Source organism: Sminthopsis crassicaudata, chromosome 3 (genome assembly GCF_048593235.1).
Source record: "Sminthopsis crassicaudata isolate SCR6 chromosome 3, ASM4859323v1, whole genome shotgun sequence".
Lineage (NCBI taxonomy): Eukaryota > Metazoa > Chordata > Mammalia > Dasyuromorphia > Dasyuridae > Sminthopsis > Sminthopsis crassicaudata.
The window spans coordinates 433,502,731-433,574,819 of NC_133619.1; the positions used below are offsets into that span (position 1 = coordinate 433,502,731).

The 72,089-nt window shown below is 33.9% G+C and overlaps 2 protein-coding genes across 8 annotated transcripts; one reads left to right on the top strand and one right to left on the bottom strand.

Annotated features, from left to right (window-relative positions):
* Positions 1–6,269: 6,269 nt before the first annotated feature.
* Positions 6,270–27,475, bottom strand: RBM45 (RNA binding motif protein 45). Of its 3 annotated transcripts, none has more exons than XM_074303013.1 (10): positions 26,888–27,475; positions 23,494–23,616; positions 23,005–23,131; positions 22,006–22,128; positions 20,225–20,401; positions 11,374–11,503; positions 11,059–11,152; positions 10,640–10,803; positions 9,572–9,772; positions 6,270–6,528 (listed from the first exon to the last, which is right to left on the bottom strand). In XM_074303013.1, exons 1-9 carry the CDS (start codon positions 27,185–27,187, stop codon positions 9,580–9,582), a joined length of 1,431 nt encoding a protein of 476 aa, XP_074159114.1. In that variant the 5' UTR covers positions 27,188–27,475; the 3' UTR covers positions 6,270–6,528; positions 9,572–9,579. The 3 variants fall into 3 exon arrangements, 2 of the variants coding, with proteins under 2 accessions (XP_074159114.1, XP_074159113.1); XM_074303012.1 differs by having other exon boundaries at positions 20,225–20,404; positions 26,888–27,469; XR_012488260.1 differs by lacking the exon at positions 6,270–6,528 and adding an exon at positions 6,545–7,788 and having other exon boundaries at positions 9,525–9,772; positions 26,888–27,474.
* Positions 25,502–51,287, top strand: LOC141562820 (cytochrome c 2-like). Of its 5 annotated transcripts, XM_074303015.1 has the most exons (4): positions 25,503–25,586; positions 26,390–26,474; positions 47,341–47,515; positions 50,972–51,287. In XM_074303015.1, exons 3-4 carry the CDS (start codon positions 47,347–47,349, stop codon positions 51,118–51,120), a joined length of 318 nt encoding a protein of 105 aa, XP_074159116.1. In that variant the 5' UTR covers positions 25,503–25,586; positions 26,390–26,474; positions 47,341–47,346; the 3' UTR covers positions 51,121–51,287. The 5 variants fall into 5 exon arrangements, with proteins under 5 accessions (XP_074159118.1, XP_074159116.1, XP_074159119.1 ...); XM_074303017.1 differs by lacking the exon at positions 26,390–26,474 and having other exon boundaries at positions 25,502–25,586; XM_074303018.1 differs by lacking the exons at positions 25,503–25,586; positions 26,390–26,474 and adding an exon at positions 27,473–27,911.
* The last annotated feature ends 20,802 nt before the right edge of the window (positions 51,288–72,089 follow it).

Below are 72,089 nucleotides of genomic sequence, written 5' to 3' on the forward strand. Positions count from 1 at the left end.
TAACTGATCAGTTGGAACTGGTTTGAATCATCTCATTGTTGAAGAGAGACACATCCATCAGAATTGATCAGCATATATTATTGTTGTTGAAGTGTATAATGATCTCCTAGTTCTGCTCATTTCACTTAACATCAGTTCATGTAAGTCTCTCCAGACCTCTCTGAAATCATCCTGCTGGTCATTTCTTACAGAACAATAATATTTCTTAACATTCACATACCACAATTTGTTCAGCCGTTCTCCAATTGATGGGCATCCATTCAGTTTCCAGTTTCTAGCCACTATAAAAAGGGTTGCCACAAACATTTTTGAACATGTGGGTCCCTTTCCCTTCTTTAAGATATCTTTGGGATACAAACCCAGTAGTAACACCCCTGGGTCAAAGGGTATGCACAGTTTGATTAACTTTTTGAGCATAGTTCTAAATTGTTCTCCAGAATGGTTGGATCTGTTTATAACTCCACCAACAATGCTATTATTGGACTTTTAACTGTTTGGCAAAGTAGGGCTCTGTTTTCTGGGTGGAGGGTGCAATGTCCCAGGCTTCAGGGGTTTTGTGCTGCTGTTTTCAGAGATCTTTCTAGGAATCTGACTACAAGCACTCTTTTCTGCCCTGGAGCAGTTAGGTGTGTCCCTGCCTCACAGTAGCTATAATAAGATCTAGTGTGCTGGTCAACAGAGCCCTAGCCCAGCCAACAAACATCCACCATTCCTTTTACTAATAAAATGCTAGCATTATTAACAAAATGATCAATTACCCAGAAATGATGTCTTTTGAACTTTTTAAATGGAACAAATATAAATTACTTAAGTCCTTGCTTTCTTGATATAGTCTACAACTCCTGTGCTTCCAATAATTCTTTTTTCCTTTAGCAGTTCACTTACATAAAGATTTCTTAACAAACCTATGAGGTATAATTAAAGTTTAATGTATCATTAAATAAATGAGCATGAGGTTTGAACTGGAAAGGTGATTTGCTTAGGGTCTCAAAGCTAAGAAGTGTCTGTCAGCACTTGAACCCAAATATGATCCAGCGATCATTGTTCTTTCTACTACATAAAGTATTTCCTCCCCTGAAGCAGATGGAAACTTACTTCATTCTTTGTATAATTTTTATACAAACTAAGTTGAAAAAAAATAGAGGGCAAATTCTACATAACAAAAATCTAGATTATGAACGGTTTCCAGCGGACATCTCATTTCTTCAAACATTATTTAACGCAAGAAAATTACTGGGACAGCCCAAGAACCAAGACGTTGCCAGGGAAAGTAACAATTACTTAGCACCACCTAGTGGGTAAACTACCCATTTCCATTTTCCATCAGGTTTTAATGTATTTGAAGTTTCAAACAACTAAAATAAAGGATCAAATTGGGGAGGAGGGGAGAGGAGGAAGAAATTGTCTTTAAGAACTTTTCTTTGCACTTAGGTAGAATAAAAGGGACACTCAACTTATTTCCTGTCAGTAATACAGTGATCTTATTTTAAAATAAATGAGAGCAAATTAATATTACACAACTAAATCCAATGAAGGCAGGCAAAACTTTCAGGTTTAAGTTTCTGTTTGTACCAATAAACATTAATCTAGTCTGGACTAGAATTTCCATTAATTCTCTAAGTTATACTGAATGAATTATTTTGAAGTTTGGTATTCCTTCCCCCAGACCCTAATTACAGTTATTCCATACACATTAGCAGACTTAGAACCCCTAGCAAATCTGCATAATTTCACCATGTGGTCAACATGATGTTTTCTTCCAGGTTAGCTTTGTTTGCTTGATATTAAAGACATATAACTCTCCCTGAAGTCTTTCTAGCTTGAAAAGACTTGATAGAGCTTAGACTTTAGGAGTATAGTTTTAAAAAAACAAAGGGTCCACCTTTCATATCAATAAAAGAAATTGAAGAACTTTAGTGAAGGATGAATGAAAGAAAATCTTGAGTTTACGCATAATGTAAGATTTTTATTTCAAAAAATCAAGCAATGAATTCACTGATCTACTCTGGGTTTGCTAAACAACTTATTTGATCGACAAATTTAAAAGAAAGTACTATTAGAATGTTAAGAACTGATTTTGATGCCATGATCTATTTACTATATGCAACACATATTAATATCCCTTGGCTAAAATGAATTTGAGAAGTAATATCCAGGTAAAAACCTAAGCTTTTGAAAATATGAGTTAAGTACTATTTAAGGACCAGGTGATATTTCATTTCAAATGTTGGTTTGCTACTTCTCTAATGGTGGCTTTTGGTAGAAAATTTGCAAATGATGTATTAAAATGTCAAATTTATACATTAAAGGCCTTATTCTAACTAAGTTTAAGCAGTTGAATATTATTTTAAAAAAAATCACAAAGCAGTTGTTTACAAAGGAATTTACTAACTGCTATTTCTGGGGTTGTCCATTATTTTAAAGTGGATAATTCTAAATGATCTTAAAATACAAGTAGTAAAATGATTTCTTTCTTTCCCCTAAACATTTTGAAATGATCATGGAGGCAACATAAAACTGAAAATATGGTACAAAATATAAATACACAGCTAGAAGCATGGTAAGAAGTAGTCTGTAACTCTCATATCATACCATCCTGGAACAATCTGTAACTATACATAAAATGTCACGTTATTTTAAATCACAAAATTAAAAACTGCTCTGAATAACCTTTAAGTCAGTAAAACCTGGGTTCACAAAAATCTTTCTTTGTAATCTGAACAAAAGAAAAATCTGAAAATAATATTTTTAGAAGTTCATTAGATTTAAGGGAGTACTATTGTTGCTGAGAAAATAATTATTTGTACAAATTTAAATCATTAGTCAATTTTCTTTAGTCTTTCTATAGTAGTAATCTTGCTTTATCTATATCAATACATCTAAACGAAGACAGCCTAGTTATGGATGCTTACTGTTTGTTCAACAACTCTTCCTGAAGTACTTCCATTAAAAGGTTGTAATTTGCACGTATTTATTCCAGATATTGCATATGAATGTTAATATACAATAACTCCTTTCAAAAACCTGTTTTCTTAAGATTACCTTCTGAAATGTGTAAATAAATGAATAAATAACTGGGGAAAAGCAATTATTCAAGGTGAATGCTTTTATAGAAAGGGACATTCCCTTCACAGTCTCTGTTTCTTTTTAAAAGAAGCTACTTCACATTATTAAAGAACATAATATTAATCAGCAGTTTAATTTTCTTAGTACATTCTGCTTACAAAGAATGAAAGTTACTCAGTGGATAGAAAGAATGAAAGGAAGTTACTCAATAGATAAGATCTGAGCTCAAATTTAAGTGGGACCAGACATTTATTTTGTGACCCTGGGCAAGTCATTTACTGTTTGCCTCAGTCTACTTTTTTGTAAAATAGACTGGAGAAACAAATGGCAAACATTTCAATATTTTTGTCAAGAAAACCCCAAATAAGGTCATTAATGAAAATGAATGAATACTAACAAATACATATCTTGGGGTGAGAAAGAAGTCAGGTGAAATAATAGAAAGATGAAAGTGAATAACCTAAAACTTTTCAGAAACTGCATCATATTGTATAGTGTTTTTATACTTTTAGAAGTGATTTTTAAAAATCAAGATTTTTAGACAGGCCAATTTTTATGTATTAATGTGGATCTACTGAAGGAATAGCATAGTTTTTTTTATACAACTTTTTTTTTTTTAAATTTCAGATTCCTTCCTTTGAAGAAATTTCTTAGTGAATAAAAGAAAATGCAAGATGTTCTTTTGACAAATACCTTCTAATTTCTAAGTAACACAATTATGTATTAATCCAACTTCTTAATAATAACGCATCACATCTATATTTCAATAAAGTTCAAAAGTAGATAGGCTGTCCTAAAATATCTGAGGATTTATCAATTTGTAAGGAGAAATGGCTTGGCAGGAGGGAGCATGACATAATAAAGAGCACTTGACTTATAGTCAAAAAACCAGTTGTACAGTGTTCCTAGCTCTGACACTTCCTGTATAACCATAGGTAAGTCACTTGCCTTCTATAAGCCTTAGTTTCCTCATTTGTGAAGAGGGGATATTACAGCATCTATAACTCACAAGAGAAGCAGAGTTGCATAATGGATGAATTCTTGGAATCAAAACCATCTTCGTTCAAAATCTCCTTTCTGACTGTCTGACCTCAAGAAGACAATCTTAACTTCTCAGCAGTCCAGGCAATTCTTATATTATCAATTACTAAATAGTAGCCAATTAGCATTAGTGGAAGGAATTTCTCATAGGGGAATTATCTACATCAAGAAAATAATGGAACCAAAACAAAAACCCATCTTATAGAGTTAAGAATAAAGTACCTCATAAATCTTAAAGCTCTATATTCATGTAAATGATTATTAATTTACATAATTTCTTTTCTGAGAATAGTACATTGCTGGTGTTAACAGAAATTATTAATGCATCCTTTTTTTTGTCCCTGGATTACCTAGTCTTTTTCTTTGATTCATTTATATGGACAACTTACTGGAGGGTGATTAGCCTCTCTATACTTAGATTGGTAGTTTTTGGACTGCAGTTTATCATAGGGACCACACTCAGAGCCTTTCCAAGATAGTAGAAAGCTTGGGAAAGCTTATACTTCTCTGACAAAGTTAAGGCGAACCCATACAGTTTTTTTGTTGTTGTTTGTTTGTTTTTTTATGTAATGCACTGAAACATAATGAAGATAAGCCAAGACCAGGCATGGGTGAAAGATATATATATGCATATAAAAGGGGCCTTCCATCTCCTTTGGGTAGGGTTCTTAACTATTATGATTCACAATAAACTATTATATCTAACTGATAAAGTAATGGTTTAGGGAGTGTGAGGCAGACAAGCCTCAAACGATAATAGCGTATTTTTAAAAAAATATTCCTAGCTAATAAAACTATGATATCATAAAAGTTTATTTTTACTCTTCAGATATCAAGTACTCTCTATTGTGTTCAGTGATTAAACATTTCACACATCCTAATTTAATTCAGGACCTACAACGTGTAATGAGGTGATTTAAGTGGCCTTTAATGGATTTATGCCCCTTATTATTATTAGGTTCATTGGGAAAAAAAAGTTTAATTCTGAAAAGCAGCTCAGTACTCAACACAGGCATATCTAAGAAAAAAAAAGCCTTATTGATATTTTTACCCCTGTGGCATAACCTGAAATCCATAAAATTTCCAATATATCAGATTTTTTTTTTTTTTTTTTTTAGTATTTATGCAAGTCAAATTTTCATTTGTGAAGTTTTTTTTTTTAAACATGTGCCATAGAGGGAATATTTCTACAGTACTTTTAATTTTCTAATGATCTCATCTTAAGCACTGAAACCCATATTAGCCTCCATCTTACAGATTCCCCACCTAAGGCTGACAGTGAAAATGGTTTTACACACACAGCTGGTATTAAGATCTTGGATTTGAGCCCACGTTTTTCTAATTTCAAGCCCAGTAATGTTTTATCTACTATGAAATCAATTCAGGTGCACAATTCTGCTTAATATATAATCAAGCTTTTTAAATAAAAAAAAATCCCCCCCCCCCAATTTATGCAATCAAAATTTAATAAAACTTCTGGTCTATTACTTCACTTAGTTCAATAATTGGATACACCGAATTTATTAAATTTTCTTAATAACTTATTAGATAAAATTTTCCCAGGTTTTGTAATTATTTTAAGAAGAGATAAGATGCATCTTCAGAGATCACATGATTTAATGAGGTCCAGTTAGGTAGTTGCCAAGGCATCTAATCTACTTATTTATATCTGAGTTTATCTGAGCAAAAGTTAAAAAGTAGCAAATTCATTAAATTCATAAAATTCATTAAATCTGTCAAATCTTTAAAATTCACTAAATTTCTTTGAAATTAATGTTACATCTGTTTTTGAAATAACTATAAATAAAAAATGCTACAAAGTATTTTTGTAGTAATCATCAAATTTCCATATTAATTTGGGAAAAAAATGCCCTCCAAATAATTTATTTCAACCTATAAACAATTTGATTATTTCACTTTTGATACAGTTAAGTCTATAAACAAACTTCATGTAAGAAACAAATTCTGGAAAGTCTTGAAAATTCACTATAGTCATTTCTATTAATACATATTTTAGGTTCCTTTCCTCATAGGTAGTTTAAAATGCATGAGCAGGCAATTATTTTTCTGTGACTACAGGATAAATCATTATTTTGTTATACTCTAAATATTGCCTTCTTTATTTTTCCATTCATTATAATTTTCACATCAATAAAGCATAATTTAGTGAAACAAAGAAAAACTTTATTTCTTCTAAACATAACAAAACACATTTCTCTTCAAACAACTACTGTATTACTTTTAGCATTAATGGGTGGATTTAAAATACATGTCTGCAAACTCTGCTCCCCCCAACAAGACAATGTTGTGCACAAACTAGCAAATTATACAAAAAAAAGCTGTCAACTGTCCACAGGGAGTGCGTCCAGTCACATTTTTCAGTCAGTCAGCTGAGGGTTATGTCATTATTTAGTATCTGTTCTGTAGAAAGAACACAACACAAGTATGAAAATCATCACATGAAAGGCAAACAGCTCATTTATTTAGTATTCCTATCATTACCTAAATGTAACTGTATTTTAATGGATCTGTTTATCTGCTTACCTGAAAACTAGATGGAACCCAAACAAATGAAGCCAAAGTGAGAGGTGAGAAAGATAATAAACAAGAACAGGGTACTGAATTTCTGAAGGGAAAAGGCTGTGGATTACTCTAGAATCAAGGTTCAGCAATATTTTAGATGGTCAGGTTCAAAAGAAAAATGATTTCTTTTATTATATTTCAAAGTAGACAGAAGTTCTGAATCGCCAACAAAAGTTTTACCAATCCTTCATTCAAAATTTCCAAAGGAAAAATTAAAGCGTTCTTTCACATTTCTAAGTGAAAAATGCTCTAAGAAAACTTTAAATCTCATCTTTTAAGTGAGTAGCCTTAAAAATTGACAAGACTATTCCATTTTCCTATAGCAGAGAGTAGGTAGCTTTTGTGTTAGGGGTTCTCTTCCCCTTAAAATGGATTCAATTGCTTAATTTTTCAATTTCAATTGCTTATTTTCTTAAATTAATAAACTAGATGCTGAATTAACATAGGATAATCTTTGGTCCTACACTTCCTCAGATACTAAAGAAGTCCCATAAACATGGACCAATCTTTATTGATTTATTTATATCTGCTTGTCCCTTCTTTACATTAAGAAAGGAAACAAAAACACTTTAGGAAAACTGAGGCATACTTTCACACAATTTTATTATGCTTCTAATTAGGGCAAAATTTTTCATGGGCCCACAAAAGAGTAAGATTTCCTTTGAGATGTCCATAGTGAAGGGCCCAATAGGTAAAAGGTTATAAAAATCACCTTTTAGCTGATGAAGCTAGGGTACATGCTGGAACTAGAAGATCTTAAAAATAAGAATAAATCATAGCCAAAATTTCCCCAATCATATCACCACAATTTCAATCAATCTCTACACCATTTTGTCCTTGCCTTGGATACATGCAATGCTTCAATAATGGGCAAAAGTAAAAAGCTAATGCTTTATGGCCATCATCATGCAGGAAAAAAGAATGTAACTTATTCTTAAGAGTACAAAAATGGCATCAAAAGCTTATAATTTTAGGCAGAGCTTGGCCACCAAGCAAAAAAGGTGTATTATTACATCTTTAGCAACTGTACACCTCAGTAATTGACTCTTCTGATTACTTGTACCTCCTAGCTTTTTTTTTTTTTTTTTTTTTTTTAAACTAATTGGTTCCTGGATGGAAAAACAACATGGGAAAAACTGAGTCATAAGCATGATTCTTAAAAAATTAATTCAGAGTTAATAAAAAATTTCTCTTTTTATACAGAGAATTAAAAAAATCTACCTTTTTAAACTGTGAAATCAGGATTTTTATATTCTTTAAAAAAATGTCAAATTTGGACAAAATTAGAAACCAACTATTTTAAGCATATTAAAATGTTTATAATTAGAGGCAACACATTTTACATATCATTACAAAAATAAGCTATCATAAGTTATAACAATTAAAAAAATAACTACCCTTGATATTTTGTTGTTAAATATAATACTGTTATGGTATTTTGAGAATATTTTCACTGCAGAAATAAAGAATTCATATTATTTAAACAATTTGTTTTTACCTAACATTTAAGGTCTCAAAAGACAAGATAGTTAAACATTGTTATAACATATTGCTAATCTCTGTTACTGAGTGAAATGTAAAACAGTCCTCAAATAAATGTGGCTTGGTCATAATGGGTAAAATAGGTACTTCTCACTTTGCTCACTGTTCTCATTTTTAAGTTTGGTTCAAAATAGAATATATTTCAAATCTAGATTTAGCTAGAAGAGTTCTTAGAATCACTTTTTCTCCAAAGTGGTTAAAAATAAAAAGGAATGTAAAGCATCTGGTTTCAAACTGGTGATTTCAAATTGGATGCAAAGTACTTTTTATAAAGCTGCTATTGTTATGTGTGGCCATAAAACCTGGTAGGGGATGGAAGGGTAATAAAGAGTATCTGTGTGGGCTTTAAGGACATGAGTTCTCAGACTACTTTTGATCTAAAACTTGTAAAGTCCATTGTTTGGGTAACAAAAAAAAATTAAAAGCTGTCAATGATCTGTCTTAAAACCCAAATTTTTCCATATATTCAGGAATATTAGGGATATAACCATTCACACACAAAGAAGTTAAAAATTAATCTCCTACTATTAATGGACAAAAATAATGGTATATGATGAATAAAACTCAAATTTCCTTTTCTGATATATACAATAATATTTAAAGAAAAAAATTTTGGTAAGTTGTCAGGGCAACTTTTGTCTTAAATATTCATTTAAGAACCTTTTTAAACCTACTGAAGTCAGTCAATTGCATTGCAGTTTTCTTAATGTACACTGGTTGCCCTTCAGAGGAGCGGGCACATAGATAGTTCTAAAAGATGGAGGTCATAAATCTATGACCACATATATATTCACACTTGTCTTAGTACAAGTGTTAAAAAAAAAACTGTTTGAAAATATTCTTACCCAGTCTTATTTTTAGGGACTTTATTAATAAGAAACAAATTGTTTCAACAGGACTATTATAATGTCTCATTTAATAAGGAAACACATTTTGTGTGCTAAAATTTTTTAGAAACTTAAAAGTTTATGTAAGCACAAAAGAAAAAGGTCAAGTTTTAATAGTAAGAGTTTTTTTTTTTATTAAAAAATATACAAATAGAACAATAAGCTTAGTTGTAATTTTCTAAATTGAATTTGTTTTTGAGTTACAGAAGGGCAAAAGGTATCAAGCTGCTATGCTTTTAAAAACGATTTTAAAAGTTTTATTTTTAAAAAATGTACTGTCAAGGTTATCCACCTGGGCTGGGCTGTGATCAGATCAGCCAAATTTTAGCTTGAAGTGTTTTTGGTTTTTTTTAATGCCAACTTCTAAATCCCTAAAAACAAAGTTTGTAATTAAAGTGCTAGCACATATTGTTTTCATTATGCTATTTAGTCACAAAATACAAAGTACTTACCTGTATGATCAATATGTTCTTTGCCTTTTGTTAGATTCTTCTCTGGGTGAATCTGCCAACATAACTTTAAGTCTGACGCCATTCAAAATTTTTCCATGTAAAGTAGCTATGGCATCATTAGCACTTGTTCTATCTGCATACTTGGCATACCCCACATTTTTTCCTGATACAAGGTAGACTTCAATCAGATTCCCAAAACGGCTGAAACAAAATAAGAATTTTAAGTGAAACATGTAAATAAAACTATTGCAAAAGGAGTCTACAATTATTCTAATTAATTTAAATGAATGTCAAAATATTTTTGTTACATTCCAGCAACCTGATCTTTTGTATGGCTGCTTATCAAATCTTTTATATACCATAATTCATTATTAATGGAAACTGGAAAGAAAAGAAAGATTAAATACCAAAAGTCCATACAATTAAATTAATAAGGGGATATAAAAAATGTCCCCTTGAAAATTTCTCTATGTATCAAAGATTCTGTATCATTAAAATGTCTTCTCTTAGCACCTAATTTAGCATTATCTCAGAGTTAAGCATGATTTTGTTGATTTTTCCAATGAGACTGAAAGCTCCTTAAAGGGCAGAGGATGGGCTTTATAAGCTTCTTTGGTATCCTCCAAGTACCCATCACTGCACTTAGCACAGGAAATATTCAATAATCACCTGTTAAATTAATTATACATTATAATTATGCAATTAATTAGACACAATTAAACAAGTTAAAACAACAGAAAAACAGTATAGGTTTACACAAGACCAAAGTACTGGCAAATTTGTTTCTAGCTTCTAGCTTTTTTTTAAACCATCCTATAAACAACTCAGAAACAAAAGAAAACTTAATTCTGTGGGGATACATGATAAAAGAAAATGATCAAAATATAGAAAGGAAATAGAAAAAAGGCAGATCTCTTAAAGAAGTAACAATTAAAAAGTGCTCAAAAGAACTCCAACAAAACTATTTGATACACTGATGTAACAATAGGGAATTTTCAAGACCATAACCTTACTCAAATCTTCCTGTTCAATCTGAATTCATTATAGATCATGAGAGTGAAGTCTTACCAGAATATATCCTCCAATACGTCCAAAGGTAAGGGATGAGGATTAAACACAATAAAAAGTCTTTCCTTCACAGCAGTTTCAGGTGGGGCATTCTTTTTACATGATGGAAGCACAATATCTGTTTGAATTTGAGGCAACTGAGACCCAGAATTTCCTCCAAATTGCTGTTGAGAAGCACATAATCAGAAAATGACAGTAAATTGGAAGGCTGTGATTTCAGTCAGAAAAGATTTTTTAGTAAAATAAGATTTAGCCATTTTCTGATAGTGCCTTATTACTTTAAGAGTCTTTCTGGATTACAACTCTGCTAAATCTTTTTAAAATGTAAAACAAATGTAATGTAAGTTAAGGTGACCTTTAAGATACTTTTCTTCTAGTTTCTTGATATGTGAAGAAAAAAGATTCTCAAAGCTACTTACCAAAGATGCTAGAAATTGTTGCTGACCAGGATTATTCCACACCATTGATGCAAGCTGTGCAGCGACCATCTGAGTTGCCATTTTTCTAAGGAGGCTGAAGATATAATGATTGATGTTTGTAAACCACTTAAAAATATTTAGTTACACAATGTTATTAGAGAAATTGTAGCAATACAATTAGTAAGCAATACTATTATTTTTCTATGAAATAGTCACACCTGAGATGTTCAGGTATAAGTTTAAAAATTTTCCTATTTTCCTCAAGTAAATGATATACTTTCACTCTGTTTTAGACATACATTGAATACTACTTACTCTGTTCCATTGCTTCCATCTTCAAGGAATGAGACACCTATCCGATTTCCAGGAGGATACTGAAATCCATGCAGCTTGTATTTTGCATATATAGCTGAAGCTACATTAAAATACCGAACCACTCCATGACCTTTATATAAAGTAGAAAATATACGGAAAACAAATGAAAAATTTATTGGAAAATATATTTCTTAAAATATGCTTTGAGGTACCACTTCACACCTATCAGATTGGCTAAGATGATAGAAAAAGATAATGATAAATGTTGGAGAGGATGTGGGGAAACTGGGACACTAATACATTGTTGGTAGAATTGTGAAATATTCCAATCATTCTGGAAAGCAATTTGGAACTATGCCCAAATGGCTCTATATTGTGCATATTCTTTGATGTAGCAGTCTCACTACTGGGTAACCTAAAGAGATCAAAGAAGAGGGAAAAGGATTCATATATGCAAAAAAATTTATACCAGTCTTTTTTGTGGTAGCAAAAAAAAAAATGGAAATTGAGTGGATGTCTATCAGTTGGAGAATGACTGAATAAATCATGGTATATAAATGTAATGGAATATTATTGTTCTAAAAGAAACAATCAGCAGGATGATTTCAGAAGAGCTTGGTAAGACTTATATGAACTGATGCTGAGTGAAGTGAGCAGAACCAAGAGAACATGGTATATAGTAACAAGATTATATGATGATCAACTATGATGGACTTGGCTCTTCTTACTAATGCAGTGATTCAAGACAATTCCAACAGATTAGAAATGGAAAAATGCCATTTGTTTCCAGAAAGAGAATGATAAAGACTGAATATGGATCAAAGCAGAGTATTTTTACCTTTTTGGGGTTCTTTTTCATGTTTTCCTCCCTTTTGGACTGACTTTTTTTGCACAATATGACAAATGTGGAAATATGCTTTTTTTAAAATTACACATATTTAACCTATATCAAATTGCTTGCTGTCTTGGGGAAGGACGGAGAAAAATTTGAAACATGAAGTCTTATAAAAATGAATACTAAAAACCATCTTTACATGGTATTTGGGAAAATACTATTGAAAATTAAAAAAAAAAAAAAGTTCCTGCTGAACAGATCCATCATGACAGATTCGATAGATTTGACAGACTTAATATTTCCCATTTTATTGATATTTACAAAAGGATAGCCTTCAGATTGGCATCATCCTACCAATCTGCTTACATCAAGTTTATTATGCCTTTTCACTAATAAGGTTTAATATTCTTCCATTGTTAAGAAGAAAAAGATTAAAAACTAACTAGGAATAAGAAACTAAATTTGAACAAAAACACATTTGAAAAAGGTAGTTATTCTCTATTTTGACTGGAAAGGAGAAGAAAAAGCTGTGTGTGGGGGGAGAAGGTGGCTAGTGATGTTTATGTTTAAAAAAGAAAAAGAAATCAATGCAAATACAAAGAAGAGAACAGAAAAAAGTACAGAAGGGGAACTAGAAAAGCAGAGTGATTGTTCCTCTTTCATTAAATGTAACATACATTTAAAATTTTTTGGAAAAGAAGTTCAGTTTTTTAAACTTTTTTTTTGTTCTTTTGTATACTGAAATTTCGCAATTATTGTTTTATGTTAAGCTCATAATAAAAAAAAGTTAAAAAAGAAGTAGTCACCTTGAAAGCTAATGGTTAAATGAGCCAATTTAAATCCGTATATCTAGGTAATATGACCAAATTAGATTAAAACATATCTGGACTGTAAAAAGATGATTTAATTAATAGATACTACTTACTATAACTGAAATTGAAGAGTGTTTATTTTCTTACTAAACCTTTTTAGGGAAGGGTATTTTTCAACTTTGTTTCCTATGATCTTGTTATTCTATTTTAAAAAATTTCCCCAACAAATATTTATACCTGTTACTATATCCTAAGTTTATTTCCTCTCATTCTATCCTCAGTGGTAAAGAAAAACAGTAGCTGATTATAAATGCTTCCTGGAAACCACCTTTATTGACTGGATAGTCTATCATTTCAAACTGTATTTATAATCCAAACTAGGATGTAAGGGCCCTTTAAATGGGCTGCGCCACAGTGCATCATTGAGGCCCCCAAGTAATTTCTGTAGATATTAGGACTGCCTTGTAGGTGGGATCCTGTCCATTTTGAGATAGCTTCGTAATGGATGACTCTCTCGCTGATTGGCTGTGTGTGTGACCTCACAGGCCCTATGTAAGCCCACTGCAGGCAGCAGTCGCTCTCTTTAACCTGGCGCTCTTCACCCTAGCTTCCTAGCCTGTGTGGCCAAGCCAAGATGGATAGCCAAAAGAGGTAAGGATTTTGGTAGTGAACACGTGGGTCTTCTGACAGGTGTTCACTAGGGAACCAACAAGTCAGGGCATCAGTTAGGGCATTATGTGAGTAGGTATAATAAAGGCTTTTAAGATTACCTGTGGCTGTTCTTGAGCGCGCTACCGGTTATTAAGCTATAGATTCAAGAGATTGTGGCCAGAGACCTTTGAAGGCCTCAGAGGAGGCGAGCCGGGTAGAGTTCACACTACAAAGGACAGTGGTCAAAGGTACTCTGGTGGGTCTAGGACAGACTAGTAATTGTAACTGCCAGGAGAGCACGTTACACTAGGGAAACTCCAAACATAAAAAAACTCTATACTAATCATTATCTGACTCCCCAAACCTCTAAAACATCTATTTTCTAGTTTCTGCCCATTAATGAGCCAATCTTTGCAATGCAAATGGATTTGTGCTATGACTATATTTGAATGGTATCTAAAATTTTAGGGGCAGCAAAATGACACTAGCTGTGTGTCCCTGGGCAAGTCGCTAAACCCCACCTGCCTCTCCAAAGGAAAAAAAAAAAAGATAAAAAAAAATTTTTAAAAATATTTGGCAAGGTTTGCAAAAGGTACAGTGGATTCTTTTGTAAAACCTTTTTTTTTGGAGGAAGGGATATAGAGAAGCAGAAATAGCAAATTGTGCTTCCTAACGATCTGGAAGGAGAAAGAGAAAAAATTAGAGGGGGAGACAGAAGGAGGAGAGGTAGACACACACACACACACACAGTTCTCATCAACTTTGGAGAAAAAAAAAGCATCTGATAGAGGGTCAAACAGCAGTCTGTGGACAAAGGCAACTTTGTATTTCATGATGATAGATCCTTGGTGGACTAGAAAAACTCAACTCAAAAAAACCTCAAGTTTTCAAGAGTTTGACATAGTATATATGGTTATGGGACTCTCTTCTCTGGAGTCCTGCTTTCAAAATGAAGAGCTATTTCATTTTGGTATCTGAAAAGATGGAAGAATATAGTGCTAGTTCTCCAAAAACATTTTAGACATTCTTTGGCACTCCTTGAGCTTCCTCTCCCAGAACTATCTCTTTCCTTGCCCTCATAATTTCATATACATTCCACAGGCTTTAAAATGATCACTAAATACACTAGCAACAGCACTCAAAGCAGCTTTGAAAGATAAGGTTGTAGAGATTTGGTGTCAGGAAAACTTGAATTTAAATTCTGCCTTATACATATTGTGTTTCTCTTGGCAAGTCATTTAAACTTTGTCTAGTTTTCTCATCCAGAAACTGAGGTGGCTTCTCAATTCCCTTCTAGTTCTAAATCTATAATCTCATGATTCTAAGGAACATTTTATAAGTTTCTCATTTTATCCTTACAATAAACCTTTGAGGTAGGTGGTGTTATTATCCCTATTTTAAAGATGAGGAAACAGTCTTAGGAGTAACAAAGCAAGGTACCCAGTATCACAAAGTATATATAGAGCACCTGAAACAGGATATAAATTCTGTTTTTCCTGACAAAGTCCAGCACCCTACCCACTAAGTCACCAAACTTCCACACCTTCAATCAGTCTACAGAACTGACATAGGCTAGATATTAGGAGTAAAACATTATGTACAATGAATAGAGTTTCAAGGCTCCCAGAGATATTTGCATTTCATAAGATTTTACTAGCCCAAATGAAGAATTCCAGGGGGGATAAATAATTGACACCTTGGAGGGTAAGGATAATAATCTGGATCCTATTTAGTTATGGATATCTTTGTACCTTAGATCACAAAACAGTTTTCTGTTTTGATAAGCTCCATTCTACCCCCCTACCCCTTTCTTTAGCATACTTCAGAAATCATTGTCACATCCCAGAGATGTTAAGTGATTTGCTCATACTAATAGGTATCAATCAGAGGCCTAGCTTTGTTTCCTCCAATCTGGAATGTGGCCTTTAAATTCCTGTCCTGAAATGCACTTTTCATCAGTCTAATTTTTAGCTTTCATTGTACCTAAGACATCTTTAGAACTGGAAATGGTAGCATTAAGGATAAAATATCTATTTAAACTTCTTGCTGATTCCACTGAGGTGCTAATCTTTCTATCATTCTTAAAACACCATCACTTCCTTTTGGTTTAACTACACAGACTATGGTTTCTATAATTCATGCTTGATTGGTTAGGCCAATATAATAAAAAGAATGATGAACTGAAAATGAGAATTGGAGAAAATCAACTCCTGATTCTACTACTAACTAGTTTATATAACCCCAACAAGTCACAAATCTCTGTTCTTCAATTTCTTCATCCATTAAAGAAAAAAAAAAAAAAAACTAAGTAATATCTAATGTCTTTTTTAGCTCTATTATCAAGGAGGTTGGGCTATGACTTCATGTCATCAGTTCCAGGTCTCTGCTTGTCCAAGGAAATATGTAGCTCCTCCTTTGGAATCCAACCTCAGAAAAGCCATCTCTGGCCCAATAGTAGTATCCTGACTGAATCCTATCTAGTGAGAAACTTCTGCTTCTGGAAACTTAGGTGGAAAGCAGAGATAATTCTTCCATAAGTTATGAAACTGACTTGTCCATGTATGCTCATTTATCCTAATTTGTTGCAGATTTGGCAAGGCTTTCTGCTTATAACTTAAGGGAAAAAAACTAGAGGAAATATTAGTCTTGTACGAGGCAAGTTTATGGCAACAAATGGGAAACTAAGGTAGATAAATCACTTTGCATAATATTAGTAATTTATATTCCTAAAAAAATTAATTTTAAAATCAGATTGTGGCATTTATTTTAAATATACTTGGAATTAGGTATTTTAAGGAAATCTGTTAAAATTTTTTGGTAGAGTAAAATTTTTAAATTATTCACATTTTTATCTGCAGAAAATTAGGTTTCTGAATAATCATTTTTCTTTTAAAGGACACCCAATAGTTCACATTTTGTAGTATTTTGTTTTACAAAGCACTTTCCTTTAAGTAACTCTCTGAGGTTGGTAACTCAAATATTTTTATTTTTCAGAAGAAACTGAAGCTCAGCAGGAAAGACCTTCCTCCTATTCAGCTAAGTGATAGTGCTAGAATTTAAATCTAGGCTGCTTTCAAGGCCAGTGCTTTTTTCTACTACATCATATTTATTCATCTGTTTTTCAACTGAATTCATCAAAGATTCATGAGGCACTTAGTATGTACACAGCATTGTGCTGTGCATACAGAGACAAGAAGATGATAATCCCCAATTTTAAAGCACACACATTAATAAATAAATACGAGATGATTTGAAGCAGGAGAAAATACTGAAAATGAGGAAAGAGATGGAAAGGGAATCAGGGAGGGCTTCCCAGAGGAGATAGTACCAGAATTGAACCCTAAAGAAAAGTAAGATTTGGAGATAAACACCATTACAAATTGATATTTATTCTATTATTTATGCCACTTTGGGCAGTCACATTGAGTCAGTTATAATTCATCTAAGCTGTATTTTCCCATCTTGTCTACAAAAATATCATAAGGCTTTGTCAAAAATCTTGCTCACATTCAGATTAAAATGTCTACATGATTCTTTTGATCTGCCAATCTAGTATCCCTGTAAAAAAAAAGATACTGCTTGGTAAAAACATAAAAGAAGTTACTGCTTTCATAAATTGCTCATAAATTATCTCTTCGTAACATTCAAAATATTGGCCTGTGAGTTACAAAATTTGTTTTCTTCTAATTTTTAAAAATCAAGGCAAATGTCTTTTAGAAAGCTCCCCTTTCTACATAGTTTCACAGAGGTTACACAGTCAGCAGTTTATGCTTATTTCTATAAGTTCCTCCAGGAAGAGGCAGCACAATGAAGTACAGTATTTGGCTTGTCTTAAAAGGCCTATCCTTGCTATTTACTGGCCGTGCTTTTTCAGCAACCCAGCCTCAAATTCCATTTTTTGAAAAGTAATATTTCTGGTGAGAATCACATTAAGATGTCTTTAGAAAATGACAATGAATGAGTACATTAATGTACTATTTTATAGTACAATTTGTCCAGGTAGGAAGATTTGCGTTCAAAGCTGTTGGATGCTCTCATTTGTATCCAACTTTGATTTCCTCTTAATCATATTTGTCCTACTCTTTCCTGTCTGAGGATCATTTTTCTCAAGTGATAAAATGTTAATGAAATTTATTCAGTTTACTTTTTAATCTGATGATTGTTGATATCATTATCTGTACAATATATCCCTATCTTCCTTTTGTCCTGAATATACCTTTAAAAAAAATTACTTTTTATTCTTAGCATTTTTTCATTCTCAATTAGTTAGCTTTAATCTTACTTCCTGTCAGATGTATGTGACATTCTTTTTTATTTTTTTCTTGGTTATATATCTCTTTCCAACTACAGTATGTGTTCTTTTTGAAAGTGAGTTCAATGGAGAGTTCCTTCTGAAACTAAAGTTACTTTAAAGGCTTCTTTTCTTTACCTATGTTAGTCAAAATTATATCACCAGTTTTTTGTCTTTATAAGCTTCCTATTTCTGTTGAATAACTTTCCCTTTCAGAATCTGTCTTTACTCTTCTATCTCTGTTGAATAATTTTCCATTTCAGAATCTATCTTGACTCTCCCCTTCTGTGAAATCCAGAATTCACGACAATGTGCCCAGTATTGATTTGCCTCCTTGGCTACAACAAATCTAGCATGACACTATCATTTCTCCCTAAGTCATCTCCATTTTCATTTCAACAACCAGTTGTTAACACTTTGATCAGTTTTCAATTAGCAGTTACTTTTTCCATTTTCCTTTTTTTTGAGAACATATTCCACTGTAATATTTCCTTTTTTTTTTACCATCTAAGAACAAGTTACCATTCCAATGAAATCAAAATTGGAAAGAATGCCAATGGCTACCTAGTTAAATCAGCTAAAAAAGAATCCTGTCTGCAACATACTTAACAAGTGTCATTCAGTCTTTACTTGAAGACCTCCAATGAGAAAATATACTACCTCCTGAAGCAGCCCATTCCAGTTTTAGAATAGTTCTAATTGTTAGGAAGTTTTTCTTTTTATTAAGACTCAAACAGAAATTTTGATGTCCTGTTAAATTGGTTAAAATAAAATTCTACATATACAGAAATAACTCTGCTAAAGAAGAGGTTACACTTCAATGGTAAACTGTCAGAAACTTCTTAACAAGAGATATGGACAACACAGAAGGGAAAAGGATCCACATGGGATATAGAAGCAATGTAGTATAGTGGAAAAGAGCTGGACTTGACATGGGCTCAAATACAACCTCTGATATTTAGTAAGGGCAAATCACTTAATATCTCTGAGAGTCACTTTCCTCATCTGTAAAATAGGAACAGTATCATTTAGATTACTTACCTCCCAGAATTATTAAGTAATTCATGTGAGATAGTGTATGCAAAGTACTATGCAAAACTTAATATATTATTTTTGTTATTGTAGTTATTATTATTGTTATTGTTCTACAGTGAAAAGGGGAAAAACAATGATTTTCTTATTAAAAATATTAAATGTGAGAAAACAAAATATGTATTTAGAAATCTTGGGAGAAAAGAACTGAAATTGAGTTAAGGTTTATATATTTAACAAAATAACAAAAATAATTTGTATTGTCAAGAGCAGAGAAGGTTGCTGTACCCACAAACCTACTTTTTTTCTTTTATGGCAGGCAAAAATTGATTCAGGTCTTGAAAAAAAATCAATGAAGATAGGATATAGACTCAAACTCTAGGAGTTCTTAGTAGAACTATAGCAGACTTAGACCAAAGATGGCTTATGTAAGGTAAAGGGGTAGTGGCAGACAAGGTGGCCATGCACCATGCTTACCTGACTTGTCACCCTAAAAGGAAAAGATCAGTATGGTATCAGGACCAAAAGAATATTGAGTATTCTTTTCCTCTTGTTAAAGGAAATCATTCCAGAGTCAGATAATCAACTGTAATTATTTAAAAGGCAAATGTCTGGTTAAAGTAATAATCCAGTGTGATTTAATTCCAATCAAATTAAAAACAGTCCTTCAAAAAGTCCAAAAAATTTATCTGATCTTTCCTTGTTTGATTCAAAAAGAGACTAAAGAGATCAGGGAATCAATGGGATCTGAAATAAGGCAAAAGAGGTAAGGTGGAAGAAACAGGAAGAAGCTGGTGAGGGTTAGAAGTTGGGAACCAGACAAACTTTTCAGACAACATAATTTGGCCTAGAATTCACCTGACTACCTTCAACTGGGTTGGGATTTACAGAAGTAAGGCACTAAGATTTTTTTTGTTCTATATTTACAAATATGGTGAGCTCTGTTTCATAAGATTTATGTAATTCTTTAAAAAAATTATTATATGTTAGAAGATTTATATAATTTTTGTTTGACTATTATGGATGACAACAAAAACCCCATCTTTTATAGGGAAACAAAGTGAAGATGACATTTCTAAAACTCAGAGAGGTGAACTTAAGAAAAACTCTGAATCCTGTCATGTGATCATTAAAAAAAAAAAATTGATCACAAAAAGGAACAATTATAGAGAGTTATTTTTAAACAGAGTAAGAGCTTAATTTAGAAAGAAAATTAAAATTTATTTTTACCATAGTTAGAATAAGGATCTCGTTGAACTTCACAATATTCCAAGCCTGGGACTATATCAAAAATGCTGTAGAGCTGCTCTTGTGTCAAAGGAACTCGTGATACCACTGACAAGCGTTTGGAGATGGTCTCCTGGCCTCGGATATCATTCTTTTCAAAAGAGGGAAATTCTGGCTGTTCTTCTCCAACAAAATAACAAATTAAATCATCAAATTTCTGTACACTTATTAATCTAAAACATGCTGAAAGTTTTAGGTACATGAGCCTTAAAATAAAATATGAGTCATCTAAAGAATTTAAAACATGTAAATATAATAAAATAATTTCAATTGTTTGGAATGCCTCTAGGTTTGTTCTCTTGCTTGCTTTCAGTAATGAGACCAACAACAAAAGACAGAAAACTCACTACATAGAGAAATATAAGCAGAGAATAGGTTTAGTTTATTCAGTAATATACTTCATATTCTGCCATGAATTTCAGCTAGGAAAATATATTCCTCAAATTTCTGGGGATTCAGAATTCTTACTCTCACTAGCCATTGTACTTCAGTAACCTTTCTCTGATTCAAATCCAAAGACAGTACATTCATGAGGCAGATGTTCAAGACTGCAGATCTCTTCCACTATGTTGAATATATCAAAGAGCAGGTGAGTGTGGGTATGATGATGTACCTGAGCCAGCAAAGCAGAAGCAGAAGTCAGTCAGCCCAGAAGCATGGTAGAAAAATGATTGTGCAGTAACTAAATAACTCATGTATGGTTAAGAGAATGACTTTACCATTGTTACGAAATAAGTTCTACAATATAAAAGTTATCCTGAGCATTTATAAATGTCTCTAAAACTTTACTTTTTAATGAAAATAGTAATTACTGGAGAAACTATAGGATACACTTTTGGTAGAGTTATAATAGCTAGCTATGTCCCCCTGGGAGTTAGAAGGAATGAATGCATAAATACAATTTGCAACAGCAATTTGGGAAGTTGTTATCATAGCAAAGATTTGGAAACAAAGTGAGTACTCATCAATTGAGGTACGGCCAAATAAATCATGGTATATAAATGTAATGGGATATTATTATGTTATAAGAAATATGAAGGATTAAGAGAAACCTGCAAGCTTCTGTATCAATTAATGAAGACTGAAATGAACAGAAATAGAACAATTTATATGATGATCACAATAATGTAAAGAAAAACAACTTTAAAAATGAAACATGTCTCTTGCCTCTTGACAGAAAGGTGATGAACTACAGGTGCAGAATGAGACATGACCAATGTGTTGCTGATATGTTCTAATTAGATTTATTGGTTATAAGGGAAGGTTATTAAGTGGATAATGACAAATATGAAAAAAAGGAAACGAGTCAATCTAATAATTTTTAAAGTACACAGAAGAAAAAAGTTTCAAAGGGGACACAAAGAAGGCAAGTTAGTTCTTATTATGTTAAAATTAAAACAGTTTAAAAAAATGATATATAATGGCATATTCACAGTTTCACATACAATCATCTTTTTTTGTTTTTGTCAATTGAAATGTTCAATGATAGTTAAGATTCAAAATAATTTTTTTTTTTAAATTTGGCTTTTACTTTTCATTCACTACTCATTTTTAGAGATTGTTTACACACTCAAAAACTCCAAGTATTTGTGATCATCACAATGTGGGTATTACATACAAGGATGCAATTACAATTGCTACCTATCCTATGTAATTTTTATCCATGGATAGATTGTCTATAAAAACAGATCACACATATTATCATAAAAAGTAGTACTACTTACCAAAAGGAAACATATTTACTCTATGTTCATGTCCCAATGCCTCTTGCCTCACACTACTATAATAATCTTGTTCAGAAGATTCAGATGCTTTATTTTTAGGTTCAGCCAAGATTGCTCTAAAACCTGAAAAAGATAGCTCATACATTTTCAGTTTCAATAAATGGCATGTATTCCACCAGTGCTTCATTTTGTGTGCGTGTGTACGTGCATGCATATGTGTGTGTGTGTGTGCGCGTGTGCGCATGTGTGTGTTTTTCCCTTGCTGATCTCAACTTCTGATGTTAGGGAACTCCTGACATGAAAATTCTCTTCATTTTCACAAATTAACAAATAATCTGGAATTTATTAATATCTGAATTACCAGGGAAATTGGTATATGTTACAGCCAGGGTCTGACCAGATTTACCTGATTATAACGTTCTACCAATCATACTACTTTGTTTCTTAGCATATTTTATGATTATGTACCTGCTACCTCTCACCAAACTATCTAATTGTTTAACTACTAGAAATAGCCAGCTTACATTTTCATAGAACTTTACTTTTTTCCCTTCAAAACCCCAATTTGTGCTTGACTATACATACTTAACTATTTTTTGGAGGGAGGGACTATTATTTTATAAAACTCTGAGCTAATTTGGAACTAGACATAATAAAATACAATTTATGATTACTGTGTCCAAAGAGATATGTCTTTAATACAAAGAAATAGAAGACTTTTTTTTTCTCTATGTAAATTCTTTTCAAAATTAATATTCTCATCTTATCTATCATGATGGTTATTCTGACATTTTTGTTATTAAGATGCTGTTGTCTGAGAAAATTGTTATCAGTTGCTTGAAAAATGACCATCTCAGGACTTAATATATTTAAAACCCAACTACTAAGGTTAAGGTCATATTAGAAGTAAAACCAGAATTGAGAATTTTTCTTAAAGAAATAAAAATGGATAGATTTTCAAAAGCATATTTTAAAAGTATTAGCCAAACACATTCTTACTTCGATCACAGTTTTCTATGGCCTGGGCAGCTTGTGATGGCTTTAAGTATCTTACATAGCCCAAACCTTTACTTTCTCCAGTGGTTTTATTCTTAATAATGCTGCAATACTCGATGTCTCCATAGACCTAAAGATTTTAAAAAACAAAAATAGTATGGACAATCAAAGTTCATTCAAAAAATTTAACATCAACAGCTTAGGCCTTTGGTGAAAAGTAAAACTGAAATATAATCATGCCAGTTATTTAGACATATATGCAAATTAGGAGTTCATAACTACATTATTATAGCCATGTAGCGCTAACACTATGAAATAATATGTATTATATTAACTACTATTAACATATTACATGCACTAGGACTATAAAAAGTATTCAAATATTTCCTACAATATTATCAATAACATCCATCCTAAATATCAAATAACATAATAGGCAAATTTTGGGAAATTATTTTATTAGAAATGCTATCTGACTAAAAGTATTCATACCTTAAATTTATCCCTTAGATCTTCTTCAGTGTATGATTTTGGTATCATAACAAAAATTCTTGTAAGTTCTTCATCTTCAACATCTCTGTGGCTCCCAGATGATCTTGCTTGGGCAATAAAAACCTAAGAAATAGATTTAGTTAAATTAGTTAACTAATCCATAGCCTTTTATAGATCCCCAGTACTTTTATGACTATTATGTTTTGTGTTCTATTAAAATTCTACAATACAAAATAAATATTAAAAATAATATATGAACCACTAATGTCCTTATCTGATGTTTTCTTGTGGTATGGAGATGATCCTAGATCCTCAAACTGAAATACAAGTTCTGATGGGCATTAAAAAGAACTGGTCTGAAAAAATACTGTAAAAGGCTTTCTGATGATTCGCTTTTTTAGGATTATCCCAGTTCAATTCAGACTCATAGATAACTAGTCTGGCCACAGGGTGCTAGATTTTTCAGCTACATCAATCCTTTAAGGTATATGGTACAGTAGATCAAGAGCAGTGGACTTAAAAGTCAAGAAATTTTAGGTTCAAATTCTGCCTCAAACACATACCAGTTGTATGACCCTAAGTAAGTTGCTTACCTTCTCTCAAACTGTTTCTTCATATGTAAAATGGAAATAATATTTAATATTATCTACTGCAAAGGACTGTCGTGAGGAACAAATGAAATATTATATGTAAAGCATTTTACAAACCTTAATGCACTATATAAATATAAACCATTGGTATTATCATCTACTAAGTCAAAACAGGGATTATGCTTTCTGTTAATAAAAGGACTATACATATCAATGAAATTACAGATCTCTGAAGTATTGATATGGGTTTGATTAATGATAGGAAATTTAGTAGTTTCTCGTCAATTCTACATGGAAATCTTTACAAATTAATAAAATCATCACCTGAAACAGCATTTACAAATTGCTATATTCTGTTACCACTTTTTCTATGCATATTTTCATCCACCAACATAATAAATGAATAGATTTTCTTTCTTTCTTTCTCTCTCTCTCTTTATATATATATGCATATCTGACTGGTGATGCTCAATAAGTTTGTCGATTTTAAAGTTTTCTAAAACAAACTGATTAGCAACAATCTCATTAAGCTCATATTTTTAATATGATAGATGTCTTTAACAACCAGAAATACAAACACATAACAAGTTTCTTAATAGATTTCAATGACTAAAACAGCATAAGCAAGCTGCAACTCCATTATTATAAATAAGGAATTGCAAAAGAAGTGTAAAGGATATCATCAAAGAAACATGTATGATCATCCTTGAAAATGCAATTTGATGTCTCTTGTGGAAAAAGAACTTGTAGTCAGAAGACTTGGACTTGAATTTCTTACTGAGACAAATGATTTGACCTGAGTTTTAGCTTCTGTATTTGTAAAGGAAAAATTCTAAGGCACCCAGGTGATTTAACTTGGTTGTTTGAGGGGCAAATGAAAAATATGTTTACTAACTGTAAATCACCATATAATTTAAGTTATTAGTACTCCTGTTAATTGTAAACTCTAATTGTAAAATCAAAATTGGATATGGGGAAGTTTTTTTTTTTTTCTGCCACCTTATTCAACATCTAGCATAATACTTTGCATACTATATGCTCAATAAATATTTTACTGAGTTCCTGTTTTCCAAATATTTGTCTTAGGTTCACAATTTTCATCTGTTGACCTAATCAGATCAAAGTACCAGTCTTCAGGCTCAGCAAACTTACTAGTTTCTGGCTTCTCTTTACAGCCAAAACTAGGAAGAAAGAGGCAGCAGTTTCCTTCACAAATAGCTTTTTCCTACTCTATTCACTATAGGTAGATAGCTCAATCTTTAGTATCCTTAGGTGTCATGGAAACAACTCAATCCAGAACTCTACAATCCATTGTTCAATCTTTACTACTCTCAATTTCATCTTGTTGACAGTTGTCACTGAATCTCTTAACAGAATTTTCAGGACTGATCCTAGATTTTATTCTACAATACAGTTGGTCTTCCTATTTCTACTCACATCTTCCAATGGGATTTCAGACTTCTATTCTTTGGGAGAGAGAGGGGCATGTAAAGGACACCAAAGGTCAGGACCAGGGGTTTTATTTTATGCATTTAAAAGTATTATTCTGAGGAACATATCAGTTTCACCAGACTGCCAAAAAATTGTATGACATATAAAAAAAAATTAAAAAACACAGGCACTTGGAAGATAGGGGAAAAAATGTATTCAATTTAGGAAATTTTCCATTTTAGATTACCTGCATAAATATCTGTGTATCCTTAAGTATATCAATATTTACATGTGTCCTCTTTCATTGGAACAAAATATACTTCTGAATGCAGATTGTTTCCTGTCTTTAAATCTGCAGCAATTAGCATAGCACTTTACCTATAGTGGCTCGGTATTAAAGCTTGACTGACACTATAACAAATTTCTGCAAAACTGGTAAAGGGTGGATTTCAGGGTTTATAATTTCTAAAAAGATGAATTTATGAGAAGAGCATTGGATTGGTCAAAATTCTGGCCACCAGTAACTGATGAAACCAAAGTGTTAGTCACAGGTGTCCTAATTAAACAATAACTACCTGATTATAATTTGGAGACTTCTGTCACACAACCCTTGTTCTACAGCCATAATCACATCTTTAAAGCTGTCGTGTTTTTTCTGGACCTTCCTCTTTATCCGAGGAATGAAATAAAAAACTGAAAGATTTCAGAACAATTGTCCTAACAACTGTTTTGGAATTTTCCTCCCCAAAGTGAGATGGGCTAAAGGCACCAAGGAATTGCCTTAATTGGGGCTAAAAAAATCAAAAACAAAAACCGGTAGTGATTCGACTGCTGTCAAATAATAAAATACCACGCGTCAAATCTGCTTCTTTTAGCCAAAGCAACAACAGAAAAGACAGACAACAATTTCAATCCACAAAACTGTCCCGAGGCTCCGGAGTCCGAGAGAGAAGCGAGAACGTACGTTTATGTTTGCTGGGGGTGGGAATCGCAAATAGTTAGTTTGCCCACAGGCAAATAGTTTCAGCCAGGAGCTGTAGGTGAAAGGTGTTGGAGAAAGGAGGAGGGGCAGGGGCGGGTAGCGGGCTGGGAGCTGGGGGAGAAGCCGGGCCTGGCGCAGTGGCAGAAGCCGCGCCACAGGTGGTAGGGGGGGCCGCAGGTATAGGTATAGAAGCCGGGGTGGAAGAAGGGACGGGGGTAGTGATAGGCAGGGGGAGGGGGAGGAGCCGAAGCCGTAACAGAGCCCGTCCGGGCAATGGGGCTGCCTTGGCCCCCCACCCCCTCCACTTCGGTCTGGCAGCCTCGGCTCTCTGGGGGCCCCGGCAGTCAGGGCGATGGGCAGACTCCCCCCCCCCTTCCTACCGCCCCCTCACCTTAATGGGCTTGGAGTCGCTGGGGCTGAGGCAATGCCCGTGCATCTCCTCCATGGCCCTGCAGGCCTGCGAGCTGCGGGCATACTTGATGAAGGCGATGCCTTTGGACTCCTTGGTGTGCTTGTCCCGCACCACCCAGATGTCCTGGATCTCCCCGAAGGGCGAGAAGCGTTCCCTCAGCACCGACTCCGGCGTGTACTTGCTGATCACTAGGAAGATGCGGCTGTTGGGCGGCTCGTCCAGGCTGTCCACCCCGGGGCGGAAGCCGCCCCCACTGCCACAGCTGCTAGCTTCGTCCATGGCGCCCCAAACACCGCCCGAACACCACCAGTCGTCCCTTTCGATCTCCGTGGTCCCCGCCGTGGCCGTTATTCTCCCCCTACCCTGGATACCGATGGCCGTCAGCCGCCGTTGCTGGGCTCGGCCGGACACTTCCGGAAAGACAAAGCTTCTTGGCTAGGCCGTTGTTGTCACTGCCGCGGCCAGTCAGAGCGGCTTCCGGGAGCGTTGGGGGTGCAGCGCCCTCTCGAGGATGGGGGAAGGCGGTGCCTGCGTTCAGCCCGCCCCCTCCCTGCAGCGCCGCGCTGTGCCCCTAAGCAGTGCCACGAGCTGTCCACGTGGGGCCGCCAGGCAGTGTCTAGGATCTGTCCAGCTCCTCGGAAACAATGCTTGGAGTTCTTGTCTGATTGCAACCCAATAAGAACTCCGACTTGTCTAACCCTAAAAAGACTACCTTACTATTTCCACCATCTTTCTACAGTCACAAAATCAGGGGACCGCCCCCGAGACTTAGAGGGGGAAGGGACACGAGGGACCCTCTTCTCCCAAGTAAGGGCCTGGGTCAGGCATGTGACTTACCTCAGCGCGGTCAGACAGGGAGGGAATTACAGAGTCCCACACCCACGGCCTCGAGAAACTGCGGCGGGGGAGAGGGCTAACTCTCACCAGCGGGTGCCCTTCCCCCACACCGCCCAGATTCGGGCCTCTATGCTCCTTCCTGCTCATCTCCACACAGGACTGTCCTGTGAGTATCCCAGTCCCTCCCAGCCCGCCTTTTTGTGCTGTCGTCATCCGTTAGAATGTACGCTCCTCGTGCAGCGAGGACCAGCACATCTCGCACTTAGCAGCCTGTTCTGTAATTAATACATTATCTTTCATCACCTTTCCTTCTCTGTTTTCTTTCCCTTCTTTCTATTCTTTCTTTTTTCTTTCATCCTTTCTTCTCTCCCTCTCTTTTTCCTCCTTCCATTCTTCTTTCTTTTTCTCCTCCCTCCCTCCCTTCCTTCCTTCCTTCCTTCCTTCCTTCCTTCCTTCCTTCCTTCCTTCCTTCCTTCCTTCCTTCCTTCCTTCCTTCCTTCCTTCCTTCCTTCCTTCCTCCTTTCCTACCTCCTTTCCTTCCTTCCTTCCTTCCTTCCTTCCTTCCTTCCTTCCTTCCTTCCTTCCTTCCTTCCTTTCTTCCTTCCTTCCTTCCTTCCTTCCTTCCTTCCTTCCTTCCTTCCTTCCTTCCTTCCTCCTTTCCTACCTCCTTTCCTTCCTTCCTTCCTTCCTTCCTTCCTTCCTTCCTTCCTTCCTTCCTTCCTTCCTTCCTTCCTTCCTTCCTTCCTTCCTTCCTTCCTTCCTTCCTTCCTTCCTTCCTCCCTTCCTCCTTTCCTTCCTTCCTTCCTTCCTCCCTCTCTCCCTCCCTTCCTTCCTCCCTCTCTCCCTCCCTTCCTTCCTCTCTCCCTCCCTCCCTTCCTTCCTCTCTCCCTCCCTCCCTCCTTCCCTTCCTCCCTTCATCTCACGCGAGGTGAGTCAGTGGCTAGAGTGCTGGGCCTGGAAAAAGGAACTTCTGAGGTTAAATCCAGTCTCAAATATTTCCTAGCTGGGCCACCTTGGGCAAATTATTAACTTGTCTGCATTTACTTGTGAATATGTTTAACAGGAGTTTGTGCCAATATTCTGTTTGCTAAGGTTGTATCATCCCTGTCAAAGATAAAAAAACATTCTTTGGAAGCCTGAAAGATTAGAGGATGTAGGAACAATCTGTGTTGGCCCACCATGTGGTTGGGGATAGTATTTTTTTTTCAATGACTATAACTTCTGGCATCTTTTAAATACCCTACTGTGGTGGTGGTGACTTCTGCCCTTGTGCACTGTATGAAAGAATTGTAGAGATTGTAGAGATCATACACTAACTGAGAAGAGTCCTTAGACCTTCTTTCAGAGAAGAAAACAACATCCTCAGGCTATTTAGCCAATGAGCTGGTCTTTTGACTTTTCATTTAATTATTTTCTGTTCTAGATTGGGGAATGGAGTCTCTAATATGACCCTGCGGTTTAAATCTTGTAGCTCTAGGAGTACAGGACCCAGAGCTGGGTGTTACAACCTGCTCTGCAGGTTGGGGACTCCATAGAAGGTTGTGTATTTGAGTTTGGAGGTTTTAATGCTGTATAGGAACTGAACTAATTTAGAAACTGTGAGACTAATTCTCCTTTCATCTTTCCCTACCTCTAGTCTGAAGTGGTTTAGGAGGATTTGCAGAGGGTGGTATGCTGGGCAGAGATGGGTCTGTGGTTCTCTTTCTCTGTCTGTCTGTCTCTCTCCTCCTCCCTCCAAAGTGCCCAGGGCGGATTCCTAGCGAAGGAATTCACCTACTCAAATCTGTGACAAGAAAGGCTTTACTGATTAGGAAAATAACACCAAGATGTCTTTCTTGGTGGGCAATATCTCCCATATTGCAAGGAGGCATAGCTTGAGATCTTTATTTTATACACAACAGGATAATAGAACAACAGATACAAATCTGAGAAGACTTTTCAGCTTCCATAGGATATGCAGAAGTTTGTATAACAAAGGAGTTTCTCCAGAGACTGTAAGGTTGTATAAAAAAGAAATTTTTCTCTAGAGGATGTCATTTACATACTGGGCTGTTTGGTTTTCTCCCTCATCAGATTGTGCCACCAGATATTAGGAAGGAATGTTTGTATGTTTATTCTTACTATATTTTTGTATTAAATATTCCTTTGTAAAAGCTAATCCAGTGCTGAGTGATTAAATGAAATGTGAGTGTTAGCCACTGGGCCCCTAAAACTGAGGGGAACACAACTGATGGTCAAGGAGAAACCTCAATACCCCTAATACTTCAGAACTTTGACTTAGATAAAATGTAATAAACTAGAGAGTGAAACCAGAGCAAACATACTATACATATCAATAACATACCATTGTTAACCAGAGGATAAAGATATTGTTCTACTAATCCCAGTTCTCAAATGCATCTTTTAGAAACATAATTCTTGGGCTCAGAAATGCCTAAGTTAATCCCTGTACATTAACTTTTCACCTAACTTCCTCTTCCAGAAACATCCTAGGGTGGGTAAAAACAAATGTGATTTATTTAAATTAGTTAGTCAGTCAATAAACATGTCTTATATGCTTACTATATGCTATGGAGTGTCTGGTGAAGACTAGCACCTATAGGGTGAGGGCTTGTGAGCTCTTTTCAGGGCTCCTCATTCACCTTTGATGTCTCCCTTTCTCCTTGGCAAAACCGTTTTAGCAGATGGGCTAAACCAGATTGAGGGTTACGAATAGACCTCTAAACCCATCAGTGATTTAGGGGAATGTCTATCCCAAGCATAGGCTTTTCCTGACAGAATAGGTAGATGAGAACAATTTGTTCCAGTGGAGCATGAAGGTGCTATGGAGTGCTTAGAGCTCAAACATCAAAGATGCCAAGATCATCCACTACATCATGAACCATTGCCAGTTATCTGGACTTTTGTCCTGCAACTAGACTCTGGAAAAGTGAGATTTGCCTCACTTGAATCCAATTCATAGGCAAGTTCAAGATACCCCATGATGTCACAGGTCCTCTTCAGAAATAGATAACATTTTGTGCAAAGCACTATGGGGGGTAAGGGTATACATAAAAAGGCCAAAGCCAATCCTTACTCTCAAGGAACTCACAATCTAATGTGGGAAACACATAAACAAATACATACAAACAAGTTGTGTATAGGCTAAATAGGAAATAATTGAGAGAATTTAAAGAATTAGAGAAGGCTTCTGATAGAAGATAAAATTTTAGTTGGGATTTAAAGAAGACCAGGGAAATTAATAGGTGAAAATGAAGAAGAAGGACACTCCAATTATGGGGAGAGGAAAAAAATACTCATAGCAGATATGGAGTATCTTGTTTGTGGAATAGCAAAGAATCCCTTGTGGCAAGGAATATGGAGAAGACTGAAAGATAGGGGGGGCTAGGTTATGAAGAACTATGATCTATTTGATGAAAGAAAAAACAAGACACCCATAAATATTTCCCATAACTCTAGATATAAATGCAAAGAAATATCCAGTAAATTGACATATATACCAGTGACCTCTGCTGGAGAATGTATGTAATTTTAAAAGCCATATATTTTGTGTATTTTTATTTTTACATATCCACAATGAAGTTTTTTTTTTTTAAACTAATGTATATGATAGAATTTTAGATTGGCTGTGCATTTATTATTTTATGAGTTAAGTGAAAGATAACTTTAAAAAATCTAGAACCAAAATTCAATCCAGAAAACGTTATTCAAAATAATCTCTAATTTTCTTTATTAAAGTGTCACAAGCTAATTTGAGAAGGGATACTTTGGGGCTCAAATATATATGAACAAGAACCCTAAATGTTGCCTTAGGAAAATATGAAACAAAGTATTTGACCTTGTGTTCTTTCCTATTATAAAATGCTAAGAATTTAAGTCTGTTTTCATATTTTAAAAGTTTCAATTATATAGGAATCACATGTCATCAGAAATGTGTGGTCAGAAAGAGTTGGGTCAGTCACATATAAAAAGGAAGAGATAATTGATTGCTGCTCCAATTCTTATCCATGCAAAATTGCACAATATAAGCAATAATGGATGAATTATAACTTTATAATTTATGGGAGAATTTGTATAAGTGGGGATTGTCTTTAAAAGCACAGAGGGAGGAGGGAGAGAGAAAGAGAGAGACAGAGACAGAGACAGAGAGACAGAAAGACAGAGACACACACAGAGAGAAAGAGGGAATGAGAGAGATTGGGAGAAGGAAGAAGAAAGAGAGGGAGGGAGGAAGGGAAAAAGGGATAGAAAAAGAGGAAGAAAAAGGGAGAGAGGGGAGAAAGGGAAAGGAGAGATGGAGAAAGGGAGAGAGAGAGAGAGGGAGGAAGGGGTTGGGGGAAGCAGGGGTTGGGGGAACCAGGGAAGGAGAAAGGTAACTCAGTGGATGGAGTTCAGAGCCTGTAGTCAGGAAGATTCATCTTCCTGGGCTCAAATCCAGTCTCAGGCACTTAATAGTTGTGTGAAGTCACTTAACTTTGTTTGTCTCAGTTTCTTTATCTGCAAAATTAGGTGGAGAAGGAAATGGCAATCTTCAGCATAAACACACATACATATATACACAAATAACACACATATGTGTATATATATATATGTATATAGAAAAATTACAAAATAAGTGAAAAGTATTTTTGAAGGGAGATTATAGGAAAGTACATGGAGTTTTGGGAAAAGGATCATGAAAAACTTCATGTAGAAAGTAGTGGTTCACTTGACTTTTAAAGAAAGTGAGGAATTCCATGGGAAAGAACAAAAAGGGGACATTTGAAATATTTTTTAAACCCATAAGAAGAAATAGAAATGCAGAAGGAAGCATAGACAAATAGTTTTGAAAGTAATGTTGTAATGCTAGAGAAACTGAGGCCAGATAGAGATTAGAGAATAGTTAATATTTTATTTAAAAGGGAGAGATTTACTGGGACCAAATGGATTCATGGTTTGGTCCCAGGGCTGAATGAGACTATTGTCTCCAAGAATCCAGCAAACAATCTGAGTTGTCAATGACATATATAGATGTGGCTCAGATACAGGGGGTAAACCGAGGCAGGGATGGAGTTAGGGTGCTGAGCATAGGAATGGGACTCTGACAAGGTGGGGTGAGCCACCAGATATGGGGATGACAAAATGGGGAGAGGCACCTTGGAGATGGGGAGAGACATCTTAAGATCTTTTATCCTTATCAAATATTCTGATGATTAAGAGGGGAGGGGTGGTTTTGCAGGATTGAGCAGAACAATTATAAAATGAAACAGAATAATTAATGAAACTAAGTCAGGATAATAAAAGAGAACTGTGGCACAACAATGTGTGGAGTTTCTTCTGTGTGTGTGTGTGTGTGTGTGTGTATATGTATAAGTTGGCAGTACAAAATGGAGTATCATGATTCTATTTATAATTCTCTTTTTGTCTTTTGCTCTCCATATATACAGAATGTTGTTTTGTTTTTTGTTTTGTTTTGTTTTGTTTTGTTTTGTTTTTAAATTTAGAATAAAAATAATTTATACAAAAGAATCAGCCCAACCACAATTCTCAAACTGTATTATGAAAGTAAACAATATGGTACATTAAAAAAAAAGACAGTAATTATGAAGTAGTAGTCTAATGGTTGTGGGCCTACAAACACTGATGACTGAAAATCTCTTACTTTTAGAAGAACCGATTCTGGATTTATAATTAAATGAAGAAATTCAAACTGTCTCAGAGGCAACGTAATTTGAAAGCTTCCTTGTGACACTAAAAGGCTTTTTAATTAGATTTCTCTGTATGATTTATACAATAGTCTATTCTCAAGTTGTAATTTGAACAGGCTATCAAGAATGCTTATGTAACAAACATAAGAAAATTCTATTAATTGATTTCTGTTGCCAGAGATTAGCTTAGGGGCAATCTTTGATTAAATATTTTTTCCTAATTTTCTAAAGCATGATTTACATGGGAAACTATTACATTTAGTTATCTAAGTTGAAATTTTGCTTCCTTTGAAATTAAGTTTCAAGATCTTGAATCTTGGGGGGAAATCATTAAAGTGAACATTTTTAAAGTGCCAGAAAAAAATCCTATAGATTTCAGTGATTATTTTTCAAGATTTCTCAAGCAATAAAGTAATGATAAAATTCAGTTTTTCTACAGCTAGAACTGTGGATCTTTTATGTGGAGCAGAGAATGTCTTATTTTTAAGTAGGTAATTGTTTTTGTTTTTGTTTTTTAACTATCAGTAGTTGTTCTCAAAAAAAAAATGTGCCAATTTATAATGCTGCTCAATATGATTTAGTTAAATCTGAGTTTGCCTGCTGCTTTTAAAGACTGTTCCTTTGAATTAGCTCCAGGATAAAATCTAGTTCCTGGCTTAATGTTCTTAGAAAACTGGTTTCCAAACATCTGCCTTTTTAAAAATTTAGTTTGTTTGAGTACTGTATGTGTCTTCTTCTCTAAGGTAAATAAAATGCTTAGGATAGAGCATTCTAGAATGCAGTGTAATATGATGGATCCATGGAAACTTTTAATAACTGATGTTATGTTGGTTTTAATTGATTGCTTTTTTTGAAGTACCTCTCTGAGGAGTCTTCTATTGTCATAATTCAAGTCTTCCACATTTGTAATCATAACAACTCAATCAGTTGCTAAAGCTCATATTTTTTGAAGATATTCTTTTGAATCTACTCACACTGCCACCCCTTAGTTTAAGTTCTCAATATCTGTTACAAGGACATTGCAATAACTTCTTAAATAGTTCCATGACTCAAGTTTCTCCCTATTCTAATACAAAGAGCTGCTGAAGTGATTTTCCCTTAGAGGATATCTGACTGTCAGTCTATCACCCAATAACCCCAATGTTCTACTAGTGTCTCCAAGATAACATATAAGCTATGCTAGAAAGTTCTTCCTCTTCATCTTTACCTCTTGAAATCTTTGCTTCTTTCAAAAGTCAGTTCAAAATATGACTTTTCCAGGAAGTGATCTTGCTCCCTCTAGTCACTTGAGGGTTTTTTTTTTTTTTTAATCATAGTTAACCTTTCTTCTACTCTGTCAGTCACATACACACTGAGTCATTGGACTCAGGTAGCACTGGAGGGGAGAGTGAGGCTAGTGACTTTGCACAGCTCACCTTAACGTAAATCCAGCCCACTTGTATCTTATGGCATCACTTCCCTGAGAATGAAGGACAAAAAATAACAACATATATGCACACATATATTTGTTTACATGTACTCTGTCCCTTTAAAATGTAAACTCCTTCAAGGCAAAAATTGGTTTTGCTTTTCTTTGTATCACCACTGCTTGGTACAATTCCTATCAGACATTTAAGTATTTAATGAGTTCTTATTGATTGATTGATTTCATAAGCTTTATAACTTGTCCTCAGTTTGTTTGGATTTTGTACAGATTGTTTTCTATGATGTTGGCAAATACCTTAGATAAGCATATATCTTCCTGTATATCTCATTTAATTTCAATACTCAGTGGATCATGGATCATTGAAAAAAGTTATCTCTCTTCTCACAGTTTTTAGTGTCCCTTGCATTTAAACATATGTGGGAAAAACTTTCAAGGTGCCTACAAGATTGAATTTTGTTCTAGATCAAAATATTTTGATGATAAATTTCTTTGAGCCCCAGAATGCCACAAATCTTCAATAAAATCTGTAATATTGTGAGATATATCTTTCTAAACATTCATAACAAGAAAATAAAGTATTCATTGCTCATACAATTGCATAACAGTGGATGGAAAGCCCACTGGTCTAACGTAGCATGACAGAATAGATAGAGTATTGCAACTATATTCAGAGGACCTAAGTCAAATTCTAGCCAATGCAACTTATAAAACTTATAAACATAAAATATAACATAAAATAAATATAAAAATATAATATAAAAATAAACATAGCTTCTAAAATAAGTTGTGTGTGACCCTAAACATGCTTCTTCCTTTTTCTGGGCTTCATTTTCCTCATTTATAAAATGGTGGGGTAGAAGGTGGTTTCCCTTCAGACTCCAAGCCTTTGGCTATGTCTATATGTTTGTATCTATTTATGTATGTATGTATCTGTGTACATGTATTTATCTTATCTATGAATGTATCTATAAATGTATGCATAATATAACTATGTTTCTATGTGTCTATGTATGTATCTACTATCTATGCATGTATCTATCTAAATATCTATCTAGTTGTGTATCTATGTATCTAGTAAGTAGGTATAAATGCATGTATCTATGCATCTATGTATGTATATGTATCTGTGCATGTATGTATCTGTATATCTATATATGCATACACATATATGTATATATCTATGTATGCATGCATATATCTTTGTATCTATGCATCTATCTACATATCTATGTATGTATGCATGTATCTGTCTATCTGTATGTCTCTTGAACTGTTGCTGTTGATAATAAGCTGTATCCAGGATTGAGAAAGAAAAGATTGGATTCACCTGAATTTGAAAAATTGTGTAGTTCTTTCACTGATCCTAAACTGTTGTAAAATCTCATTGCCTTAACTGTAATGATAAAAGGCTTCAAATCAAATGCTATTCATGGTTCAAGATTCACACTCAAATCCTGTCCCCTTGCCTCCATGAAACTTTTCCCAGGACAATATTTATTCAATTGATCTTATTTTCTTTTGAACTCATATGATTCCTTGGCTAGAATACTGTGTAGTATTATCTCTTATAATATTGCTTTAAAATTTAACTTATATTTATAACTAAAATTTTCATGTTTTTATATTCTCTCTTTTTAACTTGCAGTTATTTGAGAGTCTCTTTGAGAGAGAATTGTGTATATCTGTATTTTCTAAATGTGGAATGCATTATTGCTAAAGGCCACTAATATGAGTCTCTTCTCTTTATTGATGGAGATCAATGACTTTTACCTGTCTGAGGGGTTGGGGGTGAAGTTGGCAAGAAAGAATTCTTCAGGCTTTTTCAATTCTCTTTAAGCTCTCAGTCTTTCATTTCCACAGGTTCTGCAATCATTTTGGGTTCTTCTGACTTTATTTTCAAGCTGCGAACATTTATTCTCCCCCTCTCCTCTATTTTTATGATGAAAGTAAGTGCAGATATTTAGAGGATGAGGAAGAAATTTATTTTTTCTCAATATTTTATTTTTCCAAATACATGTAAAGATAGTTTTCAACATTTATTTTTGTAAGATTTTGTGTTCCTTTTTTTTTCTCCTCTTTCTTCCCCCTCCTCTTTCCCCAACATAGCAAACAATGCATAGGTTGCACATGTACAATCCTTTTAAACATTTCATTATTTGTCATATTGTGCAGGTTTTTAAGCTTTTAGAGAGAAGATGGGAGAAGACTCTCTTGATTAAGCTGTATCTTGCTCCCAGTGGGGGAGCTCCTTCACTCTATGTCGTCTAGTAGATATTCTTCTATGTCCATTCCCTCTCCCCACCAGTTTCAGTTTTGTTATAGATTTAAATAATGAAATTTTTTTAGCTAATTGCTATAAATGTTAATTGTGGAACTGGTATTTGGGTGGGAAAGGAGTTGAGCTCTGGGGTCCTGCCTCTCTCTCAATAATGACATAGTGATCAGAAGTTAGTTTGAATCTAAAAATCACATTTCTCAGACTAACAGTATTTAAGGGAACAGATAGATATGATTCTAGCCCAATACCTCTTCTCTCTGAAAAGAGCAGAATGTATGGCTATTGTCCCCTACCTCCTGCCTCCCCTCTTGGAAGAAATTAAAGTTGCCCATGTAGAAAAATTGAGGTTGGAGAAGCCAGAGATGTCTATTCTTTCTCCTTTAGAGTCACACAATGGTACCCTCATGGACAACATTCTTTCCATGTACAATGCCTTGTACACAGCAGAAGGTAGATAAATGTTTATTGGTTGCATGGTGTAGTGGAAAGAGTAATAGATTTGTAGTCAGAGGGTCTGGGTTCAAATCCTGACTGTCACATGCTTTATGTGTGACCTTGGACAAGTCACTTAATTTCTTTGTTAAGTTTTCTAAACTATAAAAATAAAGAATTAGACATGACCAATATACTCTTTTCACCATTCTGATCTCCCTTTTCTGGACACTCTCCAGTTTATCAATGTCATTTCTAAGACATATTTAGAATCAAACACAATAGACCCAGAAGTGTTCTCACTTGGGAACAGAAGGACTTTAATCTTCATATTCCTGAACACTATGCCTTTCTTAATTTAGTAGGTCTCTAAGTTTCCTTCCAGTTCTTGTTTAATGATCCTGTGATCCTACTACTTAACTTCTCTGAGCCTCAGTGTCCTTATCTACAAGAAAGTTCATCTAACACAAAGCTAGATGGGCATGACCCCATATCATATAACTGAATGTGAGGGTCACAAAATTATGATTTATTATCAGTAAATATTTGATTTGTATACCTATTTTATATACCTATATAACTGGGATCACATAAAAATTTCTTAGGTGAAAAGGGGTTGTGAATGGAAAAAGTTTAAGAAACCCCGTTCTTGAGAAAGCATTCTTTTTTTTTTTATTAGTTATAGTTTTTATTTTCCAGATATATGCATGGATAATTTTACAGCATTGACAATTGCCAAACCTTTTGTTCCAATTTTTCCCTTCCTTCTCCCCTCCAGATGGCAGGTTGACCAATACATGTTAAATATGTTAAAGTATAAATTAAATACAATATATGTATACATGTCCAAACAGTTGTTTTGCTGTACAAAAAGAATTGGACTTTGAAATAGTGTACAATTAGCCTGTGAAGGAAATCCAAAATGCAGGTGGACAAAAATAGAGGGATTGGGAATTCTATCTCCCAGTAGTCATCTCCCAGAGTTCTTTCGCTGGGCATAACTGGTTCAGTTCATTACTGCTCTGTTGGAATTGATTTGGTTCATCTCATTGTTGAAAATGGCCACATCCATCAGAATTTATCATCATATAGTATTGTTGTTGAAGTATATAATGATCTCTTTTTACTCAGCATCAGTTCATGTAAGTTTCTCCAGGCCTTTCTGAAATCATCTTGTTGGTCATTTCTTACAGAACAATAATATTCCATAATATTCATATACCACAATTTATTCAGCCATTCTCCAATTGATTGGCATCTACTTAGTTTCCAGTTTCTGACCACTACAAAGAGGGCTGCCACAAACATTCTTGCACATACAGGTCCCTTTCCCTTCTTTAAGATCTCTTTGAGATATAAGCCCAGTAGTAACACTGCTGAGTCAAAGGGTATGCACAGTTTGATAACATTTTGAGCATAGTTCCAAATTGCTCTCCAGAATGGCTGGATGTATTCACAATTCCACCAACATGTATCAGTGTCCCTGTTTTCCCACATCCCACATTGCACATTATCTTTCCCTGTCATTCTAGCCAATCTGACAGGTGTGTAGTGGTATCTCAGAGTTGTCTTAATTTGCATTTCTCTGATTAATAATGACTTGGACCATCTTTTCATATGGCTAGAAATAGTTTCAATTTCTTCATCTGAGAATTGTCTGTTCATATCCTTTGACCATTTTTAAATTGGAGAATGGTTTGATTTCTTTTTCTTTTCTTTTTTTTTTCTTCCTGAGGCAATTGGGGTTAAGTGACTTTGCCTAGGGTCGCACAGCCAGGAAATGTTAATTGTCTGAGACCAGATTTGAACTCAGTTCCTCCTGATTGCAGGGCAGGGTCTCTATCCACTGAGCCATCTAGCTGCCCTGAATGGCTTGATTTCTTTCTTTCTTTCTTTTTTTTTTTAATGAGAATCACATCAGATAATATATTTTAAATATTGTATAAATCTTTTTTATTTTATTCATTTTTCCAAATTATCCCCTCCCTCCCTCCACTCCCTCCCCCCATGACAGGCAATCCCATACATTTTACATGTGTTACAATATAACCTAGATACAATATATGTGTGTAAATACCATTTTCTTGTTGCACATTAATTATTAGCTTCCGAAGGTATAAGTGACCTGGGTAGATAGACAGTAGTGCTAACAATTTGCATTCACTTCTCAGTGTTCCTTCTTTGGGTGTAGTTATTTCTGTCCATCATTGATCAACTGGAAGTGAGTTGGATCTTCTTTATGTTGAAGATTTCCACTTCCATCAGAATACATCCTCATACAGTATTGTTGTTGAAGTGTATAGTGATCTTCTGGTTCTGCTCATTTCACTCAGCAACAATTGATTTAATTCTCTCCAATCCTCTCTGTATTCCTCCTGCTGGTCATTTCTTACAGAGCAATAATATTCCATAACCTTCATATACCACAATTTACCCAACCATTCTCCAATTGATGGACATCCATTCAACTTCCAGTTTCTAGCTACAACAAAAAGAGCTGAATGGCTTGATTTCTTATAAATTACAGTCAATTCTCTATATATTTTGGAAATGAGGCCTTTATCGGAACCTTTGACTGTAAAAATGTTTTCCCAGTTTGTTTCCCTTCTAATTTTATTTGCATTAGTTTTGTTTGTACAAAAACTTTTCAATTTGATATAATAAAAAATTTCTATTTTGTGATCAATAATGATCTCTAGTACTTCTTTGGTCATAAATTCCTTCTTCTTCCACAGGTCTGAGAGGTAAACTATCCTATATTCCTCTAATTTATTTATAATCTCATTCTTTATGCTTAGGTCATGAACCCATTTTGACCTGATTTTGGTGTACGGTGTTAAGTGTGGGTCAATGCCTAGTTTCTGCCCTATTAATTTCCAATTTTCACAGCAATTTTTGTCAAACATTGAGTTTTTATCCCAAAAGCTGGGGTCCTTGGGTTTGTTAAACACTAGATTATTAAAGTTATTGATTATTTTGTCCTTTGAACCTAACCTATTCCACTGATCAACTAGTCTATTTTTAGCCAATACCAAATGGTTTTGGTAACCGCTGCTTTATAATATAATTTTAGATCTGGTACAGCTAGGTTACCTTCGTTTGATTTTTTTTTTCATTAATTCCCTTGAGATTCTTGAACTTTTGTTTTTCAATATGAACTTTGTTGTTATTTTTTCTAGGTCATTAAAATAGTTTTTTGGGGTATAGCATTAAATAAATAAATTAGTTTAGGTAGTATTGTCATCTTTATTATATTTGCTCGCCCTATCCAATAGCATTTAATCTTTTTCCAGTTGGTTAGATCAGACTTAATTTGTGTGGAAAGTGTTTTGTAGTTTTGCTCATATAGTTTCTGATTTTCCCTTGGCAGATAGATTCCTAATACTATCAGTAGTTACTTTAAATGGAATTTCTTTTTGTAACTCTAGCTGTTGGATTTTGTTAGTGACATATAAGAATGTTGATGATTTATATGGGTTTATTTTGTATCCTGCAACTTTGCTAAAGGTGTGGATTATTTCTAATAGTTTTTTAGTAGAATCTTTGGGGTATAAGTATACTATCATATCATCAGCATGGTTTCCTCATTACCTCATTACCTACTCTAATTCCTTTAATCTCTTTCTCAACTCTTATTGCCAAAGCTAGCATTTCTAATACAATATTGAAAAGCATTCTTAATTCAAATCAATTCAGCAAGGTACAACGTGATATGGGCTTGCCTGCTGTTGCTGGAGAGAAGAGAATATGTACAAGAGATCTTAGAAAAATGGAATATACAAAGGTGGAATCAGAACTTTAGATGGATGGATAGATTGAGGAGGTCTGTGAATTTGGATGAGAAAAAAAATTTATTTTCTACTAATCTCTGAAATTTCGCATTTCCTTCAATTATTTACAAATGCTATTCTGAAAAGAGGCCCATGAGTGCAACCAGAATGCCAAAAGTGTCCACAGCATAAAAAGGTTAAGAACCCCCTTACTAAAGGACCTCTAAATTTTCTCCCAGCTTTAATTCAACTATTTTCAGGCTCATTAGATTATTTAGTTTCTCTGCACTCCATCTGAAAAATGAGGAAACTGTACTAAATAACATTTAAAATCTCTTCCAGATTCAAGTAGATGATTTTAATTTTATTTACAAGAGCAGTAGATGCTACTTACCTTAACATATACGTCCAGAATAAGTGTTTTGGATTTGGTTTTGGATCTGTTTTCACCTCTTTTACCTAATAAGAGTTAGAAAAGGACATCAAAGATCAATTAGTCTTACCCCTTCATTTTACAAATTAGAAAACGAAAACCCAGAAAAGTGATAGACTTTTCTGGGTCTTAGTTTCCTCATCTTTTGGTCAAACAAGGGGGTTGAATTAGGTCGTCTTTAGATATTTCTTATATCCTTAAGTCTTGGCATCCCTGAAATTCAGTTTTTCACGTTTAGAGGACAGACTGCGCTGGAGAGCCGAAGACGTTACTCCAGTCTTTGGAGTCAGAGGTACCTTGGACAGATCTCTGAAAGGACCTGTAAGGCTTCTTCTAGTTCTAGGACTACGATCCTATGATTATCTATTGCCGCTCCGAGTCCTCCCCCCATTCCTGGTCGGGTGGCAAGATCATACGAACTAGTTGGCTCGCGAGACGGAGAAACCTCTATTCTGTTCACGTAGATCCCGTGGCGCTGCGGCCGCTCGGAATGTCCAAGCTGACCAAGCTACTCTCTCCCGGAAGGGAGACGGCTGGGAACGCTGGCTCAGGTTTCTTTCAAGCTCTGTGTAGCTTGGTGGGCCGTGTCGCCTTCTACGAGAAGGTAGAAGGCGGGTAGAAGTCGAAGTAGAGGCAGCGGGGGACCAAGAGTTTCCTCTGATAGTAGGTGAGGATCACAGTGAAGCGTCTGGTCAGGCTAGGAGGTCTGAGCTGGCTTGGGCTAATGGCCCTTCTGAGGCCTGGAATGAAGTTGTCCTTAAAATCCTGTATCTAACGCTGGAAAGGGCCTTATTTAGTTCAAGCCCGCGAAACAGGCTCTGAGGGAAGAAGAGAATGACCCAAGCTCACACAGGTAACGTGGCAGAGGCAATATTTGACCGTAGGTCTGCTGCCTCCAGCTTCAGCAGTCTTTCTTTACATTTCGTACTGCTTCACATCTTACCTTCATGCCAGTTGAGAAGTTTCAAAGCTAATTTCCATTTTCTTTACCACTGCTGCTTCCCCTGACAGTATTATTCTTTCTTTCTTTTTTTCTTTAAAAAATTAAAGACAGTCTGATATAGTGGATCATGAGTTGGCATTGGTATTAGGAAAACCTGGATTCAAGTCTTTCCTCTGGCATTTCATTGCTCTAGACAACTCTCTAAATCCTATATAAGCTGCACAGAAAATCTTCTTGCATTGGAGGGGGATTTTTCTCACCTGTGAGTCCCCTATTATATCAGTGAAATCACACATCTCTATTCCTACTCCTCACCAGTGTTATACTTGTTTTTTTTAAAAAGACAAAATCAATCAAGACTCTAATTTGACCTTTTCTCTTCAGACAGAGTACACTTTTGTTCACTAAAGTAGCATGGCTCTCATGTTATTTCCAAATTATCTCATATTACAAGCACCATATGATATATTGAATTAATGTTGAGATTATGCTGCCTTGGAAAATTAGATAAAACACATTCTTTGGTATTTTAAATTAAATTTAACATTTTTGTTAAATTTAATTAAATATAAGAATAAGTATTAAATAAATGTTAGATATAAAGTATCAATAAAGTTGTGGTTTTTTTTGGGGGGAAGATTTGCAATGTCTTTGATTTTTATGTTTTCTTATATATGTGTGTTCTTATATATGTGAATATATATATTTGTGTTCTTATATATGTGGATATATGTCTGATTTTTTTTGTTTTCTTATATGTGTGTGTTCTTACATATGTGAATATATATATATGCGTTCTTATATATGTGAATATACATTCTTTTGAAAATTGTCCTCATTTTGAGGCAATTTTGTTAGCTTTAGTATTTAGTTATTTTTAGAGCCAAAGTGTCATCAGTAGAGTTTAAATGGATGCATAGTTTGCATAGTATAGTTTTGAAGAATGGTGAGTTGTAATAGTGGAAATTGTATATATTTGGGGGACTTTTGGGTGTAATTAGAAATGTACGAATTAACTGTCTTCTCTTCCTTTTTAAATTATCAAACTGCAAGCATTATAAATATCACCAATGATCTAAAAACTTCAGCACATCCAATTTTGCCCTTTCCACTGTTACTAGAAGTAGATATCATTCAGTTTGTATTTAAATCAGTAGCTTAATTGTTTTATGAGGATAATGGTTCACTTTGCTAATAATAATAATAATAACAACTTGTTTATTATTGTGACCATCTAAATAAATTAATAGAACCAAAAATTTAGAAAGTACAGACATGAATTATTTTTTTTTCAAGAAAAAAAATTTTCCTCTTGAAAACCATAGATCTCTATTCTCACCCCTCACCAAATGAGCCAAAAAAAAAAAAAAAAAAGATAAAAATAAGGGCCAATTTTTTTGTTTTGTAAAATCTTTTTGTAATAAAACTTGTTGGATTAAATGTTTTACAAAGGTCCAGGAACACATAGAACTAGTCTATGTCTTTTAGAAGACAATAGTGGTTTAAAGAAATACTTACATATAAAATGATTATAAATTATTATATATAAATACATTATAAAATGAGAAGATTAGACTAGATAATTTCTGAAGTGCTTTTAAAACTCCTAAAGTCCTATAATCTTAGAAGGCTAAATGAAATTGTTAAGAGTTGGTTCCAACTCTAAAGGAATTTGAAAAGATTTAATAAATTTTGATAATGACAATGTAGTAAAATACAAACCTTTTTCTTAATAGATGCATTAATAATAGTTAAAATTAACCTTTGTTTCTGATTAGGATATACTTTTCTAATTAATTTATATAGGTAAATATATTATTATGTTGTAATGGAATAACTTTCTTTTTCAAAAAACATAAATGACATTTTTTTCTCAATTCCATATAAAAATAATTTTCAATGTTCATTTTTTAAAATAAAATCTTGAGTTCAAAAATTTTCTTCTCTTTTCTTCTCCTTTTCTCTCCTCATGACAACCTGATATACGTTATACATGTGCAAGAATGTAAAACACATTTCTATATTAGCCATGTTGTAAAAGAAGAAACAGAACCAAAGGGAAAAAGACACACACACACACACACACACACACACACACACACACACACACACACACACCCCATCCCAAAGAAAATAAAAATAGTATGCTTTGATCTTCATTCAGATTCCATTCATTCTTTTTCTGCATGTGGCATTTTCCATCATGAGTCTTTTGGGATTTCCTCGGATCATTGTATTGTTGAGAAAAGCTAAGTCAGTCATAGTTGATCATCATAGAGTGTTACTGCTACTGTCTTATATTTATTTCTGTAGCACTTTAAAGTTTATATTTTATGCTTGGAAAGCAGCCATATGATTAGAAAATTAAATATTTCTATATTTTATACTAAAAAGTTTCTTATTGACCTTAGTGCTTTATAGGTACTCAGAAAGTTCATTAATAAGAAATTAGCAACAACGACATTAGAACTATCAGAAAGCAGCATTCCTTTGCACTATTGAAATTACCATATTTTTTGCATAATTTGAATAGAGAAGATAACCAATTTTTAGGATATAAAAAATCTATGACAAATCTAACCCAAATAAATGTCTTAGCAAACTTTAATAGTATCTATATTTATACATAACTATGGTCACAGAAGCAAGGTTTTTATTTGTAAATTTATGTTTAAAGCTTTTAATTTAAAGAAGAGTGTTCATAATTCACACTCTTTTGTCTTGCTTCTGACTCAGTTCATAGGACCCTGAACAGGTGACAGATTCTCAGTTCCCCCAAATAACTCGTTAGGACTCTTTAAATTGCAGTGAAGATATATTGTATTTACCATTGTAAAGAAGTCTAATGGTAGTATCTGAATTTAAATAATTCCTTTATTTTTTTTTATTTCTATGTTAATACTCATTTTTGTTAATTACATATTTAATTTAGTACAGTGTCATTAACATCTAATCTGGCAGGTTTTTTTTCAGAAATAAAATTGCAAAAGAAATATGAAATAATGCGTACATCTTAAGAGCTTAATTATTATTTTATAAAATTAATGGTCCCAGATATTTAAATAACCAGTGTTATAGACATTATAAAGTGTCAACTATGAGTATAGTATTTAAGCATTACCCAAATTCTTTTAGCCAACCTTCTTAGTTTTAGGTAATTTAACAAAAAATAGAAAATTCTGAAATTGAAAATTTTATATCCTAATAGATTATTTGCTTCAAAATACATATTTTTTATTTTTTCCATATACAATTTAAAAAATGAAACAATAGAATATGATTGCTGTTTATGAATGAATTCATGAATAGCTGACACAATATCTAATTTGCTTTTAATGCATTTACTGCAACAATTTTAAGATCAAAAAGCAATGAAAGAACTTATATGAAAATAAGTCTGATAGCTAAAAGTTGGCCATTTTTCAAAAGTGGAATTTTAAAAATGTTTCTATATTTTATAAATAGTCTTTTTATTTTTTTAAATGAGGATTTGTGATTTCATCTGCATTAGGAGCTCCAGGTGAAGAACTTCTAACAATGTGTAATGTGGGAGAAACTGAGGCAAGATAGAGATTAGAGAGTATTTAATAATGTATTTAAAAGGGAGAGATTTATTGGGACCAAATGGATCCATGGTTTGGTCCCAGGGCTGAATGAGATTACTGTCTCCAAGAATCCAGCAAACAATGTGAGTTCTCAATGACATATGGCTCAAACTCAGGGAGTAGACTGAGGCAGGGGCAGAGTCAGGGTGAGGAGAGCAGGAATGGGACTCTGACAGAGTGGGGTGAGCCTCCAGAGAGGGAGAGGCACCCCCAGATGGGGGAGATGGGAGAGCTTGATAAGATCTGATATTCAGATAGCTTGGGATGGGGAGAAGCATTCTGATGTTCTAAACCATAAGATCTTTTATCCTTATCAAATATTCTGATAAAGTGGGAGGGGCAGGACAATTATAAACTGAGGCAGAATTTATAGTCCTGGAAAGTTTTCTTGGGAGTGGGGGATAGGGCACAGGACTGAGAACCTGTCACTTGTTCAGGCTTCCATAAACTATGTGTCAGAAGCAAGGAAAAGAGTATGAAAACTCATATTCTTCTAAAATAATTTATTTTTATTTTCAAAATATATATGCAAAGATAGTTTTCAACATTCAACCTTGTAAAATCTTATGTTCCAAATTTTTTCTCCCTCCCTTTCTCCCTCCTTCCCTAGAAAAGTAATCCAATATATGTTAGACATGTGCAATTCTTCCGTATGCATTTCCTCAATTATCATGCTACACAAGAAAAATCAGATCAAAAAGGGAAAAAAAAGTCATGCTCTTTTTTAAAGTAAAATTTTTGCATGGAAAATGAAGAATTTAGTGTATTGATTTAGGAGTAATAGTAATTAAATTAGTACATAAAGTTGGAAAGAAAACAGCACTCATATTAGTGTTCATATTTTCTTCTATTCCTACTTTTCCACGTTCTCCTTGATCTTTTTTGATTTTTCTTTTCCTTTTTTCCACATTAGTCATGACTAAATTTGCATATTTTTTCAGATTTGTGAATGAATTTTTTCCAATCTCTTCTAGAATATACTTTTCTTTTTAGTTTGTGGTTTAATCTTTTTTCATTTCAGAACAAAATGGAAGATGTTGAGGAAGGCAGGAAAATCTTTGTTCAAAAATGTGCTCAGTGTCACACAGTGGAAAAGAATGGGAAACATAAGACTGGCCCAAATCTCTGGGGTTTGCTTGGCCGAAGAACAGGGCAAGCATCTGGATATTCTTATTCGGAAGCAAACAAAAACAAAGGTAAAAACTAAGAAGTAACAAAACAAAACAAAACAAAAAAACCCCAACTATTTTGAAGTGATAAGAATCTCATGATTTGATTTCTTTCTGTTCTTTCAATTTGGTTACATATAGTAGGTAATCAATAAATATTTGTTAAATGAATTAAAATTGATTCTAAAATAAGAATCACTTGCATATTGATTTACTGTATAAAATAGGCATCGTTCCTTCTTTAGTTAGAAGGAATTAATGATGTCAAGCACAATATTGATATTTGTCAAAATGCTTAATAGATATATTTGATGCATGCTATTCCTGTAAAAATTATGTAAGGTAAATTTTTTTTTAACGTCAACTTATTTTAAGAGCACTGAGGAAGCTCTATGTAAAGCAGAGAATCTTAACCTGGGATCTGTGAACTTTTTTGAAAAAAAAAAAAAAGTTTTTTCTATATCAGATCGCTTGTTGTCTTGGGGAGGGAAGAGTTGGGGAAGGAAGAAGAAAAAATTTGGAATACAAAATCTTACAAAAATGAATGTTGAAAACTATCTTAACATTTATTTGGAAAAATAAAATTCTATTGGAGGGGAAAGAATGTCATTGTACATGAAAATTTTAAAAATATATTTTATGCATTTAAAAACATTTTTCTGAGAAGGGAGCCCTAGGCTCTACTACAGTGGCCCTCAAACTTTTTAAATTGGGGGCCAGTTTACTGTCCCTCAGACTGTTGGAGGATCGGACTATAGTAAAAATAAAAACTCAGTGTCTCCGCCCCTCAGCCCATTTGCCATAACCCGGCAGGCCACATAAACATCCTCAGCAGGTCGAAGTTTGAGAACCCCTGCTACCAGATTGCCAGAGGGAGACAGAGATCTTCCTGGTGGCTCTCCTGCTTTCATCACTCCTTCATCTAAAACTAAGGTTCATCCAGAGAGCCTCCAGAGAGCTAGTCCGGACATTACACTTTTTTGCTAAAATACTAGCTTGGTTTGACATTTCCTTCTTCAGCTCATTTTACAGATAAGGAATCTGAGGCAAACAGGATTAAGTTACTTGGCTCAGGGTTAGTAAGTGTCTGAGTCTGTATTGAAATTCAAATCTTTCTAATTCTAGGCCTGTTAGTTTATTTGTGATATCACATCCATGTAAATCAAATGATCCAATAATTTGTCTTTTTTTAAAATAAAAAGCCGTATTTTTAGACATGAGATTTGCTTAAAGCAGGATACATTGGTATTTGGAAACTATGACTTGGACTAGTTCTAAGATTTTCTAGTTTTTAGAGACTTGAATGTCTCACTAATTATTTGGAATTTACTTTAGTTTTTTATATAGAATATTATTATACATATATATGTATATATATATATATGACTGCCATGTGTACTTTTTAAGTGGCCCAACTAGCTTATTAAATATCTCAAGATGTTTATACTCTGTAGAATATAATATGTTTTATTTTTGGGGTCATTAGGAACTCTTTAACCCATGTTATGTAAGAAGTAGCTTAAAATTCCTCTTCTATGAATTTTTTTCTCACTCCTTTATTAAGGAATAAATAAATATAGACATTCATATATTTTAACCATGAATATTCACAGCATTCTATTAAGGGTAGATAATAATATTGTAAACTCTATTATCTGACATGGTTGAGGAAAATGATGTTTGGGTTAATATTTTAATTAATGAACATATTAAAAGCACTCAAATTTTTTACAAAACCTTGAGATCACTAGGTGGGGTACAAATAGTAAAGTTCCTGAGGGCTGTAAAAAATAGGGTGAATGTGGTAGTATCTTTGTTAACTATACTTGATTGAGAATTCCAGCAAGCTTCTGGAGAAAATAGCATGACATTTACACAGAGGAAGCAGATTTAGAAAGCTTTTTTTATCCATATAGATGGATACAAAATATTGGAAGAGAAAGAATCCTAGACATGGAGTCAAAAAGTCTATTCAAGTATTTACATACTATATAACAACAGGCAAATTACTTAACCTCTCTGAGTCTCAGTTTCCCCATTTAAAGACCAGACCTTATTTACTTCACAGGGAAATTTATGAGAAAAGTGTTCTTTAAACTTCAGAGTGCTGCAAAAATGTGAGCTATTATTTGTTATTGAGCATACCTACTACATGGATTACCAGTTTTAAAATATTAGAATAGCATAATCTATACAAATCTAACGCTATAGGAACTTAATCTAATTTGGTAATTCAGAAGGCATGTAAGCATTAGTGAGTCTTGAAGTCATAATTCTAATCTTCAGTATTAAGGATAGATCGATGCTAAAGTTAAAAATTTCTAGTTGATAAAATCACTACAATACACTTATTAAATGCACACTTTGTGAAAGTCAGTGGGAAACTAAGAAAAAATAAACAGGGTTCCTGCCCCCCAAGGAGTTTAGATATTAAAGAGGGAGTCAACATAAAACATATAAACAGCATAATATCAGAATATGAGAGAAAAATAGAGCAGATAAAAGTAATGGTAGAAGGGATGGTACTATATTTTTTCAAAAACACTTTCCATTTTTAATCTGATAAAACTGTAGCAAGTTCAATTAAATTTTGATTGTGAGTTATTCATAACCTTTTTTTTCTTATTGCCAACATTTTGAACATTCCTCAGAAGGGTGAATTAAAAAAGAGAGAAAGAAAGTAATAAATTTCAAATCGGCTCAATTTCATATTATTAAAAAGTTTATAAAGTTTTTGAGGAAGAAATTTAAATTATAAACCAAAATTTGTCATTAATGAGTTTAATAAATCACTACAAATAAAGCACAATATGAAGTGCTGTCAATAAGCCAACTATTTAAAATATTGAAACATTTTCTGATGCTGTTGTGTTTAGAGACAGGGCCAGGCTAATGACTCTCTATATTAGCCAATTGTCTCTGTGATTTCATTTAAAAGTCACTATAATAACCTTCTGACCAAAAAAAAATTTGTGGTTAGTCTGCCATATTATCTAAAATTTTTAACTCTCATGTTATTCTTGGAAAAATCTTAATACTTTATGTAAAAAAGCACTGTATATTATCTGAGGATATAAGACATCCTTGAGAATACTTTAGTTAGCAATTGCCTTTCTGCTTCATGCTCGCTATCATGTCTATCATATCATGCCTTTGAGTGACTAGGGCAATATATGCTATAAATTTGGCTCTAAAGAAAATATCAGGAATATGGGATGTTATTTAAGATCAATGCCAATTATCTATCCCTGGAAAGTTAAAGATCATGAGAGTCCTGAATTACCTTTACGGGGGAAATCCATAACAAGATGACCAAAGAGAAATTTTCTCTCTTTTTTTTTTTGCCTTTGATTTATCCTGTTTATAAATGTTCTCAATGTCAGTCTCAGTTTTGAATTCATGATTAGGTTCTTATTCATGTATTTGTAATGTGTCAAATAGTAAATGGAGTACATCACATAAATTTTATTTTCAATTCCCTAGGTATTATTTGGAATGAAACTAATCTAGTGGAATATTTGGAGAACCCTAAAAAATTTATCCCTGGGACAAAAATGATTTTTCCTGGTATCCGAAAGAGGAGAGAGAGAGAAGCTCTTGTTGCATATTTGAAAAAAGCAACAGCCAAATGACATGTTATTATAGGTATTAAAATAACAATTATAAGACTAATTTTTCAATTTTCTTTTTTTTTGTGTTAAAAAGTCACATTTTCAGTAATTTTATCTTTTGTTCAACCTGTTCTATTTAGTGATTTCAAATAAAGGTTGACCTTTGTCACTGTTTATAATCTATTAAACAATAGTGTCTGACTTTACCTTCTTTTTCAGTTTTGCCTGGGGATAAGGGAAAGCTAAAAATTTCTCTATTGAACTAATTAATGTGTATAAAATATTACATATAGTGCTATGATGGGTACAAGTTATATACATGTATTTCTCTAAAATTCAAATGGAAATACAATGCAAAAAGTATTAATTCTCAATAAATTATATTTGCTATGCAGAATTTTTATTTGCTTTGTAACATAATATAGTGGTCATATTAAAAAGAAAAAGAAGGGCAAATATTTGATCTAAACTTTAGAATCTTTGTGAGAAGATACAAAAATGATTATTCTTGTCTGATATAAAATGAAATCTAGGTAGACAGAAAGCATGCCTCTCCTTTTAGTACCTGTTGCTTTAATGCTTGAATTATCTATCATTTCATCAGGAATGGCTACTTTTTCTTCATATGTCAATTGCAACTTCAATTTGCAGTGATGAGTCTTTGCATTTCCCTAGGCTAGCACTCAAATGATAGGCAAATATTTCTTTCTTGGACCTGGTCTAGAAAGCTTTGCAGTTTCATGATTTGCCAGAGTTTGCTTTTCACTAGTGCAGTCTTCAAGAATCCATGTTGACTTCTGTTTTCCAACAGTAGGGAGTAGGACTTTAGTTGAGAAATAAGTATTTCTAAAAGTAATCAAATGAAACAACATATGTTAATCTTTGCACAAAAACATATTGATACATTTGGAAAATCCTAAGAGCTCAACTAAAAAGTTAATTGAAATAATTGATAATTTCAGCAAAGAAGAAAAATATAAAATAATCCCACATAAATTATTAACATTCCTATATATATTACCTTGAAGAAAGAGATAGCTAGAGATACCCCATTTAAAATAATCTTAGGCAGTATAAAATGTATGAGAATTTATATAGAAATAATAAATATATGGAATTATACCTACCAAACACAGGAACCCATATGAACAAAATCATAAAAATATTTCTACACAAATAAAATCAGAATTCAGCTGTGATGGATTTGACTTTTTTTTTTTTAAACAATAGAGTGATTCAAGGCAATTTTAATACTCTTATGCATTCTGCATCCAGAGAGAGAACTATGGAGAATGAATGTGAATTGAAGCATAGTATTTGTTTGTTTTCTTATTTGTTTTTTTTCCTTTTTGATCTGATTTTTTCTTGTACAATATGACAAATATGGAAATATGTTTTAAAATTGCACATATTTAACCTAAAAATCAGATTAAATAAGTGGGGACATATTAATTACCCCATGGTTAGACAGGTCCATTATAATTAAAATTACAATTTTACCAAAATTAATCTAAACAATTCCATCCCAATTAAATTCCTGATAAAGATTGTTTTATTGACATTGAAAAATAATAACAAATTTATTCAGAAGAACAAAAAGTCAAGAATATCAAAAGAATTGGAAAAAATGTAAAGGAAGGAAGGTTAGCAGTACCACATCTTAAACTATATTACAAGGTAGTAATTATCAAAACTGTCTGGTACTGGCTAAGAAATAGGAAGATAAATCAGTAGAATAGAGTAGTCATACAATTTAAAGCAGCAAATGAATATAATAACATGCCTGTGGAATCCAAGTTTAAGAAGTTCACAATCCAGTTTAAGAAGTTCACATTCCGAACAGAAGCTTGCATATTTATGAAACTGCAACAAAGAGAGGAGGAGAAACAGAAATCTTCACCTAAATAAGAATAGTAGGGGAGAAGGAATCATGAATAATTAAGATGGCAAAGCCAGCATTCTTTTTCCTTGGGAACTGTTAGATTATGGACATATGAACTGCTTATCTGCAAGAGTCCCAGTTGCACAATTTCTCAATCTGGTGCCTGCCTTAATTCCTAAGCTTACACAGATAGCCAGTTTGGTATGCAATCAACAAATTATTTCAGCTCAAGGTAGGGCTTCATCCTTCAGGGCTTCCTAATATTCCAGGTCCAATATTTTTTGAAAATATGGTGAATCAAAAAGACACGTTCAATGGACATCTTAATATTCCTTAACATTTCTCACGTAGCTACTACCCTAGTAAATCTGATTGCATGGATTTACTAGGACATGGAAAAGAGAGTTTTCATTTGTTTTGTTGGACCCTAGGAAGCACATAGAATAGAAGCCAAAGAAGCAAATTTGGGCCTGGCTAAAGGGGAATCAACTCAACAATGAGAGCTCTCAGAAAGAGAAATGTGGTTATAGTTAGTCCAACTGAGGTCTTCCACCAGAGGATGGATGACCACCACCTATTGGGTTCAGTGTAAAAGTATTTCTTTTGTGATTGAATTTCCTTCCCTCAATCTCTTCTGTTTCCTATCCCTTAAATGTGTGTGTGTGTGTGTGTGTGTGTGTGTGTGTGTGTGTGTGTGTGTGTGTGTGTGAAGTTGCCTTCCACACCAGTGGAGTCCTGCCTCAGTACATTCTCCAACATTAGGCTTCTATGTGCACAAAGACTTTTCTATCACTTGCACTTCAGGGCTGCCTTTATGATTATCAAGGTTCACTGATTTCTTGATTGGGCATCCATAGTCCTATCTACTCCTGCCTGCTGTAAGTCTGGAGTCTCTACAGGTCTCTTTGTATCTTTCAGGACACAACATCTATCTATCAGGAGGTTGAACCTCAAAAAAAACTTTGAGACTCATCTGGTGTATCCTTCAAGGAATTTCTCTCTAACCACTGATATTCTATGAGGACTAATTGATCAATGATTAGAACACTCCCATCCCTTTATATTCACTCTGTCTCATTGGTCTGGAACCTATAACTGCCAAAGTATAAATCCAATTCTCTATCCTTGACTTTCACTGTCTTATGCTTACTAATTCACCCCTACCTCCTAAATATCCCATTCCAGATCTTTAAATTTCTTCTACTGTGCCCTATGGCACATCTTCTGGACCTCACTAAGAAATGTAACTCCCTCTCAATTCTACTTTTTCCTTCACCATCCTTTCCACTATTGGCTACACTTTTTCTCCTGTTACCCAATTAATTGACTGTGATAGGGAATGTGGAATGCTCATTGCTTATCATTGTATGTTCTGCATGCTTCCTCAACCAACTTCATTATACAACTTCTTTGCCTTGATATTTTGACACACTATCCAAATTTATCACTCAATACAGAGCATGAGTGCTATGATGTAAAGACCCATAAATACCCAGGGCATTCTCTTTTCTTCCTTAATGTCTTCAATGTCTGTAATTTAATAAAATTCTTACGCTATGATTAATAAAAGATGTTTATATTTCTGGTTTTTACTTTTATGAAAGTTATGTCCTAAGACATGATCACTTTTTGTAAAAGTACCATTCATAGTTAAGAAAAACATATTCCTTTGTATTGCCATTCAATAATCTGTTTTATCTAAATTTTCTAAAATTCCATTTTAGAAATTTCATCCTTACCTTCTTTTTGGGCTAGTTTTAGGTAGGGATAAATTTTAAAAGGGATAAATAGAGACCCCCATTGTTACAGTTTTATCATTTCTCCTTGTAATTAATTTAGTTTTTATTTTAAGTACTTAGATGTTGTGCTATTATTCTGTGCAAGTATGTGAAGTACTGAAATGAAATCATTGTCTGTTACCTTTTAACAAAATGCATTTTCCTTGTTAATGTCTCTTAATTATGTGTTTTCACTCATCTTATATGAAATCATAATCACTACTCCTTGCTTTTTCTGAATGTTCACCTGAGGTATAATAAGTTTGCTCCAATCCTTTATTTTAATTGTGTAAGTTTTATGTTACAATTATGTTTCTTGTGAACAATATATTATTGGATTTTATTTTCTAATCCATTCTGCTAAACCTTCTGTTTTATGAGTAATCTTATTCTTTTTACATTAACATTCCTGATAGTTCTGTGTTCCCTCTCTATCAGTCACTTTTTCTTTCTTATACTCCTTTCTCCATTATTACAAATTCTTATTCAAAATGTCACAAAGCCTTGTTGGATGTTCCACAAACAAGATACTTCATCTCTTGGTTCTGGACACTCTTTTATCTGGAATGTCTCCTGTATCTGAATACTTTCCCTCCTTAGCCTACTGATTTTCTAACAAAATCCCATACTTTATAGAAAACTTTTCACAACACCTTTTAATTTTAACACATCCCTCTATTATTTCCTATTTATCCTTTACATAGCTTGTTTTCTATGTATTTGTATGTATGTTGTCCTCCCCTATTCGATTGTAAGCTTCTTGACATCTTTTGCCTCTTTTTATATCCCCAGTATTTATCATGGTGCCTGCCACATAATTGACTCTTAATTAATGTTTTGTAAATTGATTCATTCATTAATTTCAGAGAAAAGATGATAGAAACAGGAGGCTCTATTTCAAACACACATTTAACTCAGCATGTTATGAGCTAACCCTCAGTGTGAGGAACAGCATCCCTTTGGATTTCAGAAAGTTGTCCTATTTTGAAGACCAAAAGAAGAGGCCTGAAAGATGAAGAGGCCTCCTTTCGTATGCCCATGAAGTCTTAGTTCAACAACCAATTAAAAGACTCCCCATGGCTTATAGAAAGCAATACAATGATATATGTACTTGAAATATCTGTGTACTGAGTGAGAAACAGCAAAGAGGAACCTTCCATTATATATACCTAAGGCAATACTTCAAGTGTATATTTATTATTATTATATTCTACTTCTTTGAATGTCAGGTCCTAAAAACAATTTTATGTCCCCTGGTAAAACAAAAATAAAAATAATTTACAAATATCAAAATACACAGAACTATAGTCATACATACATATGTATATGCATAAGTGAAGTTCCTCTTTATTCTTATCACATCAACATTTCATGGCATGGAAAAAATGTGGGGTTCTCATATTCTGTACTAGTAAAAAAATAGACTTGCACTCTAAGAGTTATAGAATGTGGCTTACTAGCAGTCAAATTATAGTAATATTCTTTTAAACTCAATTCAAGAATCTCCTCCTTGTCTGATGAAAGGAACTAAGACTGGAAAGCAGATGAGTTGCCCATCAGAATGAACCTATAGTATGAAGAAACCCTGAGGTTCTACCTTTCTTGCATTGATTCTTTCTTTATTTTTTTGACTATTCTTTGCATCATCTCTTTCTTAACCTAACATTAATTACTGAGTAGGCAGTTTCTTTAGTCAAACTGAGACCTATCAAAGATCTTTAGTTTAAAAAAGGCCAACTGCCTTCAGGGCTTTCTCTAGTCCTATATCTGGTCTGTGGACCCAAATGGTTCTAGAGGAGAAAGTAAGGCAGGGGACTTTGCACAACTCTTTCAAATCCATTGTGTGTCTCAGTATCACCTCTCTGATGTCATGATCCTCTTAGAGAAGGAAGGACAAACATTGACAAGTAGAAAACAAGAAAATATGACAGGCTCTACCAAGTGGCAGCTAAATTATTGTCTTTTATCATGGACCAAGCCAGTGAAGTTTGGAGATGCTCCTTACCAGATTTTATAGGAAGGTGAATTTTTTTTTGGGGGGTCAGTAATTAGCTTCCAAACACTGTTTACTATGATGTAATGGAGTTGAAACATATATATATATATATATATATATATATATATATATATATATATATATATATATATATATATATATATATATATATACACATATAAAATCAGTGGAAGGGGGGCTCACTGTGATGAAATAAAAAAGTTGTTATACTATTAGTGTTTGTATGTATACAAAGAGAGGAAAAATACACAAAGAGGTAAAATAGCTTTTTAGAGGGTTGGCTTTGTGATGAGGAAAACCTGGATTCAAATTTTGCATGTGAAATATACTACTTATGTGACCACTTATGATACCTTAACTTCTCAATCTCCCAGGCAACTTCCTAAGATTATAAATTACTGAAAAAGTATAAGTTAGAAAGGTGATTGATCAGCATCCATAGAGGTTATTTCCACTCTTGAAGTTCATCATATTAGTGAAATTAAGGTGCATATGTATCTTCTCTTCCATACATGTTTTCATGTTAGAGGTACCCAGTGCTCTTGTGACCACCTGGTTCTCCTTTGATCAGGTGCATGATTCATTTAACATACTATTTTAAAATGCATTTTCAGGCAAAAATGTGGCAGAGGATCCCCAAGAATCTTAAAGCTTTTGGAGACACTTCAAAGTTTCTGAGCCTTTGGCCAGATTTTTAAAAAGTGATTATGCTCACACTTAAACAGAATATAGTACTGGAATAAATACTTATCCCTTTGACAAATTGTTTTATAGTCAGATGATTGCTCACAGTGCTAAATTTAGCTAGTTCAAACACCGTACATATTTGAAATGAGAAAAGCTAATTATACCTATTAGGAAAACTCAAATAAACAGTATAAATACATATGATTCTTTTAGCTCATATGAAGCCAAATCAACAATCTTCAATAATCCTGAATGGATGTTTCTTTCTTTTTTTGGGAGTAGTGGTAGTGGTAGGAGGTAATTGGGTAAAGTGATTTGTTTAAGGTCACACAGCTAGTAAGTGTCTGAGACCAGATTTAAATTCAGGTCCTCCTGACTCTAGGTTTAGTATTCTATCCATCTAGCTGCTCTCATGAAACCAATTAAGTCACATTCAACTAATATTTTTTTTCATTTTTTCCCCTGAGGCTGGGGTTAAGTGACTTGCCCAGGGTCACACAGCTAGGAAGTGTTAAGTGTCTGAGACCAGATTGAACTCGGGTCCTCCTGAATTCAAGATTGGTGCTCTATCCACTGCGCCACCTAACTGCCCCACATTCAACTAATATTAAAGGAATTGCTCTTCAAGTATCCCATTATAAATTGTTTACACATTTTTTAGCTTGTCTCTCTACACACATATTTTTATATAAAGAAATATAGGTAAAGGAGAAAGAGGATTTTATGATCAACACACATTAAATGTGACATACCACTCTAGTATTTAAGCGCATGAAGATATTCACATGCTTCTTTCTTCTTTGAATCTAATAGATTCCAAATAATCCAAATAGTCAACCAATCCAATAATAGCACAATGTGACAAAGTACACTAGACTAGACATAAGGGCATTTGGGTTCTAGTGCTGGTTAGACTATTTGCTGCCAGCACAACTTTAGGAAAATACAGGGAAACTGAGGCAGATGGAGGCAAGTGCTGTCACAAAAGCTAGAAAATGCTTTAGCATGCATTTGAACTCAGATCTTCCAGAATTTAGGTCCAGGATTCTAACATTTGTAATCATTCTTTCTTAGTATATAAGGAAAAAACTCCCACGAGTTTTATATTTCATAGCACAAAGCAGCTGTGAGTTATGTATTTCAGATAATATATTTATTTTGAAAAAGCAATTAGTGAATCATTAGCTATATTTATCAAATCTATATTTTCAAATTATAGGTCAATTTATGTTTGGTTTTAATTTAGTTATTCCTACTTTGTCTACCTGGCTCCTGCCTTCATTGAAAGATCCCAAAAATACCTCTGCAGGCTAGAATAAGATGAAATTTATTAAGGATAAATAGAAAGTGTTGTACTTTGGTTTAAGAAATTAACTTTCAAAGAACCAATCACTGAGAGAGACAGACAGACAGACAGAAAGATGGAGAGAGACAGAGCGACAGAGACAGAGAAATGGTTAGTTAATAAGTGTTGTGAAAAAGACTCTGATAGTATCTTTTGAAAATAGAAACCTGGAGGTGAGCTTCAAATGTGCCCACAACTTCTATACAGTTTTAGGTGGCACACTGAAAAGAGTACCCTGGACTAGAGTTAGGAAGATTCTTCTTCCTGAGTTCAAATCTGGCCTCAGACACTTCCCAGTTATGTGACCCTGAGCAAGTCACTTAATCCTGTTTGTCTCAGTTTCCTCCTCTGTGAAATGAGCTGGAAAAAGAAATGGCAAATCATTGTCAAGAAGGGTCATGAAGAATCTGACGCACTTTGAACAACATAATTCTTGTCACTTCTTATTCATTGTTGGCATATGGTACATGAGGATGTTAAACTGTATTAGCAACTTGACCTTTAGATTATTATCAACCTCCATCCATACATCTATGGCAACCACTCAGAGAAAGGAGTTCCCCAACAAACCCTACACTATCTCTATTTAGCACTCTGGGATGTATTCTCCCCACAATTTCTTTCTAAACATTGTCTTTAGTTTCTATTCTTATTCTGCGCCATGATATTGAGGACCTTCAGGCACTCTACTCACACATCTCTCATTTTCTATTACTATCCCATGTCATAGTAACTTACAGCTGCTCTGTGCTCTCACATCACATTGCATACCCACTCCTTCAAACCATCCTTCTATCCTACAGAATACATAGCACCTTTTCCCCTTAGCAAACCAATATCACCAAGCCATTGAGAATAGCACTCTAATTAGTTCTTTCTATATTGATTTTAAAAAATCTTTTCCTGTTTTAAAGTAGTATATTGTCATTGGATTACTTCTGTTTAGTCTAATATCCCTAGGCCTCCTTACTTCCCTTTAATTTGTCAACTCGATCCCCAAATCTTTGAATTTTACATGTTAACTTCTAGTTCTTTCATTTTCTTTATTTCTCTCTCTGTCTCTCTCTGCGTCTTTCTGTCTCTATCTCTCTGTCTCTGTTTCTATCACATTGGCCACTTCAATTGAGTTTTACAAAATTTCCTTTCCTCCTGCTCCGCCTTCAATTTTTTTTTAAAAATTGCTTTTCTTCTTAAAAAATCATTTACTTCTTATTTAAGAAGTTTGCCTTTGTTTTTTTCTTCATTATTACTTTTCCCTTTCAGACTACCTTGAATTTTAATTTTTAATTCAAGGATTAAACTTTGAATTTCTTTCCTTATTCTCACCACTTCTCTCACAATTCTAAAACTTCTAAAGTATCAGTGTGATCTCTCTTCTACTTTTCTATTATCTTCCAAAACATTAGTTTGCCTTGAGGTAGAGAGAGTGTCAAATGATTTGCCCAAGGTACACCAATTCAATTTTTCTGCTTTTTCTTTTCCTGATTTGTTTTAAAGAATATAAACATGAGAGAATTTATTTCATTACTTTGTCTTTTCTTGATTATTTCATTTATTTTTCTTTCTTTTGCTTCTGTTGTTTGGGTATTTGCAAATTTAATAATTTACTCCTGTTGGCTTGGGGGAGGGACCAAAATATGACCCAAGTACATTTATTTCAGTAAATATCTTTTTTTCATTTTGTGTGTGTGTGTGTGTGTTTACTAATCTCTTATGTTATTCAAATCTCCCTTTATTTCTGAAGATATTTCTGTTGGATAATTGCAAACTTGTTATTCATTGTTTAAATCATTAAATTTAACTATTGTATGTATCTCACTCCTTTTTTGGTAGCAGTTTGTAGATTTTTTTTTTGATCAATGCTCCATTTTTTTGTATTTATAAGTTCTGTTTAATTTTCTTGTATTATTTCATGTTCATATTTAATTTTCAAAAATTTATTTTATTCTAAACTTAAGAAATAAAACAAGTATTTCTATAACATAGCAGAATAGAAGAAAAGTAATAGTACATGAAACTGCAAATCTATTGTGTACAGTAGCTTTTCTTTTTAAATACATAATAAAGTCGTCTTTAAACTTTCTTTTCTCTCCCTTCCTCCCAAGATGATTATTATTGGACACAAATGTGTGTGTGTGTGTGAGTGTGAGTGAGCGTGTTAGTGTGTGTGTGTATGTATGTATGTAAAATCATTATATATATGCTTCTGTTTTTAAATTTTTATCTCTGGATATAGAGAACACCTTTCTTCAAATGTCCTTTGTAGTTAATTTGAGTATTTATAATAGTTAAAATGACTTAGTCATTCACAGTTGTTCTTAAAACAATATTGCTACTGCATACAATGTTTTGGTAGTTCTGCTCATTTTGCCCTCCCTTATTTCATGTAAGTCTATCCATTTGTTAAAAGATCATTTCAGTTATTTTATGATCATTTTAAGATCTTCATTTCTTATGGCACAGTAATATTCCATTACAATCATATGCCACATCTTGTTCAACTATTCCACAATTGATGGGCATCCTTGCAATTTTAGTTTTTTCTACCAGAGAAAGAGCTCTCTATATATTTTTAGAAAATATTCTTTTAAAATTTAATTTAAGGAAGGGGCCTAGACCAACTGAGTAATACTTATTTCTTTTCAGGCTGCACTTTGATTTATTTCCAAATGATTTTTATCATTTATTCCTGGCCACGTACTTCCACTTCTTTCCACGTCCCCTTGTCAATTCCGTTTTATCTTCAATCCCTCCACCTCCACCACTTGAATGTAAGTTTCTTAAGGGTAAAGGGAGAACTTTTCTGCTTTTATTTTTATTCTCAGTACTTAGAAAATAATGCCCTTCTACAAAGAGGTTGGTACATAGTAAGTGCTAAACTTGATTTGAGTTGCCTGTGTTCAATTATTTTTCTAAAGTATTTCTTTGGAAACCCATTCGATTTTTCTTAGTCTCTTTAAAAAATTATCTATTTATACATCAGATTTCCACCCTAAATGGATTTCTGATTTTTTAAAAGAGCTTTATTTATTTATTTATTTATTTATTTTTTGTGATTCTGACATCTCTTATTTATTGGAATTGATTTCTGATGTGTCCACAGTTCATTTCATTGGATAATAGTGGTTGATTTTTCTTCTTATTTTATTTGTTTAAAGAGCTATAGTTTCTTCTGACAATTTTTGCTCATTTTTCTTTCTGATTTTAGGATCACTTTATTGAAAGTTATGCTGACTCAGTGATGCTGCTTGTAAATCAGCATTAGGAGGCATCATTTAGTTTGCAGCTTTTGTAATTACTTGTTTTCTAGTGTGTATCTCTACATATTCATATCATAGTCTACTGATTAAACATTACAGGTAGGTAGCTGATGGAAAACCTGAGATGTAATGAACCATCCCCTTTTAACTGACATGAACCTTTCTGAATTGTTTTTATTTCATTATGAAAATTATTATTATTATTATTATTTTGAGGCTGGGGTTAAGTGACTTGCCCAGGGTCACACAGGTAGGAAGTGTTAAGTGTCTGAGACCAGATTCGAACTCGGGTCCTTCTGAATTCAAGGCTGGTGCTCTATCCACTGCACCACCTAGCTGCCCCCGTTATGAAAATTATTAATAAAAGTTAGCTCCATCTTGAAATCCTTCCTAATCTTCTGTGAGCAGCCTGTCAATGTGTTGCTATCTTGACGTATTTTTAATAAACTCATTTAGTTCTCTTTTCCTTGAATTATGTGTCATTAATCAGGGTGAAAACCAGAACAAAGAATTTTTCTTTTAACAACTTCCATCACTTTTATAGTTTATCTGCTTGTTCAATGGGCTTTATTTACATTTTTGCTTTGCTCTCACATCTTAACAATTTTTCATTTCATTCATGGTCTAGCTTCTTTTCTACTACATAGACATCTAAGTGTGATTTGCTTGACAGTTTTGGTTTCTTAATGTTGAGACATAGGAGAAGATGGATGGGCAAAATCCCTGCTCTAAGTAAACTCTTGGGGTAGGACTGGATCCAGATACATTTCCTGATCCATTTCTTTTATTCCTGAAGGTACTTCCTTTCAACTTGGAATTTCGAGCATATAACAACATATCTGCTGTTCTTTCTAGATATTTCTATGTATTCCTCTCCTTATTTCTCTCACCTATGATTTAGGAGAACCAATATCTACCACTTCTTACAGGGTGGGTTGCTGGACTCAGTGTTACAAGCTTTGTTACTGGGGGAAATGAATGAAATGCAGGTATGGGTAGGATGCTGAGTGACATGCTTAAATATTAAAGTTCTCCAGCATTATCTCCTCTTTTAAGAAACATTGAATAAATTATAAAGCATTTTGCAAACCTTTAAGAATAATATGTGTTAGTTGCTATTATTAGTTTATAGATTCAGTTGTAATTATTCCATATCTGACACATAATAATTTACTCTTGATATTTTAGTGTTGAAGTTTGTGGAAAGCATCTACTTGATTACTCTTCTGGTCATGTAGTCCCTCTGCTTACTTTCTGATGAATCTAAATGTCTCCCATTTAATTGTAACTTTTTTGCAATATCTCTACTAATGATATGAGGTAGGGAGGAAATCTTCCCATGCAAATAGCAATAAGTATATTTTCCTTCACTTCTCAGACCTCCAGTGCTTCAGATTCATGATTTTGGTAATTTTAACAAATTGTGAAATGAGAGGGAAGATAAAATTATTGCCATAATATTAGGTTGTACTTATGGATCATTGTAGGATTCAGAATGAGGAAAGTGATAATTCTACTCTAGTCTTTTCTGGCAGCATCAATTTGAAAGCATTGTTTTCATTGTTAGACACCACTTATTAGGAAAGGCATTAATAAACTTTGCTCTGGCTAGAATTAAATGACCAGGATTTAAAGGGGTATCTAAATGATAGAGTAGAGTTTTGGGCCTGGAGTTAAAGTCATCTTCCTGACTTCAAATCTTACGTCAGACACTTACTAGATATCTGACTCATCTGGAAAATGAGCTAGAGAAGGAAATGGCAAACCATTCTATTATGTTTACCAAGAAAATCTCAAATGGTGTCATGAAGAATCAGAATGATTAAAAAATTACTCTTAACAACAATACATTGCAAAAGAATTAAATTTATTTTATGAGAGTCCAAAGAAGTAATGAACACCTATATGAGGTGGGGAATCTTTTTTTCTACCAAGGGCCCTTTGGATATTTAGCATTATTGCTGGACCATACAAAATTACTAACTCAAGCAGTGGGAAGTTTTGTACCTAGATTTCATATCTTCATTATCAAATGCTTTTGTAGGCCTTATGTAGTGCCTGTATCAAACGTTCCCCATTCCTGATTTATAACATAAAATGAGGAAGAAAATATAAAAGGATATATTTTAGCTTAACAGAAGATAAAGCTTGAAAGCAATTAGAGAATAATGGATGAATGAATGAAAAGGAATTTATTAAGGGCTTACATTATGCTAGGTACCATTTAGAGATAGTAAGATGACTCCTGTCAGCGAATTTATATTTTATTTTAATTTTTATTTTATCAAAGCTTTTTATTTTCAAAAATTATGCATGGATAATTTTTTAACACTGACTCTTGCAAAACCTTGTGTTCCAAATCCTCCTTTCCTCCCACCCCTCCCCCTAGAAGTCAAATAATCCAATATATGGTAAATATGTGCAATTTTTCTATATATTATTAATCTATAATTAAAATGATGCACAAAAAATCAGATCAAAAATGAAAAAAAAATGAGAAAGAAAACAAAATGTAAACAAACAACAACAAAAAGAGTGAAAATACTGAGTGTGATCCACACTCAGTTCCTCTCTCTGGATGTAGATGACTCTCTTCATCACAAGATCATGGGGACTGGCTTTAGTCATCTCATTGTTGAATGGTATAATCTTGTTGTTGCTGTGTACAATGATCTTGTACACAGATCTGTGTTCTGTTCATTTCACTGCATCAATTTGTGTAAGTCTCTCTAGGCCTCAGTGAGTTTATATTTTAAAAGAGAAGTGAGGGACTCAGTATGTTCATGGAAGCCTACTTTGGAAATAATCAAAATTCCCTTGTGACTTATAAGAGACAAGATGAAGCAAAAGTTTACCTTTTATAACTTAAGCTATCTAAATTTATGATCAATTCTTTCAGGGATTCCTGCCTCGGGCATGGTTGGATTAGATAAAATAGATAAAGTTGAAAGAGCACTGATTGAAAAATCAGAGAACTCCCCAACTATAATTCTAGCTTTCTCTCACTAAATGAGTAACTGGAAAATTCAAATCACCCTTCTTAGTGTCAGTTTTGTCATCTCTAAAATGATGGGACTGGATTGAATGATATAGAAGATCCATTCCAGTTTTATAATTCTTACCTTTCAGGATTTTGCCAACTCTAAGACTCCATTATTCCATAAAAGGAAATTTTCTAATGAATCCACTGTGGTGGCACATCATGCTTTAATTAAAGGATTTGAACTAACAATGTCTTTATGTCAGAGATTGCTATTTCTGAATGCTTGGTCATGAGGTAGTCTGAAGAACATGGCTTTTAGTTTTCTTTTTTTCTTTATTTCCATTCTTTGATCTAGTAATTTAGCAGTTTACACATTGTAGATTCATGGCATAAGGCTCATGATGAGAAACTGCCAAATTTTCTGGGCTTAAGCTATTGTTTTCTTATCATAAGATTTATATGAGTAGAGAGTAAAAGGACAAAACCTCAATTTTCAGAAGGTTCTCCTACCTCTCTGCCTAAAAGGTGGCTGAAAAAAATGTAAAGCTTAGTAGTAAAATGAATGATTTATCAAAGTACCCTCAGAACTTCTTAGAACAACAATAACAAATTTATTAACATGATGAATAACAATAATACTGAATTAAGAAATGTTTGAATTAAATAATATTAAAAGTAAGTTAAAATACTATTTTCAAGTATTTCATTGATTCTATGAAAAATTGGACTAATAAATTGCAGATGTAACATATGGAAAATTATCTTAATAATATGGGGATTATTATTTTGAACACATAATAGAAATTGGAAGACTTGGATTGTAATTTCAACTCTACCATAAATTAAAAGGTTTTGTAACCTTAACTTTGAATTTCATTTCCATATCTGCAAAAAGTATCAGCTTTATTAAATGATCTCCTTCCCAGTGAGAACATTCTGTAGTTATATATTTCGATGGATTTGGATCAAGAAGATTTTGATTTCTTTGAGTTCTGTCTCAGATACATTACTTGTGGTCTTTGACAAATTCATCCTCAGTTTCCCAAATTGTAAATTTAGTAGACTGAACTAAATGCTCCCAGAATGCTCTTCTAATATTCTGTACTTAAGCATTTCAATCAATACATGATCTTAAATGGGCATAACTGCTTTCTAATCCTATGCAATTCTTATCTCTGTCTTCTTCTTCTTCTTTTTCTGAGGCTGGGGTTAAGTGACTTGCCTAGGGTCACACATCTAGGAAGTGTTAAGTGTCTCAGACCAGATTTGAACTCCGGTCCGCCTGAATTCAGGGCTGGTGCTCTATCCACTACGCCACCTAGCTGCCCCCTCTCTGTCTTCTTATAAAGCATCCATAAAGAATATTTAATGTGATAGAAGTCTACCTTTAGTTCATTTGAAAGACATTGCTTAGGTATGACTGCAAAACTAGAACTGACTATTTTTAAGACTCAAAAATTCTATGACATTATAAATACTTAATAAACAGATGACATAACTTCAAAATTTGAACTCCCAGGAAAGAAATTTTCTAACTTTCCCTCTTTAATACTACCTTTCCTTCAACTAACTTTTCCTTTCCCCACTTGGGCTCCCTCAATAATGTTTAGAAACATAATTTCAAGGCAAATAGGAGGCCCAAGGCTTTTGAGCTTTGTGACATTTTCCTACCTTATTTTCCACGCTGTAAAATGGAGATGATAAGGGGGTGATTCAAGAATAAAATTAAATTGTAATGCTAGAGAAACTGAGGTAAGACAGAGATTGGTTTTTAATCTTTTAATGTGGAGAGTTTTAGACTAGCTGACCAGGTGGGACTCATGTGTAAAAATCATCAGGCCCTGAGGAACTGAGGCAGGTAACTTATATAGGATTTTAATTAACTAGGGTTTGCAAACAATATATAACCGGAGTACACAAATCTTATAGGAGAAACAAAGGCAAATAAGGGGGAGGGGGAGAAAAATATTCCAGGAAATGGATCATAACTGAGTGCAGGAGATATCTAGGTGAGGGGCAATACTCAAATGGAGGGGGAATCCTAGCAAGGATTGAGATAATGCACCTGGAGTTTATGACACAATGGTATGTAAAGTGGTCAGAGCTTCAAGCTTTTTCCTGACTCAATTCTCCCTGTCCTAATGGCAAGGAAGGGTGGTGGCCATAATAATTTTTTTATTCAGGGCATAACAAGATAAAATTATAAAATATTTCATAAATTTGGAAATGCTATTTATGTACATTCATTCATTTATTTGTCTATAATTTCTTCATTAATTTATATATTTAATCTGCCTATTCATTTATTCATTGATTCACTTATTTAATTATACTTTTGAAGTTTCTGTTTGCTTATTTGGTCTGTCCTTAGTGGGCAGTTCCCTTCTGTGCTCTGGTAATATCCTCTAATTCCACACGTGATACATCTCTCAGCATGTATAAGAATTTTGGCAAATGTGGTTCCTGAATTTCTGACAGATCTTTGAAAGGCCATGAAGAATGGGAGTGGTGCTATATGCCAACTATAGAGATAGTATGAATATTTTTGCTCATATATGTCCTTTTCCTTTTTTTGTGATCATTTTGGGATACAGACCTAGTAGTGAATTTGGACAGTTTTGATGCTCTTTCCAGAGTTGCCAGAATGGTGGGATCACTTCACTACTCCACCAACAATGCATTAGTGTTTCATTTTTTTTTTTTTTTTTTTTTTTGGTAATATCAGCTAATCTGATATGTGTGAGGAAACACCTCAGAGTTATTTTAATTTGCATTTCTTTAAGTGATTCAGAACACTTCTTTATATGCTTGTAGATAGTTGTGATTTCTTTATCTGAAAACTGCCTGTTCATATTCTTTGACCATTTATCAATTGGGAAATGACTTGTATTCTTATAAATGTAACTCAGTTTTGTAGATATTTAAGACACACTTGCAGTGGTCCTCAAACTTTTAAAATAGGAGGGCAGTTCACTGTCCCTCAGACTGTTGGAGGGTCAGACTATACTAAAAACAAAAACTCACACTTTCTCCTCCCCTCAGCCCATTTGCTATAACTTGGCAGGCTGCATAAATGTCCCCAGCGGGTTGCATCTGGCCCGCAGGCTGTAGTTTGAGAACCCCTGCTGTAAAGATTGTTTCCCAGTTTTCTGCTTTTCTTCTAATCTTGGTGCATTGATTTTTTTTTTTTTTGTGCAAAAGCCTTTTAATTTAAACGATCTATTTCACATTTTATGATGTTCTCTGTCTCTTGTGTGGTCATGAATTTGGATGCTACACCACTTGATACTCTATGTGTCCTACTGATATTACTTCATTTGTCTATGATACCTTTTAGCAGGATAGAGTTTCCTTCCTTATATATCTTTTAATTAATTCTATTTTTGCTTTTGCTTTGTCTGATATCTGGATTGCTACCCCTGCTTCTTCTGCTTCTTCTTCTTCTTCTTCTTCTTCTTCTTCTTCTTCTTCTTTTTTTTTTTTTTTTTTTTTTTTTTTTTTTTTTTTTTTTTACTTCAACTGAAGCATAACAGATTTGGCACCAGACCCATATCTTTCTTTGTGTGCCTTTCTGCTTCAAGAATCTTTTTTGTTAACAGTATATTGTAGGATTCTGGATTTTGATCCATTCTTCCTGCATCCATTTTATGGGAGAGTTCACTCACATTCATATTTATGATTATTTACTGTGTATTTTTCTCCATCATGTTTTTGTCTCTTATTTGTCTTCTCTCTTCTTTCATCCTTTCCCTCCTCAACAATGTTTTTCTTCTGTCTACCACCTCTCCTAGTCTGCTCTTGTGTCAATCCCCCTCCCCATTCTTTTTTTTTAAAATCATCTACCTTCCTACTTGTTGGGTAAAATAGATTTTTATATTTAACTGATTATATATATGTATATATATGTATAAGTCCCTCTTTGTTAAAATACTGATGAAAGTAAGGTTCAAGTGATGCTAATTACCTATTCTCTTTCATTCTACTGTTTCTTCATGTGAAATAATTTACCCCATTTTACCTCTCCCTTCCTTCTGTACTCAATTTACTCTCATTTCTCATCCCTTAATTATGTTTTAGACTATTAACTCAAATTCACTTTATACCTGTACCCTCTGTCTATGTATATTCTTTCTAGAAGTACTATTAGTGGGACAATTTTTAAGAATTACAAATATAACCTTCCCACATAGGGATGTAAACAAATTAGCTCATTGGATCCCTTATGTTCCCCCCCCCCCCACACACCTTTTTATCTTTTTAGGCTTCTCTTGGCTCTTGATATTGGAGATCAAATTTTTTGTTTAATTCTGATTTTCTCCTTATGAAAACTTGAAATCCATTTCATTGAATGGTCATTTCCCCCCCTTGAAATATTACATTTAATTTTTGCTGGGCCAAGGATTCTTGGTTGTAGTCCTAGCTCCTTTGCCTTCTGGAATAGTTAGCGTTCCTATTTCCTTTTACATTTGGCCAATTGTAATTTTTAAGGAGTTGTTTTCTTCAATGAATTTTTTTTTTATCCTTTCCATTTGGCCAATTCTACTGTTTAAGCAGTTGTTTCCTTTTTCCTTTGCTGTTGACTTTTTAAAAAAAAATTCTCTTGCATCACTCTAGATTTTTTTCTCAATTTTCTTCTACCTCTCTTATATGATTTTAAAGCTCCTTTTTGAATTCTTCCATGAGTTCTTTCTAGGCTTGAGACTACTTCTTGTTTTTATTTGGAAATTTTGCTGAAATGTGTTTTGACATTGTTGTCTTCTTCTGAGTTTGTGTCTTGATCTTCTGTGTCATTATAATAAACTTTCTATGTTCAGATTCTTTTGTTATTGTTTATATTTTTTGGCCTTTTCCTTTTCTTTTAAATTTGAACTCTGGTCCCAGGATGGAAGAGGAACTATCTTAGGTTTCTTGTACCTGAGGCTATAGGTCCTGGCTGCTTACCTGGTGCTATACTGTTGTTGTTCTGAGACTCACAGGAGACCCTCATGTTTGGTGCTTTACTGAGGGGCATGGGGTAGGGGATGGATGGTGCTGCTAGAGGTTGTGAGGATTTGGCAGCTCACCTGGTGCTAAATGAGTCTTAGTGGTGATATCTGGCATATGCTGAGACCAATGGGGATGTTTCTGGATTTCCAAAAGCCTGTTTGCTTAGCTACTTTGTAGGGTTGGTGTCTACCTGTTTGCCTGGGGCTGTGCTGAAGTACTTGGCAGTTCTTGGAGCTGGAGAATGCCTATTCCCCTTCCTATGGTGAGGCACATGCCAGGTGACATTTCCCTGATAGGTTCAGGATTTTTTGCCTGCTCCACTCTACCAGGACTCAGCTTCTGCTGGTTTGTTAAAGTGGGGCTTGCTGAGACTCTTTTTGTCCTGTATAGTCCAGTTGTCCAAGTGTCACAAACCTTTATTGTTGATCTTCAAAGTTTCTGATATTAAAAGATTGTTTTACCCTGTTTTTTTCTGGTTCTACTGTTCCAGGATTCCTGGGGATTTTGGGGGGCTATTCTGTGATTGTTTGGAGGTGAATATAGGGAAATTATAGTGATTAATTGCTACTCTGCTATCTTGGCTCCTTTAAGTCCCTGTATTTAGCATTTTAAATAAGTCCAAGTTTCTCTTTGACAGAAACCTTTTTTTTTTTAAATGCTAATATTATTCCAGTGATGCTATATGGTCCTAAATTATGAAACCCCATATTCAATGAAGAATGAAAAATATGGTTGATTCAAAGGATAGTGGGAAAAAAAAGATTCAAAAAGATAATTGATTCAAAGGATGCACTTAAGTAGGCTGTAGTATATTTCCAAAGATGACTAATATATAAGAAGTTATTAAAAAGTTATCATTTGTAAATAATAATCAGAAAAGGAGATTGATTAATTGGGTTAATAGAGTAGTGCTTTGATATCCAGGGAATGGTGAAAAGTGTAGAGGCAGATCTCTGGTGCTTTAGGCAAACTCTTATGATGATGGGAAGGGAAGGTGGGAAATGATCACTAGTATTAGTCACATAGCATAAGGAGATATAGATCACTGGTGATTTGATCTAACTGGAGGAAATACCCATAGAGATAAGATCATTGATTCATTCAATCCAACTAAAAGCTTATAGAGCATGATCACCCCAACTATATCAAGTAGGCTATAAAAGTATTACCTTATTTTAGGAGGACTGGATGACTTTTGATCTCACTCCATTCCCAGGATGTGAGTAAAAAAAAATTCATATAGTTTATTTGAGAATACATAATTAGTTAGAGATTAATGGCAAGATTTGAAGGAAGATCTATCAACACGAAGTCTAGCATTCTACTGCTCCACAGTAATGTTATAATATTTATTTATTTTTAATTTGGTTATTGCATGTTGAGGTTATTTTAACAGATAATGATTTTGTGTCACATTTATTTACCTTTTTTTTGCACCTCACTCTTTTCATCATAGCATGTTTCTTCATGCTACCATCTTTCCTACTTTGAAATAACTTCTCCTCTCACTAGCTAGAGGTTTCTTTAAAGTGAATAAATTTTGTTCATTACTATCTTTTATACTTGCTGTCTTCACAGAGAACTATCTCATATGTCAAGATTTTAGGAAATACTCTGTTTTACAGAGGTAAGATCCAGCAAGCAAGCTGTGCCATGAACTTGGCATAACAGCAATCCTTTGCATTCATCCTCTGGCAAAATTATTGTATTTATTTGACCAGTACTAGGTGTTCTTGGTCTTGGTCTTACACTGGAAAAGTTTCCATGTTCTAATCATGAAACCCTTCAGAGAATCAAACTTGTCTCATTGTTTTTACCTCTCCTTGTCAGGGGTACAGCTCATTGAATTGGCATAAGTATTGAGATCTCCTCCCCACTGCCTTGGGTCCCCTCAGGGGTAGAGCCCTAGTACATGTGTCCTTGCTTGCAAGCTATTTTCCTAAATTTGAAATTAAACTTTTGTTTGATTCCTGACTCTCTAGTCTCTAGTCTTTAGTCTCCTGTCTCTGGTTCTGATCATGCACATGTTATAGTCCAGGTCAGACCAGGTTT

What these genes read in the sequence shown, in the direction of transcription:
- RBM45 (XM_074303012.1), bottom strand. Translation starts at nt 27,187, where the DNA reads ATGGACGAAGCTAGCAGCTGTGGCAGTGGGGGCGGCTTCCGCCCCGGG. An exon ending in CATAGAAAACTGTGATCGAA is followed by an intron (nt 22,129 to 23,004) that starts GTAAGAATGTGT and finishes TATCTTTTTCAG; the next exon opens with GTTTTAGAGCAATCTTGGCT. An exon ending in GATGGAAGCAATGGAACAGA is followed by an intron (nt 11,153 to 11,373) that starts GTAAGTAGTATT and finishes TTATATCTTCAG; the next exon opens with CCTCCTTAGAAAAATGGCAA.
- LOC141562820 (XM_074303017.1), top strand. Translation starts at nt 47,347, where the DNA reads ATGGAAGATGTTGAGGAAGGCAGGAAAATCTTTGTTCAAAAATGTGCT. An exon ending in GGAAGCAAACAAAAACAAAG is followed by an intron (nt 47,516 to 50,971) that starts GTAAAAACTAAG and finishes TCAATTCCCTAG; the next exon opens with GTATTATTTGGAATGAAACT.